At 32.3% G+C, this 72,089-nt stretch overlaps 2 protein-coding genes, 1 long non-coding RNA gene and 1 pseudogene across 3 annotated transcripts; all 4 read left to right on the forward strand.

Moving 5' to 3' along the window:
- Nucleotides 1-1,643: 1,643 nt before the first annotated feature.
- On the forward strand, nt 1,644-5,714 carry LOC106404034 (probable pectinesterase 29). The gene is made up of 3 exons (XM_048755740.1): nt 1,644-1,730; nt 2,391-2,685; nt 3,850-5,714. Exons 1-3 carry the CDS (start codon nt 1,644-1,646, stop codon nt 4,278-4,280), a joined length of 813 nt encoding a protein of 270 aa, XP_048611697.1. The 3' UTR covers nt 4,281-5,714.
- A 24,611-nt stretch (nt 5,715-30,325) lies between these two features.
- On the forward strand, nt 30,326-48,037 carry LOC106404033 (annotated as a pseudogene).
- An 8,013-nt stretch (nt 48,038-56,050) lies between these two features.
- LOC106404910 lies at nt 56,051-58,248 on the forward strand. Its single transcript, XR_007322421.1, has 2 exons — nt 56,051-56,900; nt 57,686-58,248. It is a non-coding gene; the product is annotated as an uncharacterized LOC106404910 (long non-coding RNA).
- An 8,548-nt stretch (nt 58,249-66,796) lies between these two features.
- LOC106404032 lies at nt 66,797-67,363 on the forward strand. The gene has a single exon (XM_013844793.2). It carries the CDS (start codon nt 66,797-66,799, stop codon nt 67,361-67,363), a length of 567 nt encoding a protein of 188 aa, XP_013700247.2.
- The last annotated feature ends 4,726 nt before the right edge of the window (nt 67,364-72,089 follow it).

A 72,089-nucleotide genomic window follows, 5' to 3' on the forward strand; every position in this document is an offset into this window, starting at 1 on the left:
TCTTTTCTTGAACCGAATGACCGAATTGGGTAGAGTTGCCTACTAGTGTATGGCTAATTCCAAAACTCCTAGTTAGGTCTACTCCTAGTAATCTGATGTAATTTCTTTTAGAAAAATCACTGTTAATTTTTTTTATAATAATTTCCAAAGTAAATGTAAAGTGTCGATCACTAGTTTTACAGTTACCGCCGTACAACGATTACAATTTCCTTTTTGTGCTATTAGTGTATAAGACTAATTCCTGATTTCATGTGTGTAATTTTCTGTCAATCTAATGTAGTTACTACACAAAATTCACTGTTATTTTTTTGTAATAATTTCATAATAAATACAAAGTCTCGACTCTCGACCACAAAACTTTATAGTTGCCACAATCACAAAGATCACAACTTCCTTTTCTGGTTTATGGCATCTCACACAAACTAAAATTGATCACCAAACCGCAAAACAAAGCTAAACTTGCCAGTTTCATGTAAATTCAAACTTTGATCCATACATAATCAAAAGGAAACAAAGTACTAAATCTTGATCAAAATATTTAACAAATTAAATAAAAAGCATTAATCGCAGAGCCTTTATTAAATAATACATTTCCTTCACTAATCTCATTTGTCATTTCCTTCACTAATCTCATTTGTCTTCGCCTTACTCCACAGTCTCTTACGTTTTGACATCATCTAATGGGAACTCGTCGACTTTTCATCGCTCTTTTGTGTTGTTTTTGCTTACCTCATATCATCGAAGCGTACCACCAACAAGTGTACGTAGATCAATCGGGTCATGCAAATTTAACGAAAATACAAAAGGCTATTGATTCGGTCCCAGTCAACAACCGCTATTGGTTTTTCATCAACGTTGCAGCCGGCCTTTACAGGTCAGTATAGCCACATGTAACTGACTTGACATATATGCAAAAAAAGAGAGCTTAGTAACGACTTATCTTATGCCCTATGGAGAAAATAAAGATGCGTATGATAAACCGTTCATAGTAATAGTTGGAGCTGGAAAGAGGAACACTAGGGGTCTGATTGTTGTTTGGGTGAGGCCTTGTGGTTGTGTAAAGCCTTCAAAACAAAAAAAATGCCAATCAACTCTTTTAAAAGCTTTACTTTGTGGTACAATGACTTTTTTTTTCTTCTGTCTTTTTCTTCTATTTATTTGGTTTTTTTACTATAGATAATTTTTTTTCCTTTTTTGTATTATTTACAGAATACATACAATTTCCCGAATAAAGGAAAAGTGAACAGAGATACAATCGGCTTTGACGAATCTAATCCTAATGTATCTAAGTCGCTAAGTCAGAAGACAAAGCAGTGGTGTCTTAGGTAGCCACAAAAAAGGTAAAAAAGACTAACTAAGACAAAGAAGGTTCAAGCACAACCAAAGCTACTGAAGCTTAGCTAGAACATTACAATTTCATGGACAACACTTAGCTAGCAGGAGACCAATGTGTTTTTCGTCAAGCCGGGACCTGCTTCAAAATCATATTGCTCATAAGAGAACACAACCGGAGAACGGTCCGAGGGACCGCAGACCATCCCTAAGGCAACTTCGACAGAAGGACAGGCGAAGCAGGGTCGGCAAGTCCTGGTCTGGCCATCGCTTCTGGTGAAGTTTACTCCAAACGTTGCAATCTCAAGAATATGTCAGACCGTCCTCTAGGAATCCAAACTGACACAGAGAAACCAGCTGATGAAGTACAAGTGAAGTACTGGCTGGTGGAAGCGGAGGTTTTAACAGCTCGACACCGGTCCCACCACACTAGCAGAGCACAAAGGAATCCAATCGCAGAGCATCAAAAGAGGCAGGGGACAGTAGCAATCTTCCTTCTGAAGCTTGAAAGCGGAGGAGCAGGAAGCCCCTATTAGCAGGTGAGAGACGTGAAGAGAGCTGTCGGATGGAGCAAGGATATAGCCGAGTAACAGAATGAAAGCTCCAATCAAACCTGAGACCCCAGACAGTTCAAAGCCCAACATAACACCATGGTGGTTGTCCAGAAATCATACCCAAGAAGAAATCCCCAACGATAAGCCTCTATATCGTCTTTTCAACTTGAAACAAGTGAGGGAAGTTCTTACCAAAGCAGCCGGATTAGGAGACAGGGGATGACAGTGGAAGCAGCGAACAGACAAGAACGGCGAAGGCAGCGACGCTACACCACTCTGGCGGGCACTCCGAGAGAGATCTGACCCAGATCTGCTCAAGGTCAAACCCTAAATCTACCATCAAGATGGCGCCTCCTTCTCAGATCTAGCCACGACCTCGCCATCACTCCGGGGAAGCTGTAGACGGCCACATACTCCGATTTAGGACGCCGGATCCGGCCGCAACCCGACGAAGAACAGAGTAGATGAAGCAAGGAGGAAGGGGCAGAGTAGTAGCTGGAGAAGGGGAAGGCTGGAAACACGGGAGACAGGGGTGGCAACCGACGGGTAGAGACCCTCCGTCGGCCACCGGAAGCTGGAAACAGAGAGGCTGAGTCGAGAAGAAGGAGTCGGAGGAAAAAGAGAAAAGAGAGAAAAAAGAACTCTTTCAACGGTGATAAATGTGCTTTTTACTCGGTAGGGTTTTCTGAAGTTCAAGACACCTTGTGGGATGCTGATGGCCGACACTTCTTCCACCGCTGCACTATCCAAGGCGCCGTTGATTTCATATTTGGTAACGGCCAATCTATTTACAAGGTTCGTTATACTCTGACTATTCACATAACCATGTGAGTTTTATTATATTTTTTAGTTTTAATAATACCAGTAAAAGTTCCGTATATAGCAGATATATTAAATCTAGATAAATCAAATTGATAACTACAATTAAAAATACATATCTATATCCAAATAACGAAAAGGTAAAAAAGGAATAGTCACAGTATTTTGTTCTGTTTGAATTAGGGCTGTTCAATATGGCAAAACCGAACCGTACCAAACCGAACCGAACCGAAATAGATAATATGGTTTGGATTTGGTATATACCATACAAACCGAATGTATATGATTTTTAAAAAATCGTAGGATTTGGATATGGTTCGGTATATAACCGATAAAACCGAATAAAACCGATCAAAAAATAGAAACATGTAAATATGTATATATTTTATAACAACGTATGAAAATCATAAGTTAATTTTTTTGCTAATAACTATTACCATATTTTTTACAGTAATAAAATAGTCATGATTTGTAAAACACTTGAACTATAATTAAATAACAATTCATCGCAAACATGTTTCTTATTTTCTTAGTCTTCTTTTGATCTTTTTGCTTTAATTTAGCATTGACTAAATTGAAATAAAGATTATAAATTTGATGAAAACAATTAGTGGAAAATCTTCACAATTTTTTTTATCTATAAACGAATAGAGTTTCGTGTTTAATAGAAGAAACATGACTTTGATGAACGCTAAATATGAAAGAATATAATAACTTATTTTTTGTGCTTCATGCTTCTGTTTTATTTTTTGTTTTATTATTTTTATTATCAAAATTTTGAGCTTTGATTTTAATTATAGATTTGACTATTTTATTAGATGATAGAAACATTTTTTATTTTTTTTCTTTTATTTAAACTTATAATATTTTTTTAATAAATGAATGTGTTGACAACAAGACTCTAAAATTCATATAATATGATCCTAAAATAAAGAATTATGTTTTTTTGGTATAAAACCGAATAAACCGAAAACCGACGGTATATAAACCGAACCGAACCGAAGTAAATATGGATTTAGAATGGTAGTTATATTTTACTAACCGAAATACCGAAAAACTGAAAAAACCGAACCGAAACCGAACCGATATCCGGATTGAACACCCCTAGTTTGAATGCATACACATAGTAGTCCTAACTCTAAAGTAACCGTGATCTTTTGTTTATTAACTCTTAACGTGCTAGGAGCGACGCTAAAACCGGGGGTAGCTGGTTACATAACGGCTCCAGGACGGACCAACCCGTATGACGCTAGCGGATTTGTGTTCACGGACTACCTCGTTCACGGAACGGGGAAGGCTTTCTTGGGCAGACCGTGGTGCAGTTACGCTCGAGTGATCTTTTACAACACAGACCTGTCCGACGTGGTTGTTCCCCAAGGTTGGGACTCATGGCACTTTGGGGGCCATGTATCTCAGCTGACGTTTGCAGAGATTGGATGCTATGGGAGTGGATCAAATACGGGGAGACGTGTGAGCTGGGTTAAGAAGCTGAGTGGATTCTGTGTTCAAAGTATGATTAGGCTCGCCTTCATTAACAGTGGTGGATGGGTTCAAGCTTTGCCCATTCCTGTTTGATTTCACATTTTTATGTTTACTTTGTTTTTTTATTTGTTATTTATCATTTTCCAGGTTTTAGTTTGCTTAAATGGATTTAGAGTTTATCCAGTCATACATAAAATGTAAGTAAGGATAAACAACACTTACGATCGGTTTTAAGGATTAACTAGATCTTGGCCGTGTTTTGTAACCGCGGATTATTTTATGATAAAAAATGTTCACTAATAAATTAACAAATATTTTGTTGGTTTGTAAGAATTTTGTGTATTTAAAATATTTTTGACCCGAATCAGTACTTTTAAATTTGACCCGAATCCGTGGTAAAACCGGTTAATCCGGTGGTCTGATAATTTAATTTAGGTTTTCTAAAATATCCATATTACAAAAATCACTAAAACATGAAACTAACCGATTTAACCGATGGATGATCGATACGTAATCCAATATGATTTAAATTGTTTAGTATCATAATTTGTCACCTTTTAACCCAAATTTTAAATTTCATTGTTTGTAAATTTATGAAATTATGACGTTTCAACAAAATTTTGATAGAAAAAGTGATAGGTATACAATAATTAACAACTATAAACATGCTATTGCTCCTTTTATATAGCTTAATTAATTTTATTATATTTTTGTGTAATTAATTTTATTAATAATTTGGTTTATATTATAATCGGTTTTAATTTGTTGTTAACAATTATTTTTCTTTATATAATATATATTTTGACCATTTTTTATAAATATTTTTATTATTATATTTATTTTACAATGTATAACATTTATTTACTAAATAAATAATAAACTGTTGATTTAGTTGATTTATTATTGATTGAAATGTTTTTGTAGTATTTAAACCTGTGAAAATAAGTTCTATTTATTTTTGTTGTTTTATAAATTATTTGAAAATTTTAATTATTTAGTTTATCTAAATAATTTGAAAGAAAATTGTTATAAATTATTAAAAAGATGAGATACAATATTTTATATTGTTTGGACACTAGATTAACCATAGTGTTGTTTGTAAATATAGATAGTAATATAAAGAAAGAAGTATATTGTTTAGAAACATATATATAGTATAAAAAAAATGAATATTAATGATTTAATGTAGGTTTAACTTAGACATGTTAATTAGAGTCAAAATCCGCAACCCGAGCCCGCAGCCCAAGCCCGCAGCCCGAAGCCCGCAGCCCGAAGCCCGCATCCCGCAGCCCGAAGCCCGCAGTCCGAGCTAGTTTTATAAGCCCAAAAAAAATTGGGCCTTTCGACCTAAGCCCATTTGGGCTTTGGGTATTTTGGACCTAAGCCCGTTTGGGTTAGGGCCGTCCCGAAAACCCAAAATTTTATATTTTAGTATAAAATATTATCGTTCTTGCAATCAAAACTACTATAAGTATTGATATATTATTTTAATATTTTTATCCAAAATCTAATAAAGCAAATATAAAAGTTGTTAATGTATTTTATTGTTTGATCATACAAGTGTCACATTTTAAATTTTACAAATGTACAACATGTTTTTTTTAAATACAAGTATGAAACGTCTGACCATATTTATCATAAATTTTGTTTTCTTTTTTTTTTTTGATCAAAAATTTTGTTCTCTTATATGTTTAGTTTTAGTTTATATTTGATTATTTAAATCTTATTAAATTTAGTTTGTGTATAATATGTTTTTAAAGCATAAGAAAACGAAAAACATTTTTGATAACGAAGAAAATTTTAAACTCATTTTATATTTTAAAATAAAAAATAAAACTGTTTTTTCTAATAAAAATTCACATGTATTAAAACGACGGAAATGACTATAACAAAATATTTTTCGAAAAACTCAGAAGAGAAAAACAAAAGCCTTATAGACATAGAAGGGCCGGACCGGGCTTTGAATTATTAGAAGTGGTTACGATTTTTATGGCTTTAATTCTTCTTAAAGCCTTTAATTTAATTATCTTCATAACTGTTTCACCACAAACACATCTTCTGTACTGTCGTGATTCTTCCTCTCGTAAATCAAGCAGTTTTATGGGTCATGATAAGAAGAATCTGATGAGAATTTTCTGAAAAGTAGTTTTTTTCTTCTTCTTCTTCTTTTCATTTTTCTGGAATATCACAACTTTCTATAGCCTTATGTTTATGGTAAATGATCATTTTTTTCAGGATCAGAAACATCCGTAGCTATATGAAGAGACGACGTCGGAAATCTGAAGGAAAAGTAGACGATGGAGAAGCTTTTGATGATCAAAAGAGAGATATAGAGAACGAGAAGAAAATGAAGAAGAAACTTGAAGAAATCCTCATGGCTAATTCAATTTAATTGTTCTAGTCTTGTTTTATGTCTCAATCCATCTTTTTCCTTATTCTTTTGTTTTAGGTTTCTCTTTAATCTTTTTGTCGTCATATTGTATTTTAATGTAAAATAATTGTATTTTGTTTATCTAATTAACAATAATTATGTACAAATAATTTTATTTCAAATGAATAATGATAAATTTTGTAATTAAAGTTATTTTAAATTTTATTATTAGTCTAATACTAATTATTAATTAATGATGAAAATAATGAAAATCGTTTATTTTTAACATGTAAATATTTATTATTTACATCATTTAAAACGAATGATGTAGATGTTAATATCAATTTTTACAATTGATATATATTGGAATTACTTATAATAACTGATGTGTATATTTTTTTTTTTGTATCAATTATTGATAAAATGATGTCAATTACCACTTTCAGAGTCACTTATTTAAGTGATGCAAAATTCTTTTACATTATTTATAACTAATGCAAATATATAAAATAAATGATGTTAAATGATCATTTTTTTGTAGTGTCATCATCCGAAGCTTCATCACCCATATCATCAACTTCTTGGACAGGCAAAGGTGCACCGCCTAAATCCTCTTCTGTTTCTTACTCATGATAACCTTTATGTGGTGCTCTCATAACAACATACCAATTTGAATGATCATCCTCCCTAGAGTAGAAAACCTGTTTCGCTTGAGAAGGTAGAATGAATGGATCTTTCAAATAGGCTGCTTGATTCATATGAAGGTTAACAAGAGTGAAGCCATCTTCTTCCTTCGCACCATTCCCTGTGTTTGCCCAGTTGCATCTAAACAGTGGCACTTTGAACGTGTGATAGTCGAAGAGTAAAATCTCCTTTATCACTCAAACAAGATGACAGAAGCAAGTTCCAACATCAATTAAAGACTCAACATCAATCATCAGACAAACAAATAAAATAACTTCATGTCAATAACATACCACTGCTTTTTTCTTGGCTAGTTTCGAAGGTGATGCTATTTTCTTGCCTGCAATTTTAGTAGGTGTTGCCTCTGTAGCGGTTGTAGGCATGACTTCAACCTTTAGGACTGGCCATGCTATTTTCTCGCTAAGGGCATCACCAATCAAGAACATATCAGCGGTTGGCCTCCATAAATATGCCTGATCATTGAACACCTTCACAACTTTGATACTAACAGCATTGGGACCTAGAGGTATATTGTTAACCATCTCTTTGGATTTAGATGAGCACACGATACCTTCAACAATAACCTCATCCTCGTCATTGGTCCAATCATATATCTTGCATCTTCAAGATTCACCTTCCTTGGTTTGCTAAAATGTAAGAAGGTAATGATTAGAGATTAACACAATTGTTGTAAGAAGAAAACAAGATTTGAATTTTTACCATGGATATATCTTCAGAAAAGTTTGTATCCCTATCCAAAATAACTTTATCCATTGGCCAAGATATTTTGTATCCCACAGCTTCATCAAGAGTTGACACATCTGTCGTAGGCCTCCAGAGTGAAGCTACTGAGCTTAGTGCAGACTTAACAACGAGAGCCACTGCATTAGGACCAATTGGTATACGACCAATTTTGTACTTCGATTCAGCAGAGCAGAATTCTCCTTCACCAACAACAACATCTTCAGATTCAATCCAATCCAGTATTTGTACTCTGACTCTTTCTTTGAATCCACCACTACTCTCAGATGTTTCAGCATCACCATTACTTTTCTAAGAGAAGGCAAAGGAAATCGTAAATGTCTTGAAACTAATTGACCAAATGTAATGAAAAGGATTACATTCTTCCCAGCTAAGTCTCACACTATGCCCTTTAAATCTTCAATCTCACTTTTCATTTATGCAATCTTTGAGTCTCTAAATTGCAGAAATGCTAGCTTAGTAGCCGTAATCCCTCTACCAAACCCCCTTACTCGTCCAGGTTTTTCTTTTCCCAAAACCTTGCTCACAACATCTTCCCTTATGTTATCAGCAGCTGATGTTGAGTCCATCTTACTATCAAGTGACTGTATTTGTTCCTGATACATTCATTTAAACACAAAATAATTCATTGACATAATCTACTAATTATGCACAATATACAACTTCCATAATTCTTACAATAGTCTCAGCAAACTGGGGCTTCACAGGTTTACCATCAGCATGAGTGTGTCCCGCAATCCATACCTTACTCCTACTCACCTTACTTGGGTATTTACTCTCTTTTTTTTTTCTGTATAAAAACAAACATATCTCAATACCATTTTAATCTAACAAGCTGTACAATATATAGATGTTTGACTACTGTTTTACCATATCTTCAGCCAAACGAAGCATTCCTTTGCGGCTGGTAGTGTGAGGAATCTGATTTCTTCTCATCTCTATGTACTTGTTACTCACTTCCTACAATATAAATATGACAGTGTTTAAATCTATAAGACATGACCTTTAAGGATGAAAGTTACTTAGTCGTAGATAACTCACCGTGAAAGTTTTTGTAGTTTTGCTCTTAACCCAAGAGTTCCACACTTGAATGGATTGGATGTTGCTCGGTTTTAAATCTATTCTCTCAGCTGCAGTCTTCGCAGCACGTACTTGTGACACTAGCCTCGACTTTCCAGCTCTCCACAAATTTCCCAGCTGCTTGAAAATAACAGTTTTCTGCCACTCTTCTTGCAAGTTAAACCTCCCCTGCATCACAATTAACAAAGGTCAAACATGTTTTAATTTCAAAGGAAACATGTTCCCACACTGTTGCTTTAGTCGCTGCATCAAGATTTCTCCAATCAGCAAGTGTAACCGGAACATGTTCCCTCACAAGAGGACCAAGAAAAGACGATAGTGTTACTGAACCAGGTCCAATATGATCACCAAAGTCATTGAATATGACCATAATCTTTTCATTGGGATTTTCAGCCACTCTACGCATCTTTGTTGGTCCTCTTTTATTTTTTTTTTTCACTTCATCCCCTGCTAGCTCAACTCCTTCAGTACTAGGAATCTCATCATCTTGAGCATTGCTAACTCCATCTTCTCCCATATTGAGAGCTTCTTCTTCGTTCCCTTTCTCATTGCTAACTCCATCTTCTTCCATATCGAGAGCTTCTTCTTCGTTCCCTTTCTCATTGAGAACTCCATCATCTTCCATATTGGCCGCTTCTTCTTCATTCTCTTTCTCGTTGAGTACTCCATCTTCTTCATCCTCTCCTTCTATCCCAGCATCGTCTTTATCATCTTCAGACATTGCCTTCTCAGCCTCATCATCTACCTCATCATCTTGAGCAGGTGTTACGTCTTCTACCTCATCATCTTTATCTTCTACCTCATCATCTTGAGCAGGTGTTACATCTTGTACCTCATCATCTTGAGCAGCCACTTTCTTGATTCTAGTACTTCTCGTTGGCGTTAGAACTGAATTCTTTTTTGGGGAAGTCATTTTCTTTGTTGTTCTTTTCTTCACTTTTAGTGTTGTTGCAGAAGCAACTTGTGGAGTTGGATCTACTACCTTCAAGCCTTGATTACGTCTACTCCGACGAGAACCAACTTGTCCTCCTCCTCTTGTCTTTGCCATTTCTGAAACTGATTAACAAAGAACAAATTCGATCAAAGTAAAATCAAAACCCAAAATCAAAATCAAAATCTAAACCGAACATCACAAACTTGGACATGCATGTGTTAACAGAAACTAAGAATAGAAACCCAAAATCAAAGTCCGCAAAATCACAAACTTTGACATGAATCAAAATCGAAACCCACAATCAAAATCGAATCCTAAAATCAAAAGAGATTCAAATCGAAGAGATACCAATCGACATGCATGTTCACACAAACATAGTATCAAATCGAAGAGATACCAATCAAAATCATGGAGGAAACTTTCTAATCTAAACTCAGAATCAAATCGAGACTCATACCAATTGAAGCTTCGATTCGAGAGAACTCTCGGGATTTTCTTCGAAACTATGAAGAACAAAGGGTTTCGATTCTAGTGGAATGTGAAGAGAGTGAAGAGAAAAAGGTTTCGATTTTAACTTAAGTACTTTTTGATATATTTTTTCATATACGATAGCATTTATTTTTTGATTTGCAATTGTAAGGCGCCTCCACTTACCAAATTAACACGGCTGAATTATTCTGTTTTCCCGCGATTACAAACATAGCTTTTAAATTTTATAAACGCTATTATAAAGGCCAGTGTTGGTATACATAGCAGAAATGCCAAAAACGCTATGCTACGATGCTATTAATACCCACATTTCCTGTAGTGTGTTTATGGTATATTGCAAATGGTTTATGATATATATTGTGAAATGGTTTACGGTTTAATCTTGGGATACGACAACCACGTGTTAACTATATTTTCAGCATACCAGTATTAAATGTTAGAAATCACGTGAATAAATAGTTATATACTCCTCAGTTTCTTAAAGATAGATGTTTTGGTGTTTTTACACATATTTAAGAAAATACATTAATCTTGCGTCGTTTTTTGAATTTTCAAATTTCAATGCTTTTTAACCAATAGTCTTTCAATAAATCTAATTAATTTTATTGAAATTTACAATTTTTGTATAGAAAACATAAGAAAATCTATCTTTGTTAAACAACATTTTTTCTAAAACTTCTATCTCAATGATACGGAGGGAATATATTATATATACACAAAAAACATGTTTATGTGTTAGCATCTAACAAATCTCTCTCTAGAATCCTCTGCATTCTCACTAGATCTTTCAAATCTGAGTTCTCCTCCTCCGACTGCTTCGATAGAGCCGGGGTCGGGTTAAAATCCTTTGCATTTTTGTTTCTCTGGGTAGTTCGTTCCTCATGTCTTCCCCTTCACTCATCGGAGAGAATTTCTAGATCTGGATCTAGGTTCTGTCATACCTGAGTGATGAAGGCGGGGTTTGATCTTCCTGTGTTTTAATCGCTTCTCGGTGCATGCATAAACTATTCGGATATGATTAAGTTTTGTTTTTGTCAAAACCCTAATTTGATGTCTGATCTTGCATGTTGGTGTTGAGATCTCTTTGCCTCGTCTCTGGTTCGATCATCAGCCTTTCTCGGCTTTTCGGGTGTGGTTGAATCCAGGGTCGTTTTCGAACCGCTCCTTGTCATTACCTCTCAGATCTGATCGAGATCTAATCATTCGTTAAGCTCCAACTTGGTGGTTCAAGTGGTTACCTCTCCGACGTCGCCTCTACCGGTCAAAGGCTTAGGAACTCGAAGTTCTGTCTCACTGGTTTTGGAGCTATGGTTTTATTTGTTTGCGCTATTCACTATAGGTGGGTTCTTCGATGGTTTGTCGCCAAGATTGGCTCCATCGTCTTCTCTCGCAAATTCTCTCTGTTATCACCGACATGCAAGCTGTTCTTAACCGTTTGGGTTTCTTTTGGTCAATCATTATTTGTTCTAGTTTGTGTATGCTTCTAAGCGTTTCAGTTGTCTATGTTTCTCCTCTTGTTTCTCATGTGTGGACATCTGTCTCTGGAGACTATTGTTTAGTCTGACGGCTCTGTTTCCGGGGTTTTCTTAACCGCCGGCTTTGTAATATTACTTTTGTTAATATAAATATCCTCTAGTGTTAAAAAAAAAAAGTGTTAGCATCTAATGTTTGCAGCACTCATTACTATGCAATACTTCCCTCGTTTCAGATTACTTATAGTTGTAGGGTAAAATTTTTGTTTCAAAATAAATTTCGTTTTATAATTTCAATGCAAAATTTATTAATTTTATATCTTAACTATTTTTTAATTAGTTGAAATGTGGTTACGTGTATTGATAATGGTATATTTATCTAGGAAATATACAAAATCAAATGTTTTCTTAATCTGTGTGCCGAAGTATAAAATGACAAGTAATCTGAAATGGATGGAGTATAAACTTTCTATATTCCAAATGGAATACTGAACACGCACAGCTTGGAGTGCAAAGATATTGAGTGGGAGTTATATCAAATTTTCTTAATAACTAAGAGTTTCCAAATTTAGGAGATTTTTTGTCAATCACGCGTTCATTTTTATGGTTTAGTGTCAATCACGTGTTCATTGTTACGACATTACTATATTACCGGAATTAGTATTGGAAAGTTTTTTTTTTGGGTGTAAATGTTAATAAAGCAACATACACCTATCAATACTATTAAATTAGGAACATAACCAGTTGATAAAGGTCATGTCCAACTGATATTATAAATACTTTTAAATATATAAATTGCCATTCATCTATATGTAACTACCAATTAATAATATAAATATTTTTTAATTTCTCTTTTAGTTCCACCATTTTTTGGAACTAAACATTGTGAAATTTACAAATAGAATTACGATGCTCTCGTGAAGCAAGCATATGAATTCGCATTAAACAAAAAAAAAGAAATAAAGATTTCGTAAAAAACATAGTTGCCATTTTTCAAAAAAAAAAAACATAGTTGCCCTTATATATAAGGATTATCAAATAAGTGGGTTCCTATAATTATGGAATTAAAATAGAGTATAAATAAATTGAATATTAACTTTTATATGCAGTCCGAAAATATATGGTTTATTTTTGTTAGTAGGTATGGTGGGAAAAAATAGTTGGACTAAGCATATCTCAATAGGTCATGTTCCTAATTAATAAAATACTTTTAAATATATAAAATAATTTAATAGAACAGATTCTATTAAAAATATTTATTAAATGTAATTTTACTTAAAGTTAGTGAAGATCATATTAACTCATTTACACACACACACATATATATATATATTAAAAATTATTTTTTTTCAAACATTTTTCAAAAATTTTGTTCGGTTTCCTGTTTAGGTTAGATTTGATATTAGTTTTCGGATATAACACTTTAAGAACCGTTTGAGTATATAGGCCATGTCTAACATACTAATAGAGTATGAGGCTTTGATTTTCGGGTCGATTCCGAGTTGGGTTTTCTGGGTACGAATATTGTTGACTATACTAGGTAACTACTAAGAATCAATACTATTAAATTAGGAACATGACCAGTTGATAAATGTCATGTCCAACTGATATTATAAATACTTTTTAATATATAAACTGCCATTCATCTATTAAATTACGATTCTCTCGTGAAGCAAGCATATGAATTCGGATTAAACAAAAAAAGGAAATAAAGATTTCGTAAAAAACATAGTTGCCATTTTTCAAAAAAAAAAAACATAGTTGCCCCTATATATAAGGATTATCAAATTAGTGGGTTCCTATAATTATGGAATTAAAATAGAGTATAAATAAAGTGAATATTAACTTTTATATGCAGTCCGAAAATATATGGTTTATTTTTGTTAGTAGGTATGGTGGGAAAAAATAGTTGGACTAAGCATATCTCAATAGGTCATGTTTCTAATTAATAAAATACTTTTAAATATATAAAATAATTAATAGAACAGATTCCATTAAAAATATTTATTAAATGTAATTTTAATTAAAGTTAGTGAAGATCATATTAACTCATTTACACACACACACATATATATATATTAAAAATTATTTTTTTTCAAACATTTTTCAAAAATTTTGTTCGGTTTCCTGTTTAGGTTGGATTTGATATTAGTTTTCGGATATAACACTTTAAGAACCGTTTGAGTATATAGGCCATGTCTAACATACTAATAGAGTATGAGGCTTTGATTTTCGGGTCGATTCCGAGTTGGGTTTTCTGGGTACGAATATTGTTGACTATATTAGGTAACTACTAAGAATCAATACTATTAAATTAGGAACATGACCTGTTGATAAATGTCATGTCCAACTGATATTATAAATACTTTTAAATATATAAACTGCCATTCATCTATATGTAACTACCAATTAATAATATAAATATTTTTTAATTTCTCTTTTAGTTCCACCATTTTTTGGAACTAAACATTGTGAAATTTACAAATAGAATTACGATGCTCTCGTGAAGCAAGCATATGAATTCGCATTAAACAAAAAAAGGAAATACAGATTTCGTAAAAAACATAGTTGCCATTTTTCAAAAAAAAAAAATAGTTGCCCCTATATATAAGGATTATCAAATAAGTGGGTTCCTATAATTATGGAATTAAAATAGAGTATAAATAAAGTGAATATTAACTTTTATATGCAGTCCGAAAATATATGGTTTATTTTTGTTAGTAGGTATGGTGAGAAAAAATAGTTGGACTAAGCATATCTCAATAGGTCATGTTCCTAATAAATAAAATACTTTTAAATATATAAAATAATTTAATAGAACAGATTCTATTAAAAATATTTATTAAATGTAATTTTACTTAAAGTTAGTGAAGATCATATTAACTCATTTACACACACACACATATATATATATTAAAAATTATTTTTTTTCAAACATTTTTCAAAAATTTTGTTCGGTTTCCTGTTTAGGTTAGATTTGATATTAGTTTTCGGATATAACACTTTAAGAACCGTTTGAGTATATAGGCCATGTCTAACATACTAATAGAGTATGAGGCTTTGATTTTCGGGTCGATTCCGAGTTGGGTTTTCTGGGTACGAATATTGTTGACTATACTAGGTAACTACTAAGAATCAATACTATTAAATTAGGAACATGACCAGTTGATAAATGTCATGTCCAACTGATATTATAAATACTTTTAAATATATAAACTGCCATTCATCTATATGTAACTACCAATTAATAATATAAATATTTTTTAATTTCTCTTTTAGTTCCACCATTTTTTGGAACTAAACATTGTGAAATTTACAAATAGAATTACGATTCTCTCGTGAAGCAAGCATATGAATTCGCATTAAACAAAAAAAGGAAATAAAGATTTCGTAAAAAACATAGTTGCCATTTTTCAAAAAAAAAAAAACATAGTTGCCCCTATATATAAGGATTATCAAATTAGTGGGTTCCTATAATTATGGAATTAAAATAGAGTATAAATAAAGTGAATATTAACTTTTATATGCAGTCCGAAAATATATGGTTTATTTTTGGAGACCTCTTATTTTTGTTAGTAGGTATGGTGGGAAAAAATAGTTGGACTAAGCATATTTCAATAGGTCATGTTCCTAATTAATAAAATACTTTTAAATATATAAAATAATTTAATAGAACAGATTGTATTAAAAATATTTATTAAATGTAATTTTACTTAAAGCTAGTGAAGATCATATTAACTCATTTACACACACACACACACACATATATATATATATATATATATATATATATATATATATATATATATATATATATATGTATTAAAAATTATTTTTTTTCAAACATTTTTCAAAAATTTTGTTCGGTTTCCTGTGTAGGTTGGATTTGATATTAGTTTTCGGATATAACACTTTAAGAACCGTTTGATTATATAGGTCATGTCTAACATACTAATAGAGTATGAGGCTTTGATTTTCGGGTCGATTCCGAGTTGAGTTTTCTGGGTACGAATATTGTTGACTATATTAGGTAAATACTAAGAAAATATAATATGTTGCAAACTTAATTTTTGAATTTCATATGACACAAGTGTATAGTTATGCAACTTGATATATTTAATACAGTTACCAAAAATTATATTAAATTATTATTAAATACAAATATGATTATATAAAATTTAAAACAAAAAATATAATGGCGGGTCAAAATCTAGTTCAACCCGTTAAAATAGAATCATTTAATAGATTTAGTATAGGAAAGTTTTCAAAGTTAAATTATATAACTTATATTGAAGATTCTCCTCAATATTGATACAATTATGGTCTTAAATCACCTTCCTTTGTCTTATATAAATTTATGGTTTTTGTTTTAAACTTTTTCTACACGGGCTTTTTAATGGGACACAGACCAAAAATGTTTAACAGAGTATGTGCACCAATTTTCGATTTACAATAACCCAAATTTGTACCAATGAATCATGTATTTAGAATAATCCTAAAATAATATTTTTAGTATATTATTTTTGGTCAAACACACGTATTACAAGAGATAGAAGAATATTATTTTGCTTTTCCCATGCATGTTTTAGGTCATTTTATTAGTTTGTGCATTATTAAATTACAAACTAATGTAATGAAAGATATTATGCTAATTTGATAATGCAATATAAATCTCATACTGCACATAGTGCGGATCTCAACCTAATCCCCTATATATTATTTGAGAAGCATTACAGCTTCTTTTTGTAGCCACATGTCATCACTAGAATGATTCTTAGAATCATTATGGAAATATGTTGGTCCATCTAATTATATAATAAGCTTTTTATTAAAATAACAATAAATTCATCATTAATGTACTTTATTATTTCCTTAAATAAAATTTACGGAATTGCCTAATGTGACTAAAGTATATATGACAATTAATGATTTTGAATAATAAAAATTTGATAAAAAATAGTATATCTTCTATCATATTTGTTTAATTTTAAACTATTAAATAAATTAAACAGCCACAATAACTATATAATAAAAATTTAGATATTTATGTATATGTTATATTTTGAATTTTTACAAACGGCTATAACTTACTAAAACTGTTAAAAATCTCACATTCAAATTTTATGATCCATGGTTTAAAATTTTTGTTATGACAAAATACAAATGATTACAAAAATTATATAAGTAAAAAGCCTAATTTAATTAATTATTAAGATTAATATATATATCATTTTAAAATAAACTATAAACCATATAAAATACAATATTTTAGTTTCAAAATTTACTTTGAACAATTTTTTTGATAAAAGTTTTGAACGAACATTGACAACTTTTTTTTAAAAAAATTATAAATTAATAAAACTATTAATCCCACAGTGAAAATTTTGTTATCAGTAATTTAAATTTTTTTCTACAAAAGATACAAATGATCAAAAAAACTATATGAGTAGAAATCATCATTTAATAGACATTAATATTAAAAATATACTAAAATATATTATCTATGTTAGTATCATTTAAATTTAATAACATATCCTATCAAATATATAAAAAAATATTTTTTGGATAAATAAAATTGATTTATATGTTCGTACCAATTTAATTATATATTTAATAGTTATTGACTTTTAATTTTTTAATATATATTTATTATTTCATAATATGTAAAAATATTTAATACATAAAATAATTTATATATATAATGTTGATCCCGCGCAAGGCGCAGATCTTAACCTAGTGTAACATTAAACTTGGACTTATATATTGAAGGTAGGATATATTCCCATAGCAAAGACAAGCAATAGTAATGAAGTTGAGATTGTTGTTACTCCAACCTCCGAACGTTCCTTTGACAGTTTTTGGTTCTTTAAAAATATCCTAAAATTTGTGTGCAAATACATTTTATATTTTTTTTTGTTATAATTCATCCTAAAAGTTTAACTAATTCACGTAAAATGCTACTATTTATCCTTTCGCAATATGGTGATTTTACTTGAACATCCTCATCTTCATCATTTATTTACGTCTTCAATATCCTGACTACCATTAACAACCAAAAACAAGTTTTAAATGTGTTAGAAATCAATTAATACATCTTCTAATCTTATTTCTTACATACATAAATCATTTATCTTGCATATTGTCTCTTAGTTCATTTTAAAACTCAAAATTTTAGATTTCAAGATTATATTTTCATTAAAGTTGCTCGAGTTTAGTGAGATTTGGTCAATAACGAGTGTGTATCTTTCATTAGGAAATTTTGGGTGTTTGGAAAAACTAAGCACGAACTCTCACTGGATCTAGGTATGATTTCTACTGAAAACATATCTGAAAAAATTCGTGAGGTTTTAAGAAGTCTTCTAATTGATTAACTATAAAATTAAATGTTTTATTATTTTTTGGTCAATTGCAAAACTGAAAAACAGATTTAGAGAAGTTTTTTTGGAATTCTTATGGTCAATGCATATGTTAAAAAAAAATCATAGAAGACTTTTCTAGAAGTCTATAAACTTTTATTTGTAACAAAAATTGTTTTTGAATAGACTTCTCGAGAAGTCTCCAAAAAGCGAAATTAATTTGTAATTGACCATTTTTTAGAAGAAGTTTAACTTTTCATGGAAGACTTTTAGAAAAGTCTGATGTGAATAGAATTCTTGAGAAGTCTTCTAAATGTCACATAAAAGTCTCTAAGATATTGCAAAAATTCTTTTAAGATCAGTTTTACAGTTGATAAAAATAATAAAATATTTAATTTTAAAATTAATTATTTAGCATACTTCTGAAGTAGTCTTCTCATAAGAAACATTTCCATAAGTATGCTCTATTTTTATTCCGAGATTTTAATCAAAAAAATTCTTGTCATAGAAGATCTCTGAAGAATATTTCTCTTATAAAGACAAACATGATCAATTGCAAAACTAACATACGCTTGCGACATTATAAAAACTTCTTGTGAAAATTTGAAGACTTCATGTGACAATAAGAAAATTTCTCCGGAAGTTTGCTCACGACAGACTTCTCTAAAAGTCTTCTATTAAAAAGTTAATTTCTGTAAATTTTTGGTCATTGCAAAATGAACCTGATTCTGAGAGTAAATTTCTTCTATGGTAAAATCAAAAAAATTTCCATTGACAAAACTTACTCAAGAATTTGCAAATGATGAATTCTACTAATTGAGTAGACTTCTCAAGAAGCATTCTTTGCTAATTTTAATAAACTTACATTCTATCTAAATTTAAAATGAATTTTGAAGATTTTTTGTTCGTTCTTGTATATTTATCAATTTTAGAACTCTTGAATGGATTTTATAAGCTTATTGTATATAATGATGAGGTTAACGATATTCTTGTTTGTTTATATGTCTAGCTAATTAGAGCAGGCTTTTCTCTGATAAATGTTTTTGAAGATGATGGTTTATGTTTTGCTGATGTGCTTTAATGTCATTTTACAGATTGGCTCAGTTACAAAAGATTACTATATTAGTTTGATGCATAAATATTTTGTTAAAATTTGGATGTCAGATGCTTAAACTTATGTATTTTTTCTGAATTTATGTGATATTAAAATTGTGATATGTTTGAACTTTGTTATGTTGAGCTTGTGTCAAATATTATTTTATAATAACTTAGTGTGTAATAAATATCACTTGATATCATCATTATCATCCAAATTATACAAAATTAATAGAAATAAATCACATAAGTCTCCCTTCTTTTTTTTACACCAATGAATAAGTCTCCCTTTTAAGTTGCACAACCTTTGTCTTAATAAATGATCTACAATGAAGACAATACTTATAGCTAGTTACTAGATGTTGAAACAATGAACAAAACATTTAGACAAAGAACTTGCATCACCTTACTTATGTAACTAAGTTTTGATAAGGGATCACGTGGAGCTACATTTTTGGTACAACAGTCGACCTGAAATGGTCGATCTTCCTCTCGTTGAACCCCATATCTCTTCACATACTCTATCCCTAAATGTATATACCATGGATAGCAATATTGCTTGGTATCCTTTTTTAGCCAAGAACGTTCTTCCGGATTAGTGAAGTCTACTATATCTTGTATAGAATACTACATCTTCACCCTATCATATCTTTTGATGTATCTTACAACACTCACAAGTTCAGCTGTGACTAGACCCCAACATACATACCTCCGTGAAAAAACAATACAAAGGTTTAACCAGTTTTACTATTTAGAATAAAAAAAATATAAAACAAGTTGTATAAGTTTATAAACTTAATTACCGTGATTTCCTTAGTTTTCACACGTCTCACAGTTTTTACCTATTGATCTTTCTTCAGTGATATTGGGACAGTATAAGTTTGGGATTAAATACAATTTAAATTTAAAAATAAAAATAAATCAATATAGACATGCATTTAATACCCACACCTTCTTTTTTCTCTCCACCAGAGGTAGACTCTTGGCTCTTGTATTTTCTTATGCTAACATTTGATGATAGTAATATCTGATTCCGGTTTAGTTACTAATATTTCTCGAACTGATGAACATTGACATATTTACGAGAGTTATGAAAATTTTCCTATTCGTCACTCTTGAGTACACTCCTTATTTCGTTGAAGATATTCGCAACCAAACCGGAATCGGATATTCCTATCATCAAATGTTTGCATTCAAAAATGCAAGAGCCAAGTCTACGCGTGGTGAAAAAAAAAAACAAGGTATGTCAGTATGTGTGTAACTTACGTGCTTTAAATGCATATTTATATTGATTTATTAATTTTTTCAAACGTAAACTGTATTTTAATCCCAAATTTAGACAGTGCCAACATCACTGAAGAAAGACAATGGGTAAAAACTATGGAACGTGTGAAAAACCAAGGAAATCATGGTAATTAAGTTATAAATTTATACAACTAGTTTTATATTTGTGATCCTAAATAGAAGAATTGGTGAACCATAAGACTTGTCTTTTTTTCCGCAGAGGTAAGTTGGGCATTAGTCATAGATGAACTTGTGAGTGTTGTAAAATACAGCAAAAGACATGATAGGGTGACGATAGAGTATTCTATACAAGATATAGTAGACTTCATTACTCCAGAAAAACTCTATCGGCTAAATAACAAAAACCAAACAAATTCAAAATCGGACCAAACCCTGGATTGAAATTAAAACTCCTAGTTAGGATAAAAATGTATTTTGAAAATATATTTAAATAAAATCAACTATTTTATTAAAATTAAATTTCAAAATATTAAATGTCATAAAACATTGTTTTTGTTTTTTTTTTTCTCTCCTTTCCGGTACTAAGTATATGTTCTAATACCAATTTTCAAAGAAATTTTATTATTATTGTAAACTACTGTAAGAAATCAAATAGAATAATTATTAAGGCCTTGCTTGAAAGCTTGTCAAAAAATTCTTTCTCAAAAATTCAAACCTTGTAGAAAATAATGGAAAATGATATAATGGAACTTTTCTAGCATCCGATAAAGGTTCTAAATTTCCAATACTCCATCCATTTTTAATGGGTAAATTTTGAAGATTGTACATACAATTTTTTTTTTTTAATCTTTCATATTGAACAAAAAAAACATAAATTATTCATCTAATTGTAATTCGATCAGTGATAAAACACATTGCAGAATACAAAAGATAATATAATATAATTAGGATAAAAGGTATTTCAAAATATATTTAAATAAAATTAAATATTTTATTAAAATTAAATTTCAAAATAATAAATGTCATAAAACATTGTTTTTGTTTTTTTTTCTCTCCTTTCTGGTACTAAGTCCTGATATGTTCTAATACCAATTTTCAAAGAAAGTTTATTATTATTGTAAACTACTGCAAGAAATCATGTGATTTTTAATAGAATAATTAATAAAGCCTTGCTTGAAAGCTTATCAAAAGATTAATTCTCAAAAATACAAGCCTTATAGAAAATAATGGAAAATGATATAATGGAACTAAATTTCTAATACACCATCCATTTTTAATGGGTAACTTTTGAAGATTGTACATACAATTTTGTTTTTAAAAACTCTTGCATATTAAACAAAGTTTTTTATAAATTATTCATCTAATCGTAATTCGATCAGTGATAAAACACATTACAAAATACAAAAGATAATATAATATAATATAAAAGGCTTATAAATGTTTCATTCAAATTGAAAACATCATTGATTTTGGAACAAAAAATTTCCCTCTAAAACGTTAAACATTAAAATAAACGAAGGAATTATATATCTATAATTTTGAATTTGGATTAAAGACTTCACAAAACACATTAATATATAATGTAAAAGTAGTTAGAAAAATGTTTTAATAAGCTAAAGAAGAATAACTGACATATATGCATGTGATTTCAGCATGAAAACCATACTTACTAATTACTAAAAACGAAGATAAGCAAAAGTATTCGAGATATAGAGACAAATGCTTGATCGATTACATGTTTAAAACTCAGTTTTAAGTTAAACAATATACAATAGAGAGAAAGAGCGAGACGTACATGATCTTGGACAACGAAACAATGAAATTTTTTTGTAAATGACCAAGTTTAATTAGTTGTTTGTTTAAAGGTTATGAAAATTTGAAAATAACATAAAATGTTCAATAAATAATGAAAACAATAGGATGATTGGTAACTAAGTATTAAGGAAAAAGTTTTTGGTTTAATTATTTAAGCTGCGAAAAAGCAGATTCTGTTTCACCTTTAAATTTCTTTTTTTTTTCCTTTTTTTGTCATAAATTTCCTTTTTTCCTTCTAATTTGTTTACACGTCACTGAATATCCAAATAAAAAATATTTATGTCTTGTTTTTTTTTCTTTTTAGATTCTGATATCTTGACTTGGTTCAACTTCTCCAGCTTTAATATTTATTAGTTGATTATTTTAAATGAAAAAATTTGTTGAAATTAATGCTAAAGTATACATATAAAAAAATCAATGCAGTAAATACAAATAGATTATTAGGATTATTAGCCTTTTAAGACTTTATTTATTAAAACTTTTTTTATAGATGTAGTTCCTTTGATTCTCATCAATAAAGTGACTTTGAGTAATCAATTTACAACCCTATATATAAATTATATTTTTTCTCAAATTTATATCATTTATAAAAAAACGTATATATAAATGAAAAACAAAAAAAGTTTGCCTTATAGCTCCTTAATTTAGACATCTCCTTAATTAAAGTGTAGTTTGACCATAAATCTAATCTATTAATTTAGGATCATAATTTTTATCTACCATTAACAAGTCATAGTAGGAGAACTTAAAGAATTAGTTAATATGACTATATTTGATTATTTGCATTAATAATAAACCAACGATAAATTCAAATTTAATTCTTTTTAACAAAATCTGTTGAGAAATAATCTAAACAAAATCTTACTAACCTTTTAAATATTTTATAAAAGAACACATTAATTAATTTAAGAATTAGTAATATACTATTTTATAAATTACTGTTAATTAAAATTTTATTATAAAACAAGAAAATAAAATTATATAATATTTTTTATAAATTTAAAATTATATTCTGTGCTATATTAAAATACAAGTGCTATATGAATTAAAAATCAAAAAAATTATATTAAATAGGTAAATTGACCCCTTTTTCAAATAGTTTCATTATATAAATTATCAATCATCAGTAAAATGGATTAAATTTCGTAAACTATATAATATTTTTATTCAAAAATAAACTTATTAACATAGGTTCAACTTTATATGGAGAATTTTCGTGTTTACCACTTTATTGATATCATTATGCATGTTTACAACCATTAAAAAGACATTTTCAAAAATATTTTCTTCATTCAATGCAAAAGTCCAGAAACTTGCTATTGATCTAACACTCTTGTTTGGGTCCTTAACACACTTGTTGTTAAGTAGTTGAGCTCTATAATATCATGCATGCAACTGTTAAGCAGCTATAGGATTATAATCTCTGATACCTGAATAGAAGCTCCAAGTCTAGCAACCATCCCTCCATAAAACCCTAATCAAATCAATCGACCAATTACTTTGCTCACAAACTTGCAATTTTACATTTAAAATAATTAAATCAACCTAGCTAAATCAATCTGATTAGATTTATTTGGTTCTCTAGCTCCCTGTAAATTTGATCCCTAAGTACTACAATTGAACCTCTTATTTGAGAGAGTAAAATCACTCCTTAAGGTAATTTGAGTGATATCAAATTTGGCGCTATTTCCGGGGAGCTTTGATGGCCATTAGATCTTGTTTAAGTTAGATTTAGTCTAAGTTTTTCAATTGTTTGAAAAAAAAACTCATAAAATTTTTTCTTCTGTTTCAGGTAGATACATATGAGTACTAGAAGCAGCAAGGGAATATGGCTCCTACTAGTAGAGCCACTGGATTTGGAACGCGTGATCCATAAGTCTAAGAGGGCAGTCGACACCCTCCAAGCTGCGATTGGTAGCGTAGAAATCCAAGCATCGATCGACAATATTCATCCCGCGTCGATCGACACTATTCACCTGATGTCGATCGACACTGTACATCCCGCGTCTATCGACACTGTTCATCGTGACACTGTTCACTGTGACACTATTCACCCCGACACTGTTCAACAGGGTACTGTTCATCCTGATACTGTTCATCCGGTGGAAAACGACACCACTTGCGGGGAGGCAGAGAAGATCGAAGTACTCATACTTAAAGTCGACGAGAATGGGACGATAAGAGATGAGGAAGGTCGCACTCACAACAGCGCAGGACAATTGATTAATGATCAGGGTGATGAGATCCCTGAAGTGATTGATGTTGCTGAGATGAATGACTTTCACTTGAGCCGAGAGTGGTATGATTGGGTAGGTCAAGACCCCTTCCAGGGTCTCCCTCACCAAGATCCCATAAACCACATTGAAGAGCTTGAGGATCTCATGTCAAGGAGTGAGAAGAATGAAGTGTTTGAATATCATATGCTCTGCAAGATCTTCCCATATTCTATCTCTGGGGATGCATTTTGTTGGTTCAGTCAACTACAGCCAGGATCTCTAACCAGCTGGGAGGACATTGAAAGAGCCTTCCTTTACAAATTTCTTGATGAGACGGAAGCAACTCGAGAAAAGGATAAGAACAATAAATGGTATAGGCTGGTTGAAAGTTGGCAGATAAAGAGGAAAGATCTAATTCCAAGACAATTGGTTGACTACATTATGGCAGAGGGTGATGAACATCATGTATCTGGAGAGCTGAGCAGAGTAGAGGAAGCTGGTACTGAAGACACGACCTCAACGTCTACCGGAGATACGACCTCAACGTCTATCGACGGTACGACCTCAACGTCGACCGATGGTATGACCTCAACGACTACCAACAGCAGGACCTCAACGTCTACCGACGGTACGACCTTAACGTCTACCGACGGTACGACCTCAACGTCTACCGACGGTACGACCTCAACGTCTACCGACGGTAAGACCTCAACGTCTACCGACGCCAGGACTTTAACGTCTACCAACGTTACAACCTAAACGTCGATCGTCAGTATGACCTCAACGTCTACCAACGTTACAACCTCAACGTTGATTGACAGTACGACCTTAATGTCTACCAACGGTACAACCTCAGAATCGATCACACAAACAATCCAAGCATCAATCGACGGAGACCCTTGTTTCCGAACGAGACCACCTATCTGGAGAGAAGAAGCTTCTGGGTTTCACAAAAGAGTGAAGAGGATACATGATCCTGTGAAGATTGTGGTTCCATGCTCTTACTTGAAGCTGAATCTTCTATTCCACCTGATAGAAGTATGCAGATCAGTTCTTATATTGAGGTATTGGATGGTCATCAGCACGTAGAAGCTTCCCAGAGAGAGTTGCTTTTTAGATATGAAGTCGATAAGGGCCCAGGAGAAGCAGCATCGATCGACACCGACCAGATACCATCAAACGACATCAACAATCAGGCATCGATCGACGCTACCATTTCTCCATCGATCGACACTGGGCACGTATCATAGCAGAAGGAGTTCGATGTGTGTGGAAATCTTACGGATGGAGAACCCACCACACGATCAGACAAGTCTGGGGGAAAGAAGATGAGGAATTGGAAGAAGAAAAAAATGATCATGGGCGATTCTCAGTTATCATTGATTCCTCGCTTCTCAGATGGTGTCAGAAAATCCAGAGTACGCAGCTGATGCTTCTCAAAGCCATTTGCAAAGCTTTGAGCGCTCCTTATTGCTGAGAAGATAGATAAAGGAGAAGAGTCTATGGAGGAGGCTTTCACACAAGAATGATAAAGCTTCAGAGAGCAGACATTGAGACTTGTTTTGAAGCATGTTCTCACTCTCATTCGGACTGAATCAGATCTCCAAAAGTCAAGCTATATGACTATAACAAAGCGCTGAGTGGGAGGCAACCCACTAATAGGTAATTTTACTTAGTTTATTTCAGAATTGTTATTTATTTTTGCATTTAATTTATAGCAAGTCTAAATAAAAAAAAGATCCAAGGGAGAACAGTTGATATACCAGTAGTGATCGACGACAAGGGGCCATTGTCGGTCGACAGAGCATCACGAGTATCGATCGATCACCACTTAAATGTGTCGATCGACGCTCACCATCAGCGAGCAGGTATACCATTTCACCTTGTTAAATTTAGTACTTATGAATTGTTTCACCACCAATCTTAGACTGTGTAACACTGGGGACAGTGTTGTTTAAGTCTTGGGGAGGTTCTACTGATATTGTGTTTTGTATTGAGCTTTAGTTTTATAAGTTTTTATTGTGTTTTATTGAGTAAGAAGGGGATGATGAACTTTTTCAATTTTACTTACTATCTAACCACTCTCTAGCACCATTCTTTGAGGTTATTGACTGCAGGGTGTACTAAATGGAAACACCAAAGTGGATCACCTGCCAATAACATCCATGCTAGCTGAGAAAGTCTGAATGAACCGAAGCTGACTTCCAACCTTAATCAATTCAACCTGCTTGTTTTGGAGCTTGGTATACATCGGATCGGATTCCTCTTTCAGGTCTGAAAGATACAAGTCTGTAAACTTTTTGGTTTCCTTCTCTCCTCTCTTTGTCATCTCAAGATAAAAAAAATAATAATAAAAGATTGAAATGATTTCTTGGAAGAAGCAGATGGGTAGGAGTGTCTCCTGTGACCCTATTATTCTAAGTCTGAAGGAAATGATCACACATTATGGAAACGAGGGGTAGGAGTGTCTCCTGTGACCCCATTATTCGCTATATTTTGTCAAAAAAGAGCTACAAATGTAGAAAAGTCAATGAGATGAACAAGATGGCTATATCAGCATCAACATTCATTGAAATTGAAACTAATGAGATTCAGATAAGAGAGATATAGGGATAAAGGAAACTAGAATAAGACTACTTGTTTACTCAGATACTTACTAGAGTAAGAGTGCATGTGTCCCTTGATCGATACTCCCAAGATTTAGCCTACACATTTATATGCATAAATGAAGTCAGTAGAGGGGTATGTCAGGCGGAATCAGCTAAGTAGTGGGCTGGAAGGTTTGGTTGCTAAGCTGAGGTCTAGTACATGAAGTGCCTCTAAAGTTGGCATTGATCTGATGTGGCTTGCAACATTGGAGAGGTAAAAGTAGTAAGTTTAAAATTGTGTGAGTCTCTGCTGTTTTCAAACCTCTTTCACATGACTACTCTATGTTTTGCTTGTCTTAAAAGGGTATGTCTGGGGGAGTTGATATACCATGGATTTTACTCATTATTAGCCATGGTATATAGGTGTTTTAATATATATTTACTACGGTATAAAGTCTATTTAGAGTATTTACAGATTCAGGTACGTTCTGGAGAAATATGTTGATTTTGGAGCCTTTTGAGGTGCAGAACTGCACAGACGCGTCAGATGTTTTTCCAGGGATGGAGACTTTCCCACCGATAGATTGAGCCCATCTTTCCAATGCCATCGGTCTGAGGTCAATCAGCATCCTATAGCAGAAGTTATGCTCGTTTTACTAAAGAGTGGACTGTCTGCCTCGCGAGAGGAAGCTGTTGAGGAGATGAAAGACTGTCGATCGATGAAACAGCATTGGCGTCGGTCGACGGTGATGCTAGAATATGTGCTGAGCATATTTTATGACCGACTGAAACCCAGATGCAATCACAAATTACCAGAATATCTTTGGACGACCTAAAACCCTATTTATGTGTTTTCTAAGCCATTGTTGACGGCTAAGCTTTCTATTCTATTATTCTTAGTTAGGAGAGAAGGGAGGAACTCCTCCAGATTCCTCCTGGAACTCTTTCAGAGTCCTCCTGGAACTCCATTGGTTTTAGTTTTATATCTATTGCTTTTTATATCTATTCATCTATGAATTCTGTGATAAACTTCATGCTTGAATAGATCCACCTGTTAGGTTTAGGGTTCAAATAGGTTAAAGGGGATTAGCCCCAACTATAGGATTGCTAGTTGTGATATTCGTTGATAGGTTGTTCTTAATGATTTGTTCTAGAGTTGCTAACTAGAATAATGAACCTACGAACTTGTATGTTTGAGCATCCTTGAATAATATTGTCCTGATCTATTTATTGAGCTAAGATTGCTAGAGTAAGGCGAGAGCTGATCTAGCAGCCTTAGTGAGCATCATTCAACCCGATCATAAAGCTTAACTAGAAGCGCGTCGATCGATATCCCTACTGGACAATCGATCGACGGAGTGCAAGGTGTATCGATCGATATCCATATAGGATAATCGATCGACACTTGCTATTGATCGAACACTCTTGTTTGGGTCATTAGATCTAGTTAATAGACAAGTCTAGAAACACGAGAGCTGATTGACTTGTTGTTAAGTAGTTGAGCTCTATAATATCATGCATGCAACTGTTAAGCACCTATAGGATTATAATCTCTGATACCTGAATAGAAACCCTAAGTCTAGAAACTATCCTTCCATCAAACCCCAATCAAATCAATCGATTTTACTTTGCTCACAAACTTGCAATTTTACATTTAATATCATTAAATCAACCTAGCTAAATCAATCTGATTAGATTTATTTGGTTCCCTAGCTCCCTGTGAATTCGATCCCCAAGTACTACAATTGAACATCTTATTTGAGAGAGTAAAATCACTTCTTAAGGTAATTTGAGTGATATCAATTATTATCTGTATAATTATATAATTATTCATTATATACATTTAATATATTATTTAGTTAAATATAATTCATGCATATATAATGTCTTGCTATCAAAAAGTAAAATATTTTAATTATAAAACGTTAAAGATTAAAAATAAAAAATGCATAACGAAATACTAATCAAGTAAAAATAAAAAAATTATAATCGGAAACTTTTTCAGTTATTTTGAAGATTTAATTATTAAATTAAATTATTATTTACTAAATTATATTTTGAAGAAAATTTTGACTTATATAAATAGTCTGATGTTTGATTAAAAATCTTAAAACATAACTGAATATGTTGATCTTCGGTTTAATGATGTATGTACTAATAAGTATTCATATGATGGCAAAATACCTAGTTAATAACATATTGTATGATTATGTATTATTATTTCTCATCTCCTCTTCTCCCCTTTTATTCTTCTTGTGGTCTCGTACGTTTGATGTCGGAGAAGACGTTACGCATCCACAACCGTGAGCCACCTCACCTCATTTCACCAGAGCTATTGTTCATCACCAGAAGGGTAGCTACTGTCATGGAGCATCCTCTTGTTGGCGTTGTGTTATGGAGCCAAGAGGAGGAAGAGATGACATACGGATCGGAGTTGTCGCGTCTCATCACCATCGATCGTTGATCTCCACCACCATCAGCCGTGAACTAGTGGAGGAGTAGGCCATGTCACGGGAGAGCTGCGGTGTGTCACCGGAGTTGTAGTTTACATCGTCGGAGTCCGAGATCCATAACTGTAAGCCAAGCCTTAAGAGCTAAGCTCTTCTTTCACATATTGTTCTTGGGCCATAAGTAACGTTTGCATAAACCCTAAGATTTATTATATTTAATAATGTATTATGTTTTGTCTTCGAACTTTCCGGCTTGGTGTGACGTTGGCGAGAGTCAAGATCCATGGCGAAACCTTAGCTTTCTTGGCAATCAAGTCATCTCCTTTGTTTTCCGTTTCTGGTTCTTGATATTGGCTAAGGTGAGGGTCTATTCCGTAAATCCTGTACCAGTGTAAAATTCTCTCTATCGTAGTTTAGATTTCGAATCATGATCCATCCGTTTGTTTGAATTGAGTTTGTTTGAGTCTTGATTGTTAGTTGGTTCATTGTAAACTGGAATTAGAGGTCTAGAGGATTCAACCGTTGATTTGATTGCGTGATGTTAAGAGATGCGATATATATATATGTATGTATACATAGTTATGAGTAGGGACTATGTGAGTGGGCGGGGGTCCAGAGATGTCTGGGCTAGCGATGCAGCTTTGGTGGACGGGGGCTCAGAGACGTCTGGACTAGCGACGCAGATTGTGTGGGGCGTGGGTGCAGAGATGTTTGCATTCGACGCAGCTTTGGAGGGCGGGGGTACAGAGACAGACTGTACTAGCGACGCAGCGTATGAATTTATATATCCGTATGAGGAGATGCGGAGTGTATGGACTAGCTATATGCTATCATCGCATTGTTTGTGTTGTGTGATGCTTTAGGCATCTTGTTTGTTCATGTTAGAGCTAAACTTCCATATATAGTGGGAGTTCTATTTACTCAAGTCAGTGGTTTGCGTGTTTAGCATCCCATACCTCACGGAGTAACTCTCCTGTTACTCACCCCTCCTATTCCTTCCCCTTTCAGGTGAGACTGACGAGCAGGAGTGATTGCTATCGAACTGGTGCTTTGGGAGTTTTATTTCTTTCTTTTTCAGACTTGCGGATTTTATGCTTTTATCGATATTTTCGGGATTTATTATGTTATTTGGATTTATGGCTATTTATTGGATTTACGACTTTGGAGTTGACTTTTGAGGAGTAATAATTGGAGATTTCAGACTTTTTATTTATTTAAGTTATTTTGGAAAATACGGGTTTTACAATTCCATTATAAAGAATATTCGTATATTGTTATAGGTGCAAGTAAGATACCTATATTTTAAACGTAATATATAGTGAAAATTTATTTTAAGATATATATACACATAAGATATATATAGTGAAAATTGTATTTTAAGATATATATATAGTGAAAATTGTTGTACCATAACAATGAATTTCAGATAATTGAAAATAAGGTTTCTCATTGCCATTAACAAGCTATTAAACAAGTTACACATTCAACTATAGAATTAACAAGCAATCTTATAAGTTACACATCCAACTATAAAATTAACAAGCAATTTTTTATCATAAACTGTAGGGGGTGTAAGGGTTCACTTTATGGTTAAAACTACAGAGTGTAGGGGTATAATCATTTATAGCTAATATTATTATTAACCTGTTCCTTAATTGTGTTAGCCAGCCAAAAAATATGGTAACTATCCACAAGGAAAATTGGACATCTGATAATAGATTTATATTTCTTCTCTATCTACCAGGTCTTACACTTAATGAAATTGTCTATACGGTTTAGTGTATTGTATTATAGTGTCAAGGGTTAGGTATAGGTATTGCTGTTAGATTTAAGGCTTATGGTATTGATTTAGAGTTTAGAATTTAGGATTTAATATATTTTGTTTAGGCTTAGAGTTTATTATTTGGTTAGAGTTTACGGTCTATGATTTGGTTCTGTTATGACTTTGAAACATAAATTATTTTAGATAGCTAACGAATAATTTTATTAGATGGTAAATTATTTTAGCCATACAGTTTTAATTTTAGCAAACCTGACTTTCTTATAATTTACACTCAATTTATAGACCCCCAAAATTTCAAAAACAATACAAAGCATTCACACAATTTTGTATGTAGAGGAAGCAAAGTCAGTGAACAAGTGGATGAAGTTTACTCTGCACCACTGTGTACCCTCATTTACCTAGACAATTTTAATAAACCTAGCTCAAATCTTTTTTAGATTTCATCATATCTAAAAAAATTACGCCAGCTATTACTTGAGAAATCGAAGCGCCTATTAGTAGGAAGGGCAACATTGTCAATTTACTCCATGCCACATCATGAACGATTATTAAGAGTTATTTTTATTGGTATATGCCTAATATTCTACTTTTCCTTTGTTTTTAACCAAATTAGCTCTTTTAATAAACCTAGCTCAAATCGTTTTTACATTTCATCATATCTAAAAAAATTATGCCTGCTATTATTTGAGAAATCGAAGCGCCTATGAGTAGGAAGAGAAATATTTTCAATTTACTACATGCCACATCATGAACGATGCTTAAGAGGTACTGTCATTGGTATATGCCTAATATTCCACTTTTCCTTTGTTTTTAACCAAATTAGCTCTTAAATATATTACTCCCTTCGTTTTATAAAGAGTGTCACTTAAATATATTAAGGAAATGATTGAAATGCATTACAAGTTTCACTAACTATATCAATTTAACTAATAGTATTTTAGATATATAAATTTATTTATAAGATCAATGCATTTTGCAATTAATATTAAGCTGAAAGTATGTATAAATTACGTTGGAATTTTAAAACGACACTTTTTGTGTAACAAGAAACAAATGTTAAAATAACACTTTTTAAGAACAAATGGAATATTCACTAAGACATATGTAATGTTTAAAGCTCTTTATAAATGTTTAAAAGACATATAACAATATTCATATATTTAACATAATATATATGGAAATATTACTCTAATAAATAAGTCTGACTTTTTAGTTTTTACACTTATGATGGTATTCTATCATTTGGAAAAGCATTTCAATACATGCATGATTCACAAAGTAATATTTCATGAAATTTTAAATGTGTATTTTCTATAATTATATTAGTAACATACAATCTATTTTATTAAAATAGAAGTGCAAATAAAAAATAAACTAAGAATTACTACTTATTTATAAGTCTATGCTATTGAAATAATCAAGAAGCCTAATATTAAGTATTCTTTGTTTTTCCTAATTTCATAAATAATTTCCTAAGTCGATCTTCAATTAAAACAACTACTTAATAACACATTAATGCCACCGAAAAACTATCTTTTAGCATTTATTATCCTTTAGTCAAATTAAACAACCATATAACATACTTAAACTGATTTTCAAACTAATTATTAATGTTTGCTTAATCCCTAAAACGGAGAGGCCAACGAGAATGACTGAACTTAGACCTATCAGCTTATGTAATGTAGGATATAAGATTATCTCGAAGGTTTTGTGTCAGAGATTGAAGGTGTGTCTCCCTCTCTTATCTCGGAAACACAATCGGCCTTCGTGCCGGGAAGATTGATCTCAGATAATATACTTATAGCCCAGGAGATGTTCCATGGATTGAAGATTAATAAAACGTGTCAGGATAAATTTATGGCTATAAAAACGGACATGAGTAAAGCTTATAATAGAGTTGAATGGATCTTTATTCAACAACTTCTTTCTAAGATGGGTTTTGATCATCATTGGATAAAACTAATGATGGAATGCATTTCCTCAGTCCAGTACAAAGTGTTACTAAATGGGCAGCCAAAAAGAAATATTATTCCGCAACGGGGGCTTCGTCAGGGGGATCCTTTATCCCCTTATCTATTTATTATGTGTACGGAAGCGTTGGTAGCGAATATTAAAAAGGCGGGGAGGTAAAAACATCTGACGGGTATAAAAGTTGCTAGGGCTTGTCCCCCGATATCCCATTTACTCTTTGCAGATGATAGCCTTTTCTTCTGTAAAGCTAAAAGAGAGGAATATCAGACTATTCTTAGGATTCTTAAGGAATACGAAGTGGCATCAGGTCAGTAGATAAATTTTGAAAAATCATCGATCCAATTTGGACATAAGATTGAGGAAGACTTAAGACAAGAAATGCGGGATATTCTGGGAATACAGAACCTAGGTGGAATGGGATCATATTTAGGAATACCTGAGAGTTTCAGAGGTTCAAAGGTACAAGTGTTTGGTTTTGTTCAAGAGAGATTTAATAATAGAGTCAATGGCTGGACCTTCAATTTTTTCATTAAAGGGGGTAAAGAGGTGATTATAAAATCGGTGGTAACAGCTCTGCCAAACCATGTAATGGGTTTTTTCCGGGTTCCGAAAACGGTGATGAAAAAACTGACGAGTGCAGTAGCACAGTTTTGGTGGAGTCCAGGGGGGAGCACTAGAGGAATGCATTGGAAATCATGGGATAAACTCTGTGCGCCTAAGGATGAAGGAGGGTAGGGTTTTAAAGACCTCACAAATTTCAACACGGCTATGCTTGAGAAACAATTATGGAGATTAATTGAGAAACCGAACACTTTATTTACCCGAGTGTTCAAAGGACGATATTTCAGGAATGCATCACCCATGGAACCTATTAGATCTTACTCGTCATCTTATGGCTGGCATAGTATTGTCTCAGTTAGATCTCTGGTTAGCAAAGGACTAGTCAAAAGGGTAGGATCATGATCATCTATTTCAGTATGGAATGACCCTTGGCTCCCATCCAATCGCCCGAGACCAGCAAACAAAAATCAACATAACCTTTACCTGGATCTTACAGTGGATTCTCTTATTGATCGAACATCAAGAACATGGAATTCACAGGTTATTAGGACTTTGGTGGACCCGCAAGATGTGCAAATTATTGAGAGTATACCTTTAAGCCGAATTCGGACAGCAGATCGGGATGGATAGCATTTCACGAAAATGGGAGATACACGGTTAAAACTGGTTATGAGGTGGAGCGAGTGTATCAAGATAAAGAGAGGACACTACCAGAGTATGGTCCTTCAGTTTCGTTGTTGAAAGCACACTGCTGGAAAGTGTGATGCCCACCTAAGTTAAAACATTTTCTTTGGCAATTGGTAACAGGTTGCATAGCGGTAAAGAAAAATCTACGACCACGAGGAATCCAAGGGGACATGACTTGTGCACGATGTAGAGCACCTGAAGAATCCATAAACCATGTCTTCTTTGAATGTCCACCGGCAATCCAGGTCTGGGCGCTCTCACGGATCCCGTCAAATCCAGATATTTTTCCATGTCAATCACTTTTTGCAAATATGGATCATTTATTTTGGAGAGTCTCTCCGGCAATGGAAGATCATTATTTTGCATGGATTCTATGGTATATATGGAAAAGAAGGAACAATAAGGTATTTAGCAATTTGGATATTGACCCCCGAGATACCCTTAAGTTGGCAGAAACAGAGTCGGTGCTCTGGGCCGAGGCGCAAATTGCCCATACACAGCGAGCTGCTCAGGCACGATCGGTAGTGAATCTGACAGTACCAACTATTTCTAGTAGATGGTGTTATACAGATGGATCATGGAAAGAAAATGATAGATACTCGGGAAAAGTGTGGTACAGTACTTTTGAAGGTTTTGATGGTTTGATGGGAGCGAGGAACACTAGAATGAGTCAATCACCCATTCATTCGGAGATAGAAGCACTTATTTGGGGGATGGAATGTATGAGGAATTTAAGACAGTTTACGGTTACTTTTGCGACGGATTGTTGAAGATGGTTTATGAACCTGAAGAATGGCCGGCATTTGTAAGTTATCTGGAAGACATCAAGGTCCTACAAAGCAGTTTCCACAGCTCAGAGCTTATCCACATACCAAGGACGCATAATTCAAAGGCGGACAGTCTAGCACGCAGTGCAAGAAAGCAACCCTTCTTTGTGATCCATATGGATGCGGAGCAACCAGTTTTGTTTACAGAATCTATATGAATCTGTTTGTTGCTGACAAAAAAAAAAAACTAATTATTAATGTTGAAACATAAACTTAAAATAACTAACTAATAAACATGAAAAATATGAAAACCACCTAAATTGATTTAGTATCCATTCACTAAATTTAGAACACAATATTGTATTAAAGCTATATAGTTATATTGTTTTATTATTTTAGTAATAACTAAAAAATAGAAGTCACATCAAATAATCATTTAAATAATAATATAAATAAAATATTAATTAATATATAAATATATTATTTTACGTATATTTTCATATAAGTAATAGCCCAATATAAATTCAATATAATAAATGCTAAACAGTATAAGATATATAGCACCAGATTTTAAATAGTATATAAACAATTTTATTATACATTATCACAAAATTTTGATTCATAAAAGATATACATTTGTGCGGATGCACATATCATATTATAAAAATATAAATGACACAATTGTCATTTTACAAGACAAAATAAAATTATTTAATATAAACTATAAAATTGTAGTGTCTAGAAATATTATATTAAACAATTATTTAATATGGGTAAATTTTAAAAATATATTATCATATTTATAAAAATAAAATAAACACCATCACAGATCAAATTCTAGTTATATATATATATATAGGTCTTACACAAATCTATTCATCATTGAATGACAATATTTTAACAATTCTAACCATGTCATAAACTCATATACCTTATATACACCCGTAAAACAATAATTTATATACATGTATATTTATAAGGTTTTAGAATATAATTTTAGGGTCACACAAAATATTTGTTTGGTTATAATTTAGCAATAATAGATTTATCGGGGTGATTGGGTTGGTGTTTAAAACCAAATACATTATTTATATTTTAACAAGATTGCGTCCTATATTTTTGCTACTTAATAGAATATAATTAATGACAGTTCCAATATATTCATCTAACAGATATAAATCTATACTATTAAGTTAGTTCAAATATATTCATCTAACAGATATAAATCTATACTATTAAAGTAGTTCAAAATATGTCAAGTAAATTTTATGTCTCATCAACTTAACAAATGTGACTTTTACAAAATATACAAAAAATATAAAGATGACATTTTAACATAAGAGTGTACATACAAATTTTAAATAAACTAATTGATAAATTATATAATATTAAACAAAAAAATCATTTCCTTGATATAATACAACTTTGTAACTTAATAATGTACATAAAAAAATTAATTTATATCTAACATTTTATTATCCGAAAAATTCATGCTTTCAAAACGTGGATCAAAATCTAGCTATATATAGGAGCATGCATGTTCTCAATTTTCTAGACTCTGGTATTATTCTCATTTTTTCACTTTCTCTACTTATGGTCGTCTGAGTGGCGGATCTAGAAACAACATTTATCCGTGGCAAAACTAAAATACTATTACTACATTTAAAAAATTAAATTTTAAACAGGGGCATTTTTAAAATTTAGTACAAAATTACATTAATTAAAAAAAATCATGGTGGTCAACTGCTCCGCCCCTGTGACTCAGTTCCTTGTGTTTTATTTTAAGATTTTTTAGTTGACTTTTCCATTGACATTAGTTCTTGTTAAGACCTTGTTGCTTACATTTACACAAATAAAGAAACACACACATAAACTGCACAAGTAAAAGAGATCAGATCTCATCACAAACTTCATCCATTATCAACTTGTCTTCTTCCTCTCCGGACTCTCATTTTCAATATGCTTCTTAGTCTACTTTAAATTTAGTGTTCGTCTTGAACAAGAGACCTAAAAAAGTTGGAGTACCCGGATTCTCTTATCCCCCATTGATCAGAATGGACGTCAAAATGGAAGACAATCTCGGTGCAAGTCACCTTGTTACACCATTTTTATGTACAGATGAAGCCATTCAGTTGGTCCATGATGTTATGATGGTACCTTCGCCATATTCCCATCACCAGCCTTAAGACTTGCTGCCCACAAAATATCCTAAGATGCTTATTTAGATTCTTAAATGCTGCGACACAAATGCATTGACGCTTTGAAAACCACGTCATATATTTTATTTATCCAAAAAAACATTGATCTGTTTTTTTCGATGATATTTAATCGGGGCTACTCATACCAGGCCGTTTCTTTCAGGTCTCACCGCTGTAGGAAGTAATAACTTAGCAGTCGGGATGAAAAATCAAATTCTAAGAAAGAAAAAGAAATTAAGAACACAAGAAAGTTGGAAGGAAGAAGTGATGAAAATTAAAGTTTCAAATGTTTGGACTCAGTCAGAGCAGAATGGGTAACATAAACTAATTTAAATATTCACTTATTTCAATTAGCTTATAATGACATGATGCATCGATCAGACTATGTATTGTATTGAGGACATATATATGTTCAAGTAGTTTGGGTTGCCTCTCGAACTCCACCATAACCTCATCACCGTACTCGTATAGCTTTATGGTTATTGACTTATTGTTTGAGTAGTGTACAACTTGATAACTCACATAGGAGGCAAAGCTGTTAACATATGTACTAATGAACTCACATAGGAGGCAAAGCTGTTAACATATGTACTAATGAACTCACATATGCAGTTTCCTGAGAAACTTATCTGTCTTACACGTACTGATGAAATGATGCATCGACAAGACTATGTTTTGTATTGTGGACATATGTTGAAGTCGTTTCGTTGGCCTCTCAAACTCCACCATAACCTCATCACCGTACTCATAAGATTCAGGGTTATTGTTTTGGGTAGTCGACAACTTGATATCTCAAATATGAGGCAAAGTTGTTAACATGGTTCGATAAAAACCTTTTCAACAACGTTAGTAGAGAAACTTAGCCGATCAACCATTTATCCGATCTTATAACGGTTCTTTTACACCGGCGGAAACCTTACCCCTTAGGGCCTCAGAGGCATTCACGTAGTCCTCGGTATGATAATATAGCACCTAACTTAGAGATCCCTAAGATATAATATATACACTAGATTTTGACCCGCATTTTAAAAGCGTAGAATCTTTTTATTTGTCAAAAGCATATTAAATACACATAAAATATACATTTTTATATATTTTTATCTTTCAATATACATAATTTATATCTTCTATGAACACATAAATAGAAAACTTACATTTTTGTATTTTAATTGTTTTGATTATTTATCTTGATTTATATTGTAATCTCTATTTATCTTTCAACCAGTATTTAACGTGTTCATTATTTTTAATTGGATTATTTAAATTATTTATCTCTATTTATCTTTCAACCAGTATTTAACGTGTTCATTATTTTTAACTGGATTATTTAAATTAGATAAATCAATATTTTCACATCTATTTTTAAATCTGTGGTCTCACCGATGAACCCGGTGACTCATATGTAACCATGTTTAAATCTTTTCTTGAACTGAAGGACCGAATTGGGTAGAGTTGCATACTAGTGTATGGCTAATTCCAAAACTCCCAGTAATCTGATGTAAATTCTTTTAGAAAATTCACTGTTAATTTTCTTTATAATGATTTCCAAAGTGAATGTAAAGTGTCGATCACTAGTTTTACAGTTACCGCAATACAACAATTACAACTTCCTTTTTGTGCTATTAGTGTATAAGACTAACTAGGATATATGAAAATTATTTAAGAAATATTGTATGGAAAACAAATTTATATCAAAATTATTTAAGAAATATCGTATGGAAAAAAATTTATATTATTGATCGAATTAATATATTTGGCCCTTAAACAATTTTTTTTAAATTTTTTTTGTTAATTACATAATTTGTTTAGTAATGAACTGATCTCATTTTTAAAAATATTGTAGGTCAAAAAATTATTTATCGCATAAAAAACCTAACGTTTAGGTCGAAATATCTCATGCCTACTATTTGGTTACAGTGAAACTATGCCAGCTCGGTTTTATATCATGATTTAGCAATTTAAAAGTTAATTATGGTTATGAGAAGTTTACGTTCACGTGTCAATCCTATCTATCTTTGATATTTTTCTCTTTTTTTTGTGACATTTTGGTTATTGCTCGATATAAATATTGATTTTTGAGTTTATTATCATTTCTTTCTTTTATTTTGGCATGAGATTTAGAAAATGTTTAAGATTCAAAATTATTAAAGAAATAAATACTTAGATTAAGATTTGCGCCTTGTGCAGAGTAAATACTTATTTTATATTTTTCTGCATAATATGAAATAATAAAATAATAATTATATATTAAATAACTAAAAAATCAGTTACTATTATGTAATAAATTGGCTTGCACATATATATCAAATGACCGCTCATGTTTATTCGCAACCATTTTAGAATAAATAATTCAAAACAATCAATTTTATCTATCGCATATGATATATAATTAAATTTAAATGATATGAAGTACATATATATATATATATATATATATATTAACATAAACACCTATTAAAATAAAATTATTTATTTATATGATTTTATTATCATTGTATCTTATTATAGAAAAAAATTTAAACATTGATCACAAAAGTTTATGTGATACTTTTAACAGTTTTAATAATTTATACTCGTTTTGAAAAATTCAAAATACAACATATACAAAAAAAATCTAAATTTTTAATATATGATTAATGTAATTGTGTAATTTATTTTAATAGTAAATAATTAAACAAAAATGATAGAAAGCATACAGATTATTAGCAAATCTTCATTATTTAAAATCATTAATTGCTATATATATCATAATCACATTAGGTAATTTCGTAGGTTTTATTTAAAGAAATAATATATAATAAATAGCCACCGTGCTTTATTCAATATCATATGATATCATATAGTTGGTATTAAATGTTTCTAGTGAGATATAAAAACCGAATTGGACCAACATGTTTTTCAATTTCAATGTGAGGCTAACACATAGGATTAATTAATTACCTAATTGATTGATACATAAGCAAGAATTCTTTTTTAATTATTACAAAATTGATATTACATCTTTTCAAATGTTCCTCAATTAATATATAGGGGATTCCTGATTTCATGTCTGTAATTTTCTGTCAATATAATGTAGTTTCTACTACACAAAATTCACTATTATTTTTTTTTGTAATAATTTCCGAATAAATACAAAGTCTCGACCACAAACTTTATAGTTGCCACAATCACAAAGATCACAGCTTCCTTCTTTGGTTTATGGCATCTCACACAAACTAAAATTGATCACCAAATCGCAAAACAAAGCTAAACTTGCCAGTTTCATGTAAATTCAAACTTTGACACTACAAGAAAACACACCAAATTCCGACGGAGGTTCCGACGGACACCAAGGTCGTCGGACATTTGTGACGGAATACTGACAAATTTCTGACCAAATCCAAAAAAATTAAGTCGTCGGAATTCCGTCGGCCATTTCCGACGGAATTCCGACGAAATATGGTTCGTCGGAACTTTTCGACGACATTCCGATAAAAAATGTAACCGTTGTAGTCGTCGGAAGTTCGTCGGTATATTCCGAGTCATATATCATATTACCCTATGCAAATGATTAGTTTAAATTTAATATATATAAACTAATTAACTTTTCAATCATATATGTTTTTAATTTATAGGTGAATGATGGTTTGGCCAGAGGTCTTGTGTTCGATGATTGGATACACGAATTTGTGCAGGGACCAAACTATGTGGTCAAATCATATCCTAAATTTTGTACGCGAGGATATGCATTCACAAGGAAAGGTCATTCTAAGACAACATATGATGCTGGTGTTTCATCTTCTTCTGGTGACGATGTCTACTACGGCAACATAAAAGAAATATTGGAAATCCAATTTCCTGGAATGGTTGGATTGCGTTGTGTAGTATTCTATTGTGATTGGTATGACACCACCCCAGATAGAGGAGTGAAGATTGATGCGTTTGGTGTTACATCAGTTCATTCGCGGCGGAAACTTCAATATTATGATCCCTTCATTCTTGGTTCGCAAGCTGATCAGGTATGTCAATCTATTCATAATTTTTTACCAATATAATTAATTAATGTTATATATTTTACTAATACTTGTATAATTGATATGTATAGGTGTGCTACATCAGTTACCCTCGGGTGACGTACAGAGACGATCCATGGGTTACTGTAACGCAAATCAACCCAAGAGGACGAGTGGATGGAACTTCTGATGATGATGAACCATTGCAACCAGAGTCTACCAGCAACGCCCAGGCAGTTGAAGATTTGTAAAATGTTCAACTCGTTGAGAATTTGACTGTGTTTGGACATGATGCTGTCGTACATTCAGAGCCGGAAGCCGAGGTTGGGGAGTTTGATGAAGATTCAGAAGATTCTGATTAGCTTTTTTTTTTTTTTTTTTTTTAATGGTCCGTCGGAAATCCCTCGCAATATACTGACGACATAGCGACGACAATGGGTTTCAGTGAAAATTGGAAAGGTCGTCGGTATTTCGTCGGAAAATACCGACGACATATGTTTCTATAAATTTTCAATCATAAAAATCTATAAATTTAGATGCCAAAACTATGAAAATAACACATAATAAGTGTTTAGTATAGTATTAGATCGCAACCGTTCTAATATAACAACTCATTAAAATATTTATGTATGCATATCATTGTTTTCATAACATCTCATCTTAACATTATATACTTATACAATCATATTTATATAAGCTTACACTACAAAAAATGTTATTGTGTAAAATCGTGTTATAAAACATTTTTATTGTTAAATCTTTATGCAAATACTATATATATTATCAAAGATTTGGATTTTGCATTTAGAAACTTGAAATCAACACCCTAAACACTAAGTCGTCGGAATTCCGTCGGAATATACCGACGGAATGTGTCCGTCGGAATATACTGACGGACACATTCCGTCGGAATTTAAATTTGCCCGGGAGAACCAAACCGCTTGAAAATTTTCGCGAATTGGCATTTGGTATATTTTAATTATACCGACGGAATAACGACGAACCCGTGTCCGTCGGAATCGTCTGATATAATAACCCTCCTCCTTCTTTCTTCGTTATCTCCGCATCTCTCTCTCTAAATTCCTCTCTCCACCGGCGATTCACCGGTGATTCCTCCCCCAAAACCGGCGATTCATCCCTCTACACCGGCGATTCCTCCCCCAAACCCTAAATCATGTAAGAATCATCCCAAACCTTCTTTAATCTCAATTGTTTAGGGTTTTGGATGTTAGATCTCGGATTTTAGGTTGTTTGATTGATAGTTTAGGATATATAAGTTAGGATTGTTGTTTGGATTGTTGTTTTATTTTTTTTTGGAACATTTTTTGATTTTTAAAAACGTTTTTTGATTTTTAAAAACGTTTTTTTTGATTTTTTAAAACGTTTTTTTTTTATTTTTAAAAACGTTTTTCAAGTTTCCAGTAATGAAATATATATAATAAAACATTTTTAAAATTTTTTAAAAATATTTAACAACATTTTCTATATTTATAAATTTTTTATAATTTTGTATACATATATATATATGTAAATCATGTATAATAAAAATTTTAAAATTTTTTATAATTTTTTATAAGTTTCCACTAATAAACTATGTATAATAAAACGTTTTTTAAAAAAAATATAAATATTTAACAACATTTTTCTTCATTTATAAATTTTTAACAACATTTTTCTATATTTATAATTTTGTATACATATATATATATGTAAATCATGTATAATAAAAATTTTAAATTTTTTTATAATTTTTAATAAGTTTCCACTAATAAACTATGTATAATAAAACATTTTAAAAAAAAAATATAAATATTTAACAACATTTTTCTTCATTTATAAATTTTTAACAACATTTTTTTATATTTATAAATTTTTAATAATTTTGTATACATATATATATATATAAAGGTTTAATAGTTTTTTTTAAAACGTTTATAAAACCTTTTGTAAATATATAAATGAAAACATTAAAAATAGAAATGATTTGAGAATATGTTTGATGTATTAATTTTTTTTTTTTAGGGCCGAGGATGAAGCCCGCCCCGCAGCCCGTCTTCGACGTAATTCGGTGAGCAGTTCCCGTGCATCGGGATCGTCTCATGACTCGGTTCCCGCATATATTCCCGCTCCAGCTCCCTCTGCCCCTCACGCTGCCCCTCACGCTGCTGCTCAACAGGATCCGGGGGTCATGCCGGTTCATCTATTGGTTCAACAACCAGGTCGAGAGCATCTCCCGTTTCTCCAACCCAACCCACGACGAGGCCATAGCACTTGGTTAGTATTTTTTTATTTGTACCGTTATATTTTTTCCTTTAATTAACTTGCTAACTTGTATTTTTTTTAACAGGTTCACCAAGTCGAAAAATGGCATTAACCGGAGCATCAACCAGATGATGTACTCCATGCTCCGTTTTGGATATCCAAAGTGGAGTGTGATCCCTAACGACGAACGAGAGTTGTGGTTTCGTCAGTTTGCGGTATAGTAACTCTTCATTTTTTTAAAGTTTTTACATTTTTTTAAATATATTTACTTATTAAATTGTGTTTGTTTTGTAGCAAGAGTTCAACTGGCACTCCGATCTTACGGAAACAGTCCGTAAGAAATTCAACGAGAAGGCCATGGACTCTTACACAAAGCAGATAAACGCGTGGAAGACAGTTTGGCAGAAGAACAAGAAGCCACGGTTCATCAACGGGACGGTGTGGGAGCAGTTGATAGGTCATTGGGAGAAGGAAGAAACTGCAGAGACGTCTTCTAGGAACTCCAGGAACCGGAAGAGCGATCGTGGCGGGAAAGGTATGTATGTGCACAACCTTGGCGCTTGCTCTATGTCTACTAAGGAGGATGAACTTGTAAGTTTTTTATTATTATTTATCTTTATATTTTTTAAATAAATATTTTATATATTTCTTGGCTAATAATGGCGGTTTTTTTAGATCGAAGCAAATGACGGTAATCCCGTTGATCGTCTCCAACTCATTAAGGTGGCTCACACTAACAAGACGACGGGTCAAATTCAGGACCCCGTGATCAAAGGTGTAGTTGATTTGGTGGAAGCTGAAATAGTTGCCCAATCTCAGCCTCTCTCTGATGACGGCGAATCCACGGGAGCTTCAACCAACCTGTCTCTATTGCAAATAAATGAGATGGTTGAAAAGGTAATTTTTTGTATTAATATATTTTTTTTATAATGTCGATTACTTACTTGTCCCTATTTACTTACTTTAAATATTTTTGTAGGCGGTTCCTAAAAGGAAAGGAGGCCGTTTAGTTGGGTTGGCCCGTCGTGCTTCTTCGTATCCGGCATCTTCTTCGCAAGCTCCGTATGCCGATCCCATGATTCTCGAGGAGCTACATGACAAAGATGAACGGATTGGGGCATTGGAGGAGCAGAACACCACTATCCTTTCGGAGAATGCCACTATCCGTTCGGAGAATGCCACTATCCTTGCTGAGTTGGCATCCCAGAAGAAGTTCAACACCGAGATTATGCAGAAGCTAGATCGTTTGATGTCTTCGAGTTCATCTTAGTTTATTTCGGCTTTTTAAAACTTTCGGAATGTTTTTTTTTTCTATTTCGGTTTGTATGAATTTTAAACTTTATGAATGTTTTTTTCCTATTTCGGTTTTTATGAATTTAAATTTTATAATATTATTAGTTTTAAATTTCTGATTTTTTAAATTTATTAATATCGAAAAATATATAAAAATGCAAAATTAATTTTTTTAAAAAATGGGTATATACCGACGGACAGTGGTCGTCGGAATATACCGACGGACATATATCCGTCGGAATTTACCGACGAACCCCATTTCCGTCGGAATATACCGACGAACGAGGTTCGTCGGTATATTCCGACGACCGTTGTCCGTCGGTAAATTCCGACGCCTAAAGTTCGTCGGAATACACCGAGGAACACTCTACGTCGGAATTGTCCGAGAAACGTTCTCCGTCGGTACGTAGTTTTTCCGATGAACTCTGGTCTCGTGTATCCGCATCGTAATATCGTCGGAAGTTCGTCAGAATGACGTTTCTCGGTATTCGTCAGAAAGTCGTCGGAAGTTCTGACGAAATTCCGACGAATTTTTTTTTTCCGACGAAACGATACCGACGGACGGGTTCGTCGGAAATTCGTCGGAATCGGTCTATTCAAACGAATTTCTGACGATTTCCGCCATACCATGTTTTCTTGTAGTGTGATTCCATACATAATCAAAAGGAAACAAAGTAATAAATCTTGATCAAAATATTTAACAAAATAAAAAGCATTAATCGCAGAGCCTTTATTAAATAATACATTTCCTTCACTATTTTCATTTGTCTTTCGCCCTACTCCACTGTCTCTTACGTTTTGACATCATCTAATGGGAACTCGTCGACTTTGCATCGCTCTTTTCTGTTGTTTTTGCTTACCTCATATCATCGAAGCGTACCACCAACAAGTGTTCGTGGATCAATCGGGTCATGCAAATTTCACGAAAATACAAAAGGCTATTGATTCGGTCCCAGTCAACAACCGCCATTGGTCCTTCATCAACGTTGCAGCCGGCCTTTACAGGTCAGTAAAGCCACATGTAACTGACTTGACATATCTGCAAAAAAAAAGAGAGCTTAGTAACGATTTATCTTATGCCGCAGGGAGAAAATAAAGATATATACCCTATGTTAAATCGTTCATAGTAATAGTTGGAGCTGGAAAGAGGAAAACTACAGTTGAATGGGGCGATCATGACTCGGTTGCACAAAGCCCCACCTTTGCTACTGTCGCCGATAACACCGTCGTTAAAAGCCTTACTTTCGTGGTACGGTGACTTTTGTTTTTTTCTTCTGTCTTTTTCTTCTATTTATTTGATTTTTTTCCTATAGATGACTGTTTTTTTTTTCCTTTTTGCATTATTTACAGAACACGTACAATTTCCCGAATAAAGGGAAAGTGAACAGAAACCCTAGGATCCCCGCCGTGGCGGCGTTGATCAACGGTGATATATGTGCTTTTTACTCGGTAGGGTTTTCTGGAGTTCAAGACACCTTGTGGGATGCTGATGGCCGACACTTCTTCCACCTCTGCACTATCCAAGGCGCCGTTGATTTCATATTTGGTAACGGCCAATCTATTTACAAGGTTCGTTACATTCTGACTATTCACATAACCTTGTGAATTTTATTATATTTTTTAGTTTTAACAAAACCAGTAAAAGATCCGTGTATAGCAAATATATTAAATCTAGATAAATCAAATTGATAACTACAATTAAATAATGTTTACATATCTTTTTTTTTTTTATCAAAGTGTTTACATATCTATATCCAAACAACGGAAAGGTAAAAAACGAATAGTCACATAGTAGTATATTTGTTTTTGAATGAATACACATATAGTAGTCCTAACTCCTAATTAAGTAACCGTGATCTTGTGTTATTTTCATTAAATAAAATTGTGTGATTGGTGGGTTTTAGAAATGCGTGATAAACGTGCTAGGAGCGACGCTAAAACCGGGGGTAGCTGGTTACATAACGGCTCAAGGACGGACCAACCCGTATGACGCTAACGGATTTGTGTTCACGGACAACCTCGTTCACGGAACGGGGAAGGCTTTCTTGGGTAGACCGTGGCGCAGTTACGCTCGAGTGATCTTTTACAACACAGACCTGACCGACGTGGTTGTTCCCCAAAGATGGGACTCATGGCACTTTGGGGGCCATGTATCTCAGCTGACGTTTGCAGAGATTGGATACTATGGGAGTGGATCAAATACGGGGAGACGTGCGCTGGGTTAAGAAGCTGAGTGGATTCAGTGTTCAAAGTATGATTAATCTCGACTTCATTAACAGTGGTGGATGGGTTCAAGCTTTGCCCATTTCAGTTTGATTTCACATTTTTATGTTTACTTTGTTTTCTTATTTGTTATTTATCATTTTCCAGGTTTTAGTTTGCTTAAATGGATTTAGAGTTTATCCAGTTATGACTTATGCATAAAATGTAAGTAAGGATAAACAAGACTTACGATTGGTTTTAAGGATTAATTTTACATATTATTACATACTAAATATCAAAAAATACGACGATGGTTCGTTGTATGTAAGTATGTAACATTAAACCTGGACTTATATATTGAAGGTAGGATATATTCCCATAGCAAACACAAGCAATAGTAATGAAGTTGAGACTGTTGTCACCAGGGATGGACGTAGGTGTACGGGTACGGGTCACGTGCCCCCTACTGTTTTTTATTTTTTCTTGAACTAGATTATTTTGATGAAATTGTTTGTAGTTTACTGAACAAGCATAAAAAGTGCCCCCAATTCAAAGTTGTTTTTGTTATTTGTAGCAGTGTGCCCCAAGCTAGCTAAAATCGTGTCTAGATCCGCCACTGGTTGTCACTCCAACCTCCGAACGTTCCTTTGACATTATTTTTCTGGTTCTTTAAAAATATCCTAAATTTTATGTTCAAACACAAAATTAACCCAATATCTTAAAACTTTTGGTTATAATTCGTCCTAAAAGTTAACTAATTCACGTAAAATGCTACTACTTATCTTTTTCGCAATATGATGATTTATTTAAACATCCTCATCTTCATCACTTATTTACAATTGTTTTCAATATCACCAACTACCATTAACAACCAAATTAAAACAAGTTTTAAATGTGTTAGAAATCAATTTATACATCTTCTAATCTCATTTCTTACATACATAAATCATTTATCTTGCATATTGTCTCTTATTTCATTTTTAAAACTCAAAATTTTGGATTTCAAGATTATATTTTCATTAGAGTTTCCCAAGTTTAGTGAGTTTGGTAAATAACGAATGTGTATTTTTTATTAAGAAATTTTGGGTATTTGGAGAAACTAAGCACAAACTCTCACTGGATCTAGGTATGTATGATTTCTACTGGAAACATAACTGAAATTTCTTGAGTTTTTAAGAAGTCTGCTAATTAATTAACTATAAAATTAAATGTTTTATTATTTTTTGGTCAATTGCAAAACTGAAAAACAGATCTACAGAGAAGTTTTTTGGGAAGTCTTATGGTCAATGCATAAGTTAGTCTTACAATTAACTTTTTAAGAAATTTTCATAGAAGACTTTTCTAGAAGTCTACAAATTTTTCTTTGTAACCAAAAAAAAAATAACTTCTCGAGAAGTCTCCAAAAAGCGAGATTAATTTTGTAATTGACCAAAATTTTTAAGAAGCTTGACTTTTCATGGAAGACTTTTAGAAAAGTCCGATGTGAGTAGAATTCATGAGAAGTCTTCTAAATGTCACATAAAGTCTTTAAAATATTGCAAAAAGTCTTTTGGGATCAGTTTTACAATTGATAAAAAATAATAAAATATTTAATTTTAGAACTAATTATTTAGCATACTTCTGGAGTAGTCTTCTCATAAGAGATGTTTCCATAAGTATACTCTATTTTTATTCCGAGATTTTAATCAAAGAAGTCTTGTCATAGACGACCTCTAAATAATATTTCTCTTATAAAGTCAAACAAAAACAATTGCAAAACAAATATACGCTTGTGACAGTTTGAAGACTTCTTGCAACATTTTGAAGACTTCATGTAACAATAAGAAGACTTTTCCAGAAGACTACTCACAACGGTTTTCTCTAAAATTCTTCAATTAAAAAGTTAATTTCTGTAAGGTTTTGGTCAATTGCAAAATGAACCTGATTCTGAGAGTAAATTTTTTCTCTGGTAAAATAAAAAATTTATACAATTACAAAAAAAAACTCAATAATTTAAAATGATGAATTCTCAAGAAGTCTACTAATTAAGTAGATTTCTCAAGAAGCATTCTTTGCTAATTTCAATAAACTTACATTTTATCCAAATTTAAAATGAATTTTGAAGATTTTTTGTTCGTTCATGTATATATATCAACTTTTGAACTCTTGAGTGAATTTTATAAATTTATTGTATATAATGATGAGGTTAACAATATTCTTGTTTATTTATATGTCTAGCTAATAAGAGCAAACTTTTCTCGGATAACTTTCTTTGAAGATGATGTTTTATGTTTTGCTGATGTGCTTTAATGTTATTTTACAGATTGGCTCAGTTACAAAAGATTACTATATTAGTTTGATGCATAAATATTTTGTTAAAATTTGGATGTCAGATGCTTAAACTTATGTATTTTTCTGAATTTATGTGATACTAAAATTGTGATATGTTTGAACTTTGTTATGTTGAGCTTGTGTCAAATATTATTTTATAATAACTTAGTGTGTAATAAATATCACTTGTTATCATCATTATCATCCAAATTATACAAAATTAATAGAGAGACAGCAGATAAGTCTCCCTTCTTTTTTTTACACCAACACATAAGTATTCCTTTAAGTTGCACAACCTTTGTCTTAATAAATGATCTACAATGAAGACAAAATTTATAGTTACAAGAAGTTGAAACAACGAACAAAACATTTAGACAAAGAACTTGTATCACCTTACTTATGTGACTAAGTTTTGATACAACAGTCGACCTGAAATGGTCGATCTTCCTCTCGTTGAACCCCAAATCTCTTCACATACTCTATCCCTAAATGTATATACCATGGATAGCAATAGTGCTTGGTATCCTTTTTAGCCAAGAACGTTCTTCCGGATGAGTGAAGTCTACTATATCTTGTATCGAATACTACATCTTTACCCTATCATATCTTTTGATGTATCTTACAACACTCACAAGTTCAGCTGTGTCTAGAGCCCAACATATATACCTCCGTGAAAAAAACAATACAAAGGTTTAACCAATTTTACTATTTAGAATAAAAAAATATAAAACTAGTTGTATAAGTTTATAGACTTAATTACCAGATTTCCTTGGTTTTCACATGTCTCATAGTTTTTACCTATTGATCTTTCTTCAGTGATGTTGGACAGTCAAAGTTTGGGATTAAAATACAATTTAGTTTGAAAAAATAATAAATCAATATAGATATGCATTTAAAGCACATAGGTTAGACACATACGTTCTTTCTTTTTTTCCACTAGACGTAGACTCTTGACTCTTGACTCTTGACTCTTGACTCTTGTATTTTCTGATTCTAATTTTTTTTTTTTTGAAACTTTCTTATGCTAACATTTGATGATAGTAATATCTGATTCCGGTTTAGTTGCTAATATCTTCTCGAATTGATGAACGTTGACATATTTACGAATGTTATGAAAATTTTCCCATTCTTCATTTTTGAGTACACTTCCTTATTTTGTTGAAGATATTCGCAACTAAACCAGAATCAGATATTCCTATCATCAAATGTTTGGATCGCAAGAGCCAAGTCTACGCGTGGTGAAAAAAAAAACAAGGTATGTGTGTACTTATGTTGCTCAAAAAAAAAAGTGCTTTACATGCATATTTATATTGAATTATTAATTTTTTCAAACGTAAACTGCATTGTAATCCCAAATTTAGACTGTACCAACATCACTGAAGAAAGATAATGGGTAAAAATTATGGAACGTGTGAAAAACCAAGGAAACTGTGGTAATTAAGTCTATAAATTTATACAACTAGTTTTATATTTGTGATCCTAAATAGTAGAATTGGTGAACCATATGACTTGTTTTTTTTCAGAGATTTATGTTGGGCATTAGTCATAGATGAACTTGTGAGAGTTGTCAAATACATCAAAATACATGATAGGGTGACGATAGAGTATTCTATACAAGATATAGTAGACTTCCTTAATCCAGAAAAAACTTTATCGGCTAAAGAACAAAACCCAAATAGAATCAAAATTGGACCAAAACCCTGGATTGAAATTAAAACTCCTTGAGCATCAGACCGTTGCAAGGGAAGATGAGGCACGTGTGACAGGCTGGAGAAGAGCTGGATAAAGCAAAAGGAGTTTTATGCACAAGGAAGAAGCTCATTGGATGGTTTGAATTAAAGCAAACCTTATGCTTCCAACACTTTGAACGTGATGACAAGTAAAATTAGACAACTTTGCCATAGTTCTCTATGATGGTATCTTCAGTGATGGTGGAGATAGTGAAGGTACGGTGATTGCTATTAATGGATTCAATCAAAATTCGAGAGCTCTCCATGTTTTGGGTGGACTGTCCGAGTGATTTTTGCCCACGAGGACAGTACATCAGTACACATATCAGCACGTTGGCCCTTCCCGTGGACTATCCGTGTTAGGATAAAATGGTATTTTAAAATATATTTAAATAATATTAACTATTTTATTAAAAATTAAAATACTAAATTTCATAAACCATTGTTTTTGTTTTTTTTCTACTTTCCGGTACTAAGTCCCGATATGTTCTAATACCAATTTTCCAAGAATATTTATTATTATTGTAAACTACTGTAAGAATCATGTGATTTTTAATAGAATAATTATTAAAGCCTTGCTTGAAAGCTTATCAAAAATTCTTTCTCAAAAATACAAAACTTATAGAAAATAATGCGAAATTATAAAATGGAATTTTTCTAGCATCCGATAAAGGTTCTAAATTTCTAATACTCCATCCATTTTTAATGGGCAACTTTTTAAGATTGTACATACAATATTGTTTTAAACAAAATTCTGCATTTTAAACAAAAAAATCATAAATTATTCATCTAATCGTAGTTCGATCAATGATAAAACACATTACAGAATACAAAAGATAATATAATATAAAAGGCTAATAAATTTTGCATTAAAATTGAAAACATCATCGATTTTGGAAAACAAATTCTCTCTAAAACGTTAAATATTAAAATAAACGAAGGAAGTATAAATCTATAATTTTGAATTTGGATTAAAGACTTCACAAAACACATTAATATATCATGTGATTTTAGCTTAGAAACCATACTTACTAATTACTAAAACGAAGATAAGCAAAAGGATTCGCGATATAGAGACAACTACTTGATTGATTACATGTTTAAAACTCAGCTTTAAGTTAACAATATACAATATAGAGAAAGAGCGAGACGTACCAGATCTTGGACAACGAAACAATGAAGAAAATTTGTAAATGACCAAGTTTAATTAGCTGTTTGTTTAAATCTTATGAAAATTTGAAAACAACCTAAAATGTTCAATAAATAATGAAAATAATAGAGTGATTGGTAACTAAGTATTAAGGAAAAGGTTTTTGGTTTAATTATATCTGCTGAGAAAAAGCAGATTATGTTTCACCATAAATTTCTTTTTACCTTTTTTTGTCATAAATTTCCTTCTTTCCTTCTAATTTGTTTGCACGTCAATGAATATCCAAATAAAAATTATTTATGTCTTGATTTTTTTTATTTTTAGATTCTGATATCTTGACTTGGTTCAAATTTTACAGCTTTAATATGTATTGGTTGATTATTTTAAATGCAAAAAATGATAAAGTATAGATATGAAACAAAATAATAAATGCAGTAATTAAATACAAAGAAATTATTAGGATTATTAGTCTTTAAATGATTTTTTAGTAAAACTTTTTTTTTATAGATGTAGTTCCTTTGATTCTCATCAATAAACTGCAGATTTTGTGTAATCAATTTATAACCCTATATAAATTTTATTTTTTTCTCAAATTTATTATAAAAAACCGTATATATAAATGAAAAAAAACAAAATGGTTTGCCATTTTGATAGCTCCTTAATTTAGATATCTCCTTAACTAAAGTGTAGTTTGACCATAAATCTATTCTATTAAAATAAAAGTACAATCTTATTTCATGAGTGATTTTTAAATAGGACTATCTTTAAATTTTTTAATTAAATGTATTTTAATAATACCAATAGTATATAGAATCTTTGAACTACTTTAATCATATTATCTTTTGATATCTTTTTTTTTAATATATATATATATATATATATATATATATATATATATATATTTGAAAAATCTGTTTAAAAGATTTTAACAAAATTTTAATTTTCAAAAATTATATGTAAATATTTTCACTAATTTTGTAATTAGTTTTGAAATATTATTATGCATTAATATATTCAGTTATTATTTATAAAATGAAAATAAATATTCTATTCTATTTTTATCTATTATATAATCACAATCAATCATATTAAAAGAAAATTATTATGTAGATCTAAATATTTTAACAATATCTTAATTTTCAAAACTTTATGTAATATTTTCACTAATTTTGTAATTAGCAATGAACTATTATTATACATTAATACATATTTAGTTATTTTTTATAAAATTAAAAATTAAAATTATATCATACTTTTATCTATTTTATAATCATAATCAATCATCTTAAAATAAAATTATTATATTGAACTAAATATAATAAAATTATATGAAGTTGGTATATTGAAAAAAAAAATTCATAAATATTAAATATTTATGTTGAAAATATAATATGATGACAGAACATCTTAACATTAGCAAAATATATGATACATGTATAAAAATTAACATATATTAGATTTTTGTATATACAATAATATATTATGTAAAATGAATAAACGTAAAAAATATTACTAAAGGGAAATCCAGTTTTGAAGGACCGGTAAAAATTTGACATAAATTAAATACAAAATAATTTTCAGATATGTTTTCCGTGCATATATTAAGTTGACAAAAAAAAAACTAATTGTAAATACAATAAGATAAATATATAATAATGAAAGTACGCTGTCCACCTAAGAAGAAACATTTCTTATGGCAATTGGTATCAGGATGCATAGCGGTTAAGAAAAAATTAAGAGCAAGAGGAATACAAGGAGATACAATTTGTGCACGATTTGGAGCAACTGAGGAATCCATAAATCATGTGCTTTTTGAATGCCCACCGGCTGTTCAGATTTGGGCACTATCACGAATTCCATCGAATCCAGACATCTTTTCCATTCAATCACTCTTTGCAAACATAGATCTTTTATTTTGGAGAGTTTCTCCATAATTAGAAGATCATCAATTTGCATGGATCTTATGACACATATGGTAAGGAAAAAAGAATAAAATATTTAGCAATTTGGATATTGATCTTAGGGATATTCTCAAATTGGCAAAAACGGAGTCACTACTTTGGACTGAGGCACAAGTTTCTATTACACAGGGAATCGATCAAACTCGATTACCAGTAGCAGCAACAATACTGTCTATCCCTAGTAGATGGTGTTTTACGGATGAATCATGGAAAAATCAGGAACCCTATTCGGGACAAGGGTGGTATAGTACATTGGAAGGTTTTGAGGTTTAATGGGAGCAAGGAATACAAGAGCGAGTTAGTCGTCACTGCACTCGGAGATAGATGATTTCATTTAGGCAATGTAATGTATGAAGACTCTAAGACAGTTTACTGTTACATTTGCAACAAATTGTTTCCAGTTGGTGAAATTGGTTTTGGAACCAGACGAAAGGCCAGTCTTTGCAAGTTATTTGGAAGACATAAAAATCTTAAAGACAAGTTTCAAAAGTTAAGAACTCATTCATATATCACAAACGCAGAATTCAAAAATGGGCAGTCTCGCATGCAATGCAATGAAGCAACCATCGTTTGTTGTTCATATAGAAGAAGAACTACCAGTTTGGTTTGCAGAAGTTATATGAGTCTGTTAAAGTTGTCGACAGATTTTTTTTTTTTTTTTTTTTTTTTAAAAAAAAAAAATATATATATATATATAGGCAATAAATACATGTGACAGTTTTAAACGATTGATTATTTACAACAAGTAAACTATAAATAGTTGTATTTGAAATAATTATATAAATATTTAAATATATGATTAAAATTAAAATATATATAGCACTACTGATCTAAAATAAATATATATACAAATAAAATTGAAAATAACACTCATGCAGTTGCTTGGGTCAAGATCTAGTTAACTATTTAAAACCTAAAGTGGCACCTCTCATTCAGATAGCTCAACTAAGTTTGGTTCGATAAAAATTCCTAAGTTAAAGATATAATTTAGAAACTTTCATACTATTTATTTAGTTGATTAAACCTTCCTGCACGCTATCAGTAAACCATTAGTTCAGGAACTTTTATTCAAATTTCAAACAAAACTTAACCAATGAGTTCTGCCATTAAAAATCTAAAAATTGTGCAAGAATTTATTAATTTAAAATTTCAAAGTTAGCACTTAGAAACAAATTATGTAAAAAGATGTATAGATTTGCCTTTAGAATCCACATTGCATACACTACAGTTTGATATTGTTTCTTTTATCAGAACTGAACCCGATTATGTATAAATATATGAACTAGGACCTAAATTTATGCTCTTGAAAATCCAAGAAAACTGAATTTTATAACAAAACCTTTATATATAAAGTACATTTTTTTTCTCTCCCAGGGGGTCCACGTCGACATCCACGTCATCAATTCGGTCGACGTGCTGGCGACACGTGTCCCATGAGGTCGAAACTCAGCGTATCATTTAATCAAATGTCTGGATATTTTATGGGCTTCATCTTCATTTGGGCTTTGTTATTGAAATTTAACGTTGGCCCGGTTACGTTCTTAGGGTTCTTATCGTTCTTCGATCTCTGCCATTCGGAGAGACATATCTGCTTCTGTGGCGTCACGGATTCCGTTCCTTGGTGTTTGGATCACGTCCTTTAGCCTTCTTTCGATCACTCGAAACGAAACTACTTCCAGATCCATCCCATTAAACATGTTTTTAATTCCTTTGGCCACGATCTACACTTTAATGTGCGTTAATCTTCGGTGTTTCTACTGGTATAAAAAGATATGCTTTCTTCCTCTCAAAACCATCCTCTCTACAGATGGTTCTCTCTCTTTCTCATCTCCCTTTGCAATTTCTCTGAGATTATAAGTTCCCGTTGTTATTGTTTAGAATTACTACTGTTTATGTATCTGACCGGAGTTAGATACGGCGGTGTTGGGCCATTCCAGGAAGCGACAGACCTTGAATCGCTTCATCTCAATGGCTGCAGTTTCGGCAACCGTAAAAACAACAAAGAAAGCTTATCTTCAAATGGCTAGCTCCTCTGATCTGAAGTAGGTTCCTGTTCTTCCACCGTTGAGGTTAAGTTGCCGCGTTTAGCTCTAACTGGAAGTTCGCCGTATGTCTCTCTTCGGGAAGATGCATCACCTTCTTTGGTAACAGAGCTTACGTATTCCTCTAAGGGATCCCAATCTCAATCACCACCACGCCGTTGCTCAGGAAGGAATTGGATTCCCTTGCTGGGTTCTTCCAGATCTTATGTCTTTTCCTGAGTGATTCAGACAAGATGCTTACGACAAGGTAAAGTCTTTTGTCCTTTTGGTAGTAATTGTTGTGTTATTGTGAAGGATTTGGATTGAAGATGTGTTTTTTCAAAATCTGTGTTTTAAATGGCGCATGGCGCTCTAAGGCGAGGAGGTTGGAGCCATGCGCCTTGCGCCATGGCACTCCAAGGCGCTCGCCTTATGGTTAGGATGCATTCAAACGTGGTTTAGTTATATACAGCTTTAGAGGAACTTAGATATGCATTGATAGATGTTCTTAGGTTACAAGCGTATGTGTTAGCTACCGACGCGTAACTATTTCTATGGTTACGTACAGAAGATAGTTACATAGTAGACTTGTATATAACAATAGTACAGTCAGCTATACCAAACTGTCTTATTTATACACACTAATATAGTCAGCAACGAGTTAGTCATGCACACTAATATAGTCAGCTATGTACACACATATAAACCCCAAAACACCAAAACAAAGAACTTGAAACTAAAAAACTAAATTCAATTGCTCAAATCCAACAAAACCTATAACTCTGAAAAACTAAGCATTATGTTTTAAGGATATTTAAATGTCGACAAAGTAGTGATAGAGTTCCAAGATGTTTTAAGGGTTCCGTCAAAGTAGTGTGTAACGGAAACTACAAGGCGCGCCTTAAGAGGTTCAAAGGCGCACCATGGCGAGCGCCTTGAGGAACTAGGGCTCGCCTTAGAGGACTGAGGCGTTAGGACCATCGCCCCGGTGCGCCTTGCGCCTTGGCACAAAAGGTGATCGCCTTTTAAAACACAGTTCAAAATGATTGGCAGCTTGATGTGATTGGTATTGACGAAACAGAGAACTGGAGATCTTTATGAGTTTTGTTGCAAAGACGCTGATGATGATGGCAACACTGTTATTGTTGCAGTCGTTGATGGTGATTATTTAAGGTGTTACTTGACATTTTTACTTCAAATCTTTAACATTTTCCGTTGAGCTTTAACTTTAATGATCCTTTCTTGGTAAAATTTAGGAGGAGTTGGTGATGTTCTTGATATTGTACAAATAGATGATTCTGACACAAAGCTAACTGCAAGGTGTGAGGTTTGTGGACACAAAGGTTTCTTCACTGTGAGGAAGACTTTTGACACCAGAACCGAGCTGATTGGTGGGGTTGATGTCTATATGCCCGTTTGTCTTAAGCACTATATCAATAATCAAATTGTCATCAAAGCTTCAAAGTAAGTTTTGGATTCTGACAAGGTAAGAGCTGACAACTGTATGGAGACAGTTGCTACTATGATCTAACTATGACTTGCTGTGGAACGAACTAAGCATATATTATAGTGAGATTCTGTTCTTTGAAAGTGCCCTGTTGGTTTGTTATTTTTTAGTCTAACAAGTTTTTTTTTTGTAAAAAGCTTTCATTTTTTTGAATAGTATGATTATCTTTAGCAAAAAAAAGGGTATGATTATCATACTAATCTTGATTACAACGTTAAAAAATTTAAGAAAATACAAAAAAATAAAAGTTATAACACAAGCTTAATAAAACATCTACATAAGCGCGCTAAGTTTTGAGAGAAAGAGTGAAATATTACTAAAACATATCTTATTATTTTTGTTCTGAGAAAAAAAATCAAAATAGCTATCTGAATAGGAACAAAATATTTGATAAAGGTGGGTTGGATTGAAGACATTAAGTAGTGACTAACTAAAGAAAATAATAAAATTATCAACAATCTATATACTAAAATAATTTATGTTTCAATTAACCATTTCATAAAAATGATGTATCAAAAATTACTAAACAAGTTTAACATAATTATAATAAAATCTATACATAAAGCTTGCTAAGTTTTAATAAAGTATAAGTAAGCTTTTAATAAAAAGTTAAATGTTATTAAGACATATTTGTTTTGTTTTTGCTTCTCAAGAAAATGTTTTTTGGAAGCTATGTGATTGGGAGCAAAAAAAATGACAAAGGTAGATTGGTCGGAAGACTTTACGTGATGAATAATTAAAGAAATAAATAATATAAAATAATATTTATATATATATATATATATATATTAAAATAATTCTGATTTTCAAGCAACCATTTCATAAATATGATGTATGAGAAATTAACCATAACATATTTATTATAATTTTAATAAGTTGGCCAATATTGGCTTCCACAAATTATTTTATCAAGGACTATGAAAATAGTTAAATTAAAAAACAAACAAACTCAAATAACAATGAAATTATGTCCTATGCCACTAAATATTTTTAAACATGTATAAGAAACTTAAAATATTTTGTATTTTTTTTTTCATTTTCATTTTGATAAAAGTTTTAAAATGTGTGTATACTTAAATAATCAATTTTAGATTGTTATGTTATTTAACTAACTTTAGAAATCAAATTGTAAATTGATTCATTTTTAACATTATCTAAATCAATAGGTTTGAAAATGTATAAAAAGTACCAACACATTCAAAACAAATATATAAGAATGAAAAACAATTCATAATTTTTGCATTGAATTTCAACTGTAGTGACAAGTATTTTTATTTTACTTATTTTTATGATAAAAATATAACAAACACTAAAAATGTAAAATAATTACATTAATGAAAAAATAAAAGTTTTTCATTAATTTATTAAACCTTTGATTACTAATAAAAACAACAGAAACAATAGTAAAAATTAAATTTTTTTAAAGTTTAGAGTAAACTGTATATTTTTACACGTATATAAAAATACTATATACTTTTTAATTGATTTTCACTTGCTTAACAAAGATTAATATATCATTTATTTTTCTGATACTATTTATGTGATATAATATGATTTGTTTTGTAGTGCATCATACATATCTTTTGCAAATGCAAACCTAAAACACAAACTATAGAACCATACAAAAAATAATAACAAAAATCACAAGTAAAGTATATCCCGCCCGACCCTAGTGCAAGAATGAAAGAAAAGAAACGAAAATGTAAGCTATACCGGTGCTTAAACTACCCAATATGGTACTAGGAAAACAATCAAAGAAACAAAACACAACAATTGAACTCAGCCCAGTTTAACTTATCAATGTTTTATTCAAAACTTTCTTAAATATGCTTTAGTTGTTCAAATGTTGTTAACCATGTTACTTTTTTACTTTGTCTTAAATCTAAGTTATAGAACAATTAATACTTGAAAACAAGTTCGTAAACATCATAAGGATAATTCACAAGAAGTTTTTCTTCATCAATGACTGTTTACCGGCCAAAACTTAAATTATTCTGACTTGTGTTTCACCAGTAACATAATTATTTGTTTCCTCATACATTTCCTATGATATCTTTATATATATAATAGGCTTTGCTTCTTTCCCAGGGTGTCCACCTCAGTTGCCATCGTATAAATTTGAGCTCTATGGTGTCGACACTGTCCTGAAAATACAAAACGCAACACTTCATCGAGGCTTCTTCGCTGCACACCGTTTTATTTAATCGCTTTTTATGTTTATTGGGGTTATTCATTTGCCCGTGTATCTTTTACATTTTTATCCCAATGGGCCCGGTGGACCATTATCGATCGTCAACCCTAATTGTTCTTACGGGAGGAGTCTAGGATCAGGTTCGTCTCTCATTCTCTCTCCTCTTCTGTTCTGATTCCCCGATCTCTGAAACGGCCCGATGGCTTCTATGATTAATTCCATTAACTCGATCGGCCACGATGGCGTCTCTTAAATGTGTGGTTCACGTCGGCAGGGCGGTGTGTGTTTACGGTATAAATATGTCAGTACTTCAGCTATTCGAATCATCTTTTCTCTCATCTCTTTTAGTACCAGGTAAATTACTCTAATTGAAACGGCCTTTGTATATATATAGGCTTATAGTTTTATAGATTCTACTGAAACGGTCTTATATATATATATATATATATATATATATATATATATATGTGCTTAGAGAGTTTTATTGATAGATATTGTTTTATCCATATGATGTACTAATAGCGGTTATCTTCTCACAGATGTTATAGAAATTAATGCAGTAAAAAATATTGGTGAAGCGGCCTTACGACCACTGCCGTTCAGTGTGAAGCGGACTTCGTCGGAAGTGTATGGCGAAGATTATATGGGAGGAGATGGAGTTGAGATGAGGATGAGAGCTCCTACTTCTCTTTGAAGAAATTGATCGACAACTCAAGACTATTACTCGGTTAGCGCCGGTGCTCATGTCGAAGGAGCTTTCGTGATGTTTTGTATGCTCGCCGGCGGCGTTAAAGAAGTTCTATTTTTCGGCACCGTTTGTGACTTATGTGTTATCCCGAGTTGGTAACACGTGTTTTAAGAGGTGGCTTCATTTTGCTAAGCCTTATCAACTTCTGATGGGTTTCTTTTAGGCGTACGTAGTTGGGTTTCAACATCACCATTTGTAATCGAAAAGGCGACAAAAACGTATATCTTCTCACCTGAATGCAGTGCCCGACTAATCTCTCTCAATCTATATGACTATCTCTCAATCTCTCTATATGATTATCTCTCAACCTCTTTCCCTTTAACTCCATCAATGTCTGCTTTTGTAGGAAACCCATCACTTAATCTAACTGAAAAGATAAGTTTTTCTCCTCTCCTCCAATTCTCCAATCAAAAGAAAGCATGGTTTGTTTTCCTCTGTTATGAAAACTGGGTTATTAAATCATCTATGTTTTAACAAGATAGTGGAAAGCTCCTCTCTTTATCTCCCTCTTGAAAGTTGGTCAAACAATTAACTAATTACAAAAAATTCCATTGTAAAGAAGACAGAATGGTGTTTCAAAACTAAAAAAGACAGAATGAGAAGATGACTCGAGACGCCCGTTGGTATACCACCACTAGAACCGATACACATCCAATCTTGGATCTTTTCGATTTTGAAACAAAAAAACTCGCCCAAAAGTTCCTACATACATTAGGAGACAAACACCCTGATAATTTTTAAAATGATTCTACCATGGAAATGATTTTATCAAAACCTTAACAGCCTCTTGGATAAAAGAAAAATAATGACCATTCCAAAGATCTCATGTAATTTTGGTATATCTAAATTCGGGAACTAATGTTTCTTGGTATACCTTACAAGAATGATAAGCAAAACAAGTGTCCAAACACATGCCCTCTCAACTCTAGAAAATGATCACCTGTCCGATGATGTTTGGGTTTCCTTTTTTCTTTTGTCAACCTCATATGTCTGGGTTTCCAAACGTAGATTACATGAACATTTTAAAATATTAATCTTACAACAAACAATTGAAAAAGAATACAATAGAAAGGAGAGACTACCACAAAATTGTTTACTTACAAAAAGAAAGAAAAAAAAAACATTGAATTATAGCATAAAAAAAAATACATAAAAATTGAGAGTGAAACATGGCAGCATTAAGTTACAGATAATTTATTAAATGTTTGACTCAAGTTTAAGTTAGTTTTTATGAGTTACGTGATGTTTCGGATTGTGCCTGAAATAAACGATTATTGGGCTATGCATCTATCAGCCTAATCTTTACTTTCTACTGGAGACTCAGACGTTCCAGTTTTAAGATCATCGCCAGCAAAGTGGTTACTCTTAATACCACTACCATAAAATCTCAGAGGGTGCTTTGTTTAGTGACTGTTTTTGACATATCCTGGTGAACCATAGCATATGTGTATTATCCCATGTATTATGCCATTTACTGACTGTTTTCTATAGATTACATTAATTTATATATTTTTTATTTTGAAAATTTACATGTTCATTCTACTTTAATTATATTGATAAGTAAAATAAAATAAGAGTTCGACAAAAATATGTTAAAACATAAATGATGGATTATTTATCGGTTTTATACATTTATAATAGTTATGATAAAAGTTCACTAGAAACTTCATACACATTGTCTTACCAATACTACGAGGCAAGAGAGATGTGTTAGGCAACATGTATTAATGCCGGTACATTTTGAAGAAAAACATATATTAGCTTTACACTAATCAGTTTGTTATTAGGGTATGAATAAAAAATTTTAAATGCAGCCGACTAAAGTATTGTAAAAGATGATTAACCGAAATAATACTCGCAGACCCACCCACTCTTACTAATATGTTAATTCATAGTACTTCTCAAATTTAAAGTAATATGTTTTTAAGACATAAACAAATACACTAAATATTAACAAATTAAGGTGACCAGTTTTTTTTAAACTTAATTAATCTCACTATCTCTCGGACTCACTCAGACCAGAATAAATTACCCCCTCATTTGGTCCAACAACAATCAACTTATGTGAATGAAGTTTTCAAAACCTAAGAACATTTACATGATCAATAAATTCAAATACAAACAAAAAACCTTCCAAAAGTATATTTTAAACAAAAATATACATCACATTCGGCGCGTAGCGCGGACCGACCGTAGTTATTAATATATAGTGTGGTTTAGAACATCCTCTGATCCCCATGGATAATAATATCTCCATGTAATTCTAAAATCATTGTTTTTGTATCTGAATATTGTTACTTTTTTATACTTTTAAAAACCCACTGAAATACTACTGAAGGGATTCTCTAAGTCACCAACGTAATTGGATTTATGGAGGAAAATTTGTAAATAATATTTATAATTAACTAAAATTATTTGACTCAAGCTTCAGCATAGAAATCAAACCGTATCATTTGCCATTCCTTCAAATATCTGTATTTAATTATGGACAGTATAAGATTTTATATTATAGGAAACTAGCGCTGACTTTCTCTCAAAAATGTTACATTACTTTGTTGGCCAAAAACAACATGATAAAGGATAAAAATAACACCTACCAAAACAAAAAGGTTAAAATACAAGTCTATATCTATAATTAGAAATAGTGAGATACCATTCAATGCATGCGGGATAATTATTGGAAAAAAAGAAGTTAATTCATAGTCCCTGCTAACCCTTACTCGTTTCTCCTAGTGTTTATCTTTTCTTGGATTATCTATTCTTTAATAAAACTAATCATATTATCTTAATAAAATTAAACAGAGGATCTAAATGATATATATCTATCTATACTATTATTTGCGAAGTAACTTTTCGCAATGGAGCTCTCACGTTAAAAGTTAGACTGGTTAATGTCATTGTTACCCTTAATGAATTTTTATATATATTCTATTTTTTAATTAAAAACGAATTAATATTAATAATATTATATTTTTTTTTTTAAAAGAAGATAATTCATATATTGTGTTGTTATCTTAATGAATTTATATATATATATATAATTAAAAAGGAATTTTATATTTGCAATATATATAGTGTTGTTATCTTAAAAATAATATTTTTGTGCTCTCACGTCAAAAGTTAAACTGGTTAATGTCATTGTTACCCTTAATGATTTTTTATATATATTATATTTTTCAATTAAAAACGAATTAATATTAATAATATTATATTTTTTTAAAGAAGATAATTCATATATTGTGTTGTTATCTTAATGAATTTGTATATATATATATATATTATATAATTAAAAAAGGAATTTTATATTTATAATATATAGTGTTGTTATCTTGAAATAATATTTTTATATTATAAATTTTTAAATTAAGATATACAACAATTTATAATCAAATACTAATTAGGTAAAAAAATTCTATACATATATTTTCTAAAATATTTTTAATATTTGAGTGTTTTTAATGAAAATATATATTAAATATAAATAATTTGATGTTTGATTTAATTTTTTGAAGCGATAAATAATAACTTATCGTACTGATTTGATTTAAACAAATAAATATTCGTAAAAAGATTATGCCTATATGTGCCGGAACAACACCTAATAGGAAATAGTTTTCAAAAACAATGATATAGGAAATACATACCAAAATATTGCCTACTCTGATTAGAAAATCAAATAACAAAGTAGTAATAAATGGATTAAAACTTAAACAAAAATTTAAAATACGTATTTTAAAATTTTAAATAAGTTGTAAAATCTCTATTGAAAAAATATATATAAAAGTTTTGCTAAAAATGGAAAATATCATCCGACGACAACGTAAGCCCCAATAACATAATACAATGTATCGTGAAAAAATACACAACACCAGAGTAAAATACGTTTAATTTGGGAGGAATGATAACAGTATACAAAACTACAATGTTAAAAGCCGGTTTATCATATAAGCAAATTATAAGCAAATTATATAAGCAGTTATGCGCAAGATGGGATTATCTGAAGTCTGGATCACTTGGATAATGAGGTGCATCACTACGGTTAAATATAAGGTGCTCATGAATGGGCAACCAAGGGGAAATATAGTCCCGAACAGAGGTTTACGTCAAGGAGATCCTTTGTCTCCTTTCATATTTATTCTATGCACGGAAGCGCTCGTTAGCCTTCTTAATCATGCAGAGAATCAAGGTAAGATAACGGGGATGCGTATTACACGTGCGTGTCCCTCGGTATCTCACCTTCTCTTTGCTGATGATAGCCTGTTCTTCTGTAAGGCGGAGCCCCGTGAATGTGAAGAAATGATGAAAATAGTCAGCAAATATGGGAAAGCATCAGGACAGTGTATCAATTTTGACAAATCCTCTTTACTCTTTGGTAAGAGGATAGGTGTAAATCTCAGACAGCAAATCAAGGATAAACTGGGGATACAGAATGAGGGAGGTATGGGAACATATCTTGGAATCCCAGAAGATATCAGCGGATCTAAATGCAAGCTATTTGCGTTCCTGAAGGAGAAATTAATGCATAGAGTGAATGGATGGACGGGGAGGTGGCTATCAAAAGGAGGAAAGGAAGTTTTGATAAAATCTATACTGTTAGCACTCCCGACATATGTTATGTCTACCTTTTTGCTCCCGCTGGAGATATGTGAGAACCTCGCAAGTGCCATTGCACAATTCTGGTGGAGCTCAAATCCACCAAAGAGAGGAATTCATTGGGCTAAATGGGAGAAGATGTGTTTACCAAGAGAAGAGGGCGGGATTGGTTTCCGTATGATCCATGAGTTCAACCTGGCTTTACTAGCCAAACAACTATGGAGACTAGTCCAATTCCCCGACTCGTTAGTAGCTAGAGTATTGAGAGGAAGATATTATAGAATGAGCTCGCCGTTACGATTGCATTCTGTGAGTGTCCCATCCTACGTCTGGTCCAGTATATCAGCGGCACGAAAATTACTACTTTTGGGGATCAGACAAAAAATTCATTCTGGATATGAGGTTAGGGCTTGGGAGGATGCTTGGATCCCTACTACACCAGCTAGGCCGGCAAGACCTATTGCTCCAGTCCTCCGTCCAAACTTGAGAGTTAGTGATCTCATTAATGGGGAAACAAGGGAGTGGGATGATGGATTACTAGAAAAGTATGTCAATCCAGATGATATACACCTCATTAAGAGTTTGGCCATAAGCTCAACTCACCACAGAGACTCCTTCTGCTGGAATTATACCAAAAATGGCCAATACACAGTTAAATCGGGATATTGGGTAGCACGGAACCTAATGAGGAATGAAGAAGATAAGGAGATCCTGGAACCGAGCATCACCAAACTCCAAGCCTTTGTTTGGAAGGTAAAAGCACCCCAGAAGATGTGTCACCTTATGTGGCAATTGATAACTGGACAAGTTGCTGTTACAAAGAATCTAGTACGACGAAACATGAGATGTGATAACTACTGTCCAAGGTGTGGAGAATCAGAAGAAACAGTAACTCATGCCATATTTGAATGCCCTCCAGCTCTGCAAGTGTGGTCCCTAGCATCAACACCATCTGCTCCTGACATCTTTCCTCTAACAAGTATTTACGCCAACATGGATTATCTCTTCTGGAGGAAGAACAACATTGATGCACCAGAGCTTGACAGAGAACCTTATCCTTGGATAATCTGGTATATCTGGAAGGCCTGAAATGATAAACTGTTTAGAGGAATAGACAGAGACCCTATGGAACTAGTTAGATATGCTGAAAGTGAATGCCAGGCTTGGTTTAATGCCAATGAGAGGATACCGGATAACCCACGTGAGCTGCACAATGAGGAACTCCAAGCCATAAGCTTGGATAATATATGTATGGTGGATGGACCATGGACTTCCATGGCACAGTTTAGTGGTTGCGGATGGGTCTGGAAGGATAGTCTGGGACAGACACAGCTTATGGGAATGCGCAACTTAAGTAGGAGAGAGACTTCTTTGCATTCGGAAGTGGAGGCACTAAGGTGGGCAATGGAGAGCATGCTTCTACATTCTTCGTGTCAGAGATTTGGAACAGATTGCAAAGACCTAATAGCAATGATACGAGAACCTCAAGCTTGGCCAAGTTTCGCGACTGAATTGGAGGCAATAAAGACGCTCCAGCTATGTTTTCCAGAATTCAAGATCTCTCACATCCCACGAGCACAAAATGGAATATCTGATTCGTTAGCTAAATCTGCTAGATCCTTTTATAGGAAGCTTTGTTACATTGGTTGTTCTATTCCTGTCTGGTTACCCAGACCATCTCAAGTTCTTTGAGTTATAGAATGACCGTTCGTTGTCAAAAAAAAAAAAAAAAAAAGAAAGATAAAATTTAAATACTCAGGTCGTATTCTAGTCTTGGTTAAACTTAATGATTCCCAATAAAGACACACTAAAAAACAGAGTTATTCTTGAACCTCTCGGTTCAATAAGATTTTATTATTTCAAATTCGATATCTTTTAAAAAAAATAATATATTGTCAAGTTATATTAGGTTTTTTTTAAAGGTAAAAAAAAAGTAATTACAGAAAAAAAGAATTTAAAAAAAATATTTTAGTGTCATCAGAAAACACTAGACCCTAAATCCTAATCTCTAAACCCTAAATCTGAAACCCTAAACCCTTGGGTAAATCCTAAACCTTTGGATAAATCATAAACTCTAAATCAAAAACACTAAACACTACCCTAAACCCTAAACCGTAAATCCTAAACCCTAAACCTTGAATGTTTTAGTGTTTTTGATTTAGAGTTTAGGACTTATCCAATGGTTTAAAGTTTATCCAAGGGTTTACGTTTTAGGATTTAGGGTTTAGGGATTAGGATTTACGGTGTAGTTTTTTCACTGACGACATTAAAAATATTTTTTTCTAATTGCTACTATTTTTTATTTATTTATTTCTTTTTACTTTTTTTTTATTTTAAAAACATAATAAATTTGACAATATTTTGTTTTCTCTTATAAATGATATCAAATATGAAATAACACAATTCTATTTGTCGGTTCAGAGGTTCACCTAAGAAGTAAGCTCAAGAATAAGAATAAGTCTAAAAAACATGTGTTACATTTTTTTTCAGGATGTAACCGAGTTTTAAACGATTTTATGATTGAAGGCCTGCTTTAAACCAAACGGTTTAATCAAATTTTTGCTGAGAGTAGATGCACATTTAAAAAGTTTTTTCTTAATTTAACATGCAACCTAGGTTTTAATTTCATCTTTGTTGAAGGAGATGCAATAATTGCTGTTGCAGTTATGTACCAAAAGAAAAGGTTGACCAGAAAGTAGTGTTAATACTTTATGTTTGATAATAACAAGTGAAAGTAACGGTTAAAGAAGCAACATCATTACTTATATACCCCTTAATATCTTTTCTTTGTCTTTTGAGTCTTGGGTTTTGGTGTTGAAGTGTTGTGATTGATTAACTTAGCTTGGATTTTCCAAATTCGGGTAACGTCATGTCGAAGCGAGAATCTAAAGACTCGACCGCATAACCATTGCACCAGAGATTCTACCCTCTCAACAGGAAGAACGCTATGATGTTAGGAGTTTTCAAGTCTCCTAAGATATATGATGTAGTATAAAAGATTGTCGAACCAATTTTAAGGGATTCAAAGTACCGAGAATATAAGTGCGTACTTAATCTAAGTGCAACCGACAATTTGGATGATTTTAAACTAATACTAATAATAAAATGCAATAACAGAACAATAAAACAATAAAAGAAGTGATTTTCTTTGGTTATGATAAAAGAGAACTCAATGGTATAGAAATTAGACCTTGGGTGATCAAGTTTCGAACTAAGGATGATAAATGATCAATCAAAATATCAACCTTAAGCTTAGACACAATCTTAAACAAACTATATGTCTAGATGAATGTTCATTTACTAACATATTTCAAACATCAAATGTCTTTGGCTGAAAAATATGAAAGCCATCATTACTAACAAGTCTATTGGCTATCTTAACACCTTTAACAACAAATGTCTTTGGTAAAGTATGTTAAAAACTTAGGAGAGTTGTCTCAGGCATTTCATCAAACACCTTGTGTGTGGAAAATGCCTAAAGATCAACTTTTGAGATGCCAACTCAGAAGGTGCATTATAAATACTCTACTAGCAAGGAATAAGAAGAATCTACACTATAACATCCTAGATCTAGCCTAATCACCCTTAATCTCCCTAACCCATGAATTCAAGAGTGGATTACTCACTACTCTTCATGATTCCTCTTAAACCCATATTGGATTTCAGATTAATCATGTAGAGAAATACAGACAATAGATATGAAAACAACAGAATTGCAATAACAAAATGATCAAATTGATTCAAAGAGATGAACTTTCCAAGAGGTTTTTGGTGGTTTTCTTTTTGATAAAAAAGATAATTTGCCTCCCTGGCTTACAAAAGGTACTTAAACTTAGGTTTAGAAAGTAAAAACGTACATAATGAAATGACCAAAAGGCCCTTGAGTAAACATGAATTCGAGCAAACAAGAGGCGCGCAGCGACCTCCAGTAGTCGCTCCGAGAGGTCGCTCCAGGCTTCGGGAGCGACTTGGAGGGATCGCTGCGAGACGTCGCTCCGGGCCCATTTTCGTGTATCCGAGCGATGAAAACGCGAGCGACTTCTCCGCGTCGCTCTGGTAAGGTCGCTCTGATAAGGCAGGTCAGAGCGACTTGACGGTGTCGCTCCGGGAGGGTCGCTCCCAACGCTCTGCTCGTCTAATGATCACCTGTACACCTCTTTTGAGCTCCAAATACACCCAAATGTCTCCGAGAACTCCATGCGGTACTCCAATACCTAATAAAGACTTATGTATGCAAAATGCAACATAAACATGCCTAAATCCTAGTCTATATGATCAAAATGCACATGGGTGAGTGAATAACACAATGAAAATATGCAAGATATCAACTCCCCCAAACTTGTTCTTTTACTTGTCCACAAGTGAACTTTGTAGAACTCATTGGGAGAGAGGTTTGAAGGTGGGAGCTCATAGCCAAAAGAAACACATCTAGCACTCAATTCAACATTTAAATCTAACATGAGCATACTCTCTTATTATACTCTAGCTTCTCTAGGCTTATCTCAACTCTTTTTGCCCTTATAATCATCATCAAGCATCCACACATTCAAATCAACCAACTCTCACATTCATTAAGCATAAAACATCAAGTGAATTCTTGCAAATGGTCAATTGGTTCAAATCATTTGGTTGGTTAAAGGGAAGGCTTTTATTCAAGTGAGTCAAGAGGTTCAAGATACATGATCTTTTAAGGTGGTTTACTCTCAAAACAAGTAGCCTTGACATTGCACATAAGATATCTAAGAAAGGGACCAACTCATGTATACAATGCTCAATCTCCATTGTTCTACCCTTTTTCCAAACATACAAGTTACACGATCACTTCCCAATGTCAAACCCAACTCACGTCTCTCACCAAAAGATCCCAAGAACACTTTGCACATAAAACTCTTTTTCTTTGAAATCTATAACGGATTTTTCTCAACTTCAAAACAATCTTAGCTCCTAACAACTTTGCTAGCTCCATTTTCTTTCTTTTTCTTCTTTTTTCTATTATTATTATTTTTTTCTTTTTTTCTTTCTTTCTTTTCTTATATTTTTCTTTTTTTTTTCCGGGGGCCAAAACTTTTCATAAACTCGAGCTAGATGTTTATCTACTAATTCTAATAAGATTATCCATTTAAACACAAAGAGTCTATTCTTTTCATGCTTCCAAATCATAATCACAATACTCACCCCCCCCCCCCCACCTATAGCTAGACAATAGAGTGCCTAATCTAGCAAGAATGAAGATCAAGCATTGTCGTTCTCGATACTCTCAACATTATGCACATGTAAGACTTTCCGAAAAAGGCCTCACTCATCAAACAATGAAAGCTTAAAAGGAGAAAAGGGTTTTGGGAGTGGTGTACCACTCGAGTTTGTCAAAAAGATTGGCCTAAAGGATGTGACAACTCAAGTGTGTATATCCATGACTCAGTACACAAGGGACCATAAGCAAGAAGCATTAAGTTCGTTCAGTTCAAATAAGGTTGTAGTTGGCTTCAAAGATTGAGTTTCAGCAACTAATGAGATTCAGGAAGAGTTTTCAAGGCTCGAAACATACAAGGCTTTTTGAGAGATGCAATAGCTACTCGAGTGTGAGATAGTGTTCTTTACAAGGCATCTTAAATCATTGCTCCCAATGCAAGTGAATACAACATATATGCTCTAGACTCTCCTAAAAATGCAAGTGATGCAATCTATATGTTTTTTTTTTATGCAAAAAGGTATGTGTGCAAGACTCAATGCAAATTCATCAAAGCAAACATGATCAAATACTTGGTACCTCCCCCAAACTTAAGTTACATAGTCTATGTGTTATCAAGTAGAGGGAGATACCCACAAGAGAAAGCTAATATGCAAAAATGAGATGGTATATACAAGGGAAAATAGTGAAGTACCTTCAAGGATAGTGAATAAGGGCAGAGGCCCCAGCATCGTCGTCGTCCGGTGGGAACGGAGCTGCAGTAACCCCCAGGTGCGGAGCTGCAGTCTCCATACCATTGTTGGCTCTGAACCTCATCAATCTCAACCTCACTATCTGAAGAGGCTAGGGATGGAGACTTGTTTCCTGAGGTGGAGGGTTGAATGGGTGGGTTCCTCCATGTTCGCTGGAGCTGTCTATCAGTGAGGGGGAAACGAAGGTCAGTAGGCTGAGGTGGGGGCTGGGGTACCGATGTGTTCGCGAAGGCGAAGTCCGCTGAGCTACATCCAGCTATTCCTCCTCTGGTCAAGACATCGGCCACTTTCTTCATGAACTTGGCTGAAGTCTTTGCTTCCTTCTTCACCGTCTTGCTCAGCGCCTTGCACTTGTCCTTCAGATTTTCTATTGTCCTGTCTTGTGCCTTGTTCCATCTCTGAAGTCGACCAATATGCTCATGAGCGTCACAAAGCGCACCAGGAGGAAGAACCCCATCATGTGGCATGAATTAGTAGC

This window comes from Brassica napus, chromosome C4, assembly GCF_020379485.1.
Source record: "Brassica napus cultivar Da-Ae chromosome C4, Da-Ae, whole genome shotgun sequence".
In the NCBI taxonomy this organism is placed as follows: domain Eukaryota; kingdom Viridiplantae; phylum Streptophyta; class Magnoliopsida; order Brassicales; family Brassicaceae; genus Brassica; species Brassica napus.

What these genes read in the sequence shown, in the direction of transcription:
- LOC106404034 (XM_048755740.1), top strand. Translation starts at nt 1,644, where the DNA reads ATGTCAGACCGTCCTCTAGGAATCCAAACTGACACAGAGAAACCAGCT. An exon ending in ACTGGCTGGTGGAAGCGGAG is followed by an intron (nt 1,731 to 2,390) that starts GTTTTAACAGCT and finishes TAGCTGGAGAAG; the next exon opens with GGGAAGGCTGGAAACACGGG. An exon ending in CCAATCTATTTACAAGGTTC is followed by an intron (nt 2,686 to 3,849) that starts GTTATACTCTGA and finishes CTAACTCTAAAG; the next exon opens with TAACCGTGATCTTTTGTTTA.
- LOC106404032 (XM_013844793.2), top strand. Translation starts at nt 66,797, where the DNA reads ATGGAACTAGTTAGATATGCTGAAAGTGAATGCCAGGCTTGGTTTAAT.